The sequence below is a fragment of the Gossypium arboreum genome, chromosome 6, assembly GCF_025698485.1.
Source record: "Gossypium arboreum isolate Shixiya-1 chromosome 6, ASM2569848v2, whole genome shotgun sequence".
NCBI lineage: Eukaryota > Viridiplantae > Streptophyta > Magnoliopsida > Malvales > Malvaceae > Gossypium > Gossypium arboreum.
This window is the reverse complement of record NC_069075.1, coordinates 6,038,602-6,110,690: the sequence shown is the minus strand read 5'-3', so window position 1 is coordinate 6,110,690 and position 72,089 is coordinate 6,038,602. Positions and strand designations below refer to the sequence as shown.

The 72,089-nt window shown below is 34.3% G+C and overlaps 4 protein-coding genes and 3 long non-coding RNA genes across 9 annotated transcripts; 3 read left to right on the top strand and 4 right to left on the bottom strand.

Annotated features, from left to right (window-relative positions):
* Nucleotides 1–6,198: 6,198 nt before the first annotated feature.
* On the bottom strand, nt 6,199–9,840 carry LOC108485365 (uncharacterized). 2 transcript variants are annotated; one of them, XM_017789175.2, is made up of 7 exons: nt 9,573–9,840; nt 9,399–9,472; nt 9,103–9,222; nt 8,949–9,027; nt 8,191–8,277; nt 6,972–7,034; nt 6,199–6,572 (listed from the first exon to the last, which is right to left on the bottom strand). In XM_017789175.2, exons 2-7 carry the CDS (start codon nt 9,449–9,451, stop codon nt 6,495–6,497), a joined length of 480 nt encoding a protein of 159 aa, XP_017644664.1. In that variant the 5' UTR covers nt 9,452–9,472; nt 9,573–9,840; the 3' UTR covers nt 6,199–6,494. The 2 variants fall into 2 exon arrangements, with proteins under 2 accessions (XP_017644664.1, XP_017644663.1); XM_017789174.2 differs by having other exon boundaries at nt 9,399–9,480; nt 9,573–9,830.
* A 2,002-nt stretch (nt 9,841–11,842) lies between these two features.
* LOC108486193 (uncharacterized) lies at nt 11,843–16,914 on the top strand. 2 transcript variants are annotated; one of them, XM_053030097.1, is made up of 5 exons: nt 11,843–11,916; nt 12,025–12,434; nt 12,653–13,169; nt 13,967–15,887; nt 16,404–16,914. In XM_053030097.1, exons 2-4 carry the CDS (start codon nt 12,070–12,072, stop codon nt 15,866–15,868), a joined length of 2,784 nt encoding a protein of 927 aa, XP_052886057.1. In that variant the 5' UTR covers nt 11,843–11,916; nt 12,025–12,069; the 3' UTR covers nt 15,869–15,887; nt 16,404–16,914. The 2 variants fall into 2 exon arrangements, with proteins under 2 accessions (XP_052886057.1, XP_017645574.1); XM_017790085.2 differs by having other exon boundaries at nt 11,845–11,916; nt 12,034–12,434.
* A 4,109-nt stretch (nt 16,915–21,023) lies between these two features.
* On the top strand, nt 21,024–22,941 carry LOC128293752 (uncharacterized). Its single transcript, XM_053029256.1, has 4 exons — nt 21,024–21,362; nt 21,475–21,580; nt 21,716–22,458; nt 22,570–22,941. Exons 1-4 carry the CDS (start codon nt 21,024–21,026, stop codon nt 22,939–22,941), a joined length of 1,560 nt encoding a protein of 519 aa, XP_052885216.1.
* Nucleotides 22,942–29,783: 6,842 nt separating this feature from the next.
* LOC128294133 (uncharacterized) lies at nt 29,784–30,652 on the top strand. Its single transcript, XR_008284398.1, has 2 exons — nt 29,784–30,165; nt 30,441–30,652. It is a non-coding gene; the product is annotated as an uncharacterized LOC128294133 (long non-coding RNA).
* An 8,560-nt stretch (nt 30,653–39,212) lies between these two features.
* On the bottom strand, nt 39,213–43,719 carry LOC128294132 (uncharacterized). The gene is made up of 2 exons (XM_053030099.1): nt 43,433–43,719; nt 39,213–39,567 (listed from the first exon to the last, which is right to left on the bottom strand). Exons 1-2 carry the CDS (start codon nt 43,696–43,698, stop codon nt 39,213–39,215), a joined length of 621 nt encoding a protein of 206 aa, XP_052886059.1. The 5' UTR covers nt 43,699–43,719.
* A 1,976-nt stretch (nt 43,720–45,695) lies between these two features.
* Nucleotides 45,696–46,555, bottom strand: LOC128294140 (uncharacterized). Its single transcript, XR_008284405.1, has 2 exons — nt 46,477–46,555; nt 45,696–45,827 (listed from the first exon to the last, which is right to left on the bottom strand). It is a non-coding gene; the product is annotated as an uncharacterized LOC128294140 (long non-coding RNA).
* A 173-nt stretch (nt 46,556–46,728) lies between these two features.
* LOC128294130 (uncharacterized) lies at nt 46,729–48,564 on the bottom strand. Its single transcript, XR_008284396.1, has 3 exons — nt 48,447–48,564; nt 47,662–48,333; nt 46,729–46,747 (listed from the first exon to the last, which is right to left on the bottom strand). It is a non-coding gene; the product is annotated as an uncharacterized LOC128294130 (long non-coding RNA).
* Between the last annotated feature and the right edge of the window lie 23,525 nt (nt 48,565–72,089).

The window sequence follows — 72,089 nt, the reverse complement described above, 5'->3', positions numbered from 1 at the left end:
GGTTTGGAAACTTTCATTCCCTGATTTCTTCTTCGGATAAGTCATTCAGATTCCCCAATATTCTTTCTAAGCTCTGTTCAAGGCATTGCAACTCTCTTGCCCCCACTTTCAAATCGTATTTACTGCATTGTCAGAGTGATTTGGTTCTGAGGAATCGTCAAACTTTACAACTCCCATTTCAATGAACCTTTCGACCAACTTTTTAAATGTAGTGCAGTTTTCGATTGAGTGTCCTGCTATGCCCGCATGGTACTCGCATTAAGCATTCTCATTATACCATTTTGGGAACGGAGGTTGCACAGGTTCTGAATAGACCGGAGACACCACATGTACATCAAAGAGATTCTGATACAACTCCTTATATGACATCGGGATGGGTGTAAGCTGAGCCTTTCAGATTTGGCCTCGAGTTGGATTCTTGCCTCTACCGGCCTATGTTGACCAATTTGGGGTACCCTTTGCTCATATTATTCACTTCATTTTCATTTCTATTTGGGGTTGACTTTTTGGCGCTTTCTCTTGCATCTATCTTCCCGCTTCGATTATGTTTTCGATCATCTCACGGACATTACTATATCTGAGAAGCTCATGGTAGCGTTTCCCAACATATGGGTAATGAATGGGGCTTTCAGGGTGTTGACGAAAAGCATCGTAGTTTTTTTCTCTAGAAGAGGTGGTTGGACTTGAGTCGCTACATCTCTCCATCTTTGGGCATATTGCTCAAGTTCTCACCTTGCTTCTTTCCATATTCGTAATGTAATTCGTCGGTGTCATGTCTTTAACGTGGCCATATTGTTTCATGAAAGCTTCGTGCCAAGTCCTCCATGAATGAATTTTGGCACGGCTTAATTGGTTGTACCATTTGGCGGTGACCCAATCGGACTATCTTGGAAGCAATGAATTAACAGTTGATTGTTATCAACGTAACCTATCATTTTTCTGAGAACATCGTGATGTGAGCTTCAGACAACTAGTCCCATTATATTTTTCAAATTCGAGTCTTGAATTTGGTAGGAGTACTAAATCTGGGACTAAGTTTGAGATCTTTAGGCGTCAACCCGCGATGGTAATCGGCATTCTCCATCACTCTAAGTTTTTCTTCCAACCACTTGTATCGAACTTGAGTTGTCTTGCCGTTCAACCTTTGCTTTTCTATTCTCGCCATTTCGTTTAGATCAGAACTTCATGATTGGTTGGACTGTTCCTTGGATTGGAACCCGAGCTTCGGGTAGTTCATAGGCGCCGAGATACCACTGATGTTGTTGTGATCGATAGCAATAGGTACATCTTGCGGACATGTTTGATCGTCTATCGTGGTAAAACCGAGGGTACAGAGGCTCCTCATTGTTCTCCCCAAGATAGAGCATGGGGCTTTTTCCTTTTCTAGCCCTTAGTCAAGAATTGGGATAATCGATTCATCATGTCCCTTTGGGACTCTAACATTTGGTCCCTCATGTCTTCTTGGATCTTCGCTAGTTGCTCTTGTATTTGCGGTTATAATGGTCTTGCATCTCTTTTGAAGTTGTTCCATCTTTCCAATCTTTGATCCATATCTTTTATCCTTTTCCGTGTATGTACGTAAAGATGCCTAGTTGTTTGGCTTTTGCCGGTTCCCGTGTTAATTGAAATAATTGTATCTAATTAGGGTTTTTAGGAAAGTCTAATGCAAATGATGCAATGCAAATGCAAATGCAAATGCAAATGCATGGAATGAATGCAAAAGAAAGGAATGCGTTGATTCGAATTCAATTTCATTAGAACAACTTTTCTAAAAACAAATTCCTTTACATAAAACGGATTACATATCGGCCTTTCTCTCATATTCCAAGCGAAGACACCTATCTTCCTCTTCACATCCGTATGTTTATGGTTGAGTCCGTGAATTTTCCAAAAATGTCCCCGTTAACTCCTTTTTGCTTGATCCAGTCATGACTCGTTGCTCGCTTATCCCACGATGCTCGTTAGCTTCTTTAAGACATGAAGGCTCTCGAATAATCTTTATTAGCTTGAATCCTCAGGCGATGAAGTAAAGTCGTGTATTCCTTCATGGGCTATCAGCCTTCTTTCATTGTGTTTACTTGGACTATATTTAGACAACCGTGTTATAATCCACTTTATCAAGAAATTTGTTTTCTTATGACAAACTGTTCTATTTAGCAATCAAATATGAATCAACACCTCCTTTCTATGATGATGTAATGCAATGCAATTATAAACAAAACAAAAACAAAATACGTTAGCACAAGAGAAATAAACAAAACAGAGTACCTACCTGGGTGACCACTAGGGGTTCGAAGTGGCTCTACCTAGGGTAAGCTCCTAGGTTTCTCTATATGTGGTTCGGTTCTAGAGTAAAGGTACCTGAACTGGCAGATTCCTCGATCTTCACCCATTATAGGCTCATACAGACCGAGTTCAATTCAGGGGAATACGTTTCCCTATGGCTATACGGAGATGAAAATCTCACGAAGACATAGGTACGGACGTATTTCGAAAGCGATCCACTATCCTATACGGAGGTGAAAACCTCACGAAGGAGTAGTTTCTCACTCTCACTTAGAGGGGTGTGACCATAACGGTCATGCAATGCAATATGCAAAATTATTTAAAGACTCGAACCAACATAACAGGTATTATATCGCAAATAATAGATGAAACGTGATGAAAGGATCATATTTCAAAACCAAATTTTCAATTTTCGATAAAAAGACAAAAGTTAATCAGCTTGTGGCTTGACTCTCTTATTTATGTCCCCAATGAGTCGCTTAAGTTGTCATAACCATTTTTTGGAAAAAAAACGGGAATCGACTTGGATTTTGAAAATGAAAACAAAAAAAAAAACCTGGAGTCGCCACCAATCCTTTTTTGATGAGGTGTGATCGGATCACCCTTGATTAATCATTTTAATAAAATTTAAGATTTACTAAAACGATAATTTTTTGGTCTACGAAAATCAGAAAATGAGTTCGGAGTCGATTCACATACGAGGAAGGGTTAGCACCCTCGATACGCCCAAAATTGGTACCTAGTTGATTAATTAGTGTCTCAATGTCGAAAATTTGAAAACTTAAAATACTTTGAAATACGATCCCACTCTTTGTAAAAAGGTTAAAGATCTTCCGTTTATAATAATGAAATACCATGTCCAGTAAGTTAGGACACGATATCTCGAACTTTGAGACTGAGCTTGCCTTTTATTAATGTATTTTAACCTTTTTTTAAAAATGTTCGGTTAGTTAGTGTGAACGAGGGAAATCGAAACCCAGTAAGTTAGGGCATGTTTTCTCGAATTCTCAAACACCGAATATCGCCTTTATTTTAAAACAAATTCTTATTTCGAGATGACTAAGTATGATACCCAGTAAGTTAGGGCACAACACTTCGTACCTTCGCGAATAAGTATTTTTAAGACTCGTATTATGATTCAAAAGAATATCCCGTTATGTAGGTTAAATGAGAAAAATCGAAACCCAGTGAGTTAGGGTACGATTGTCTCGGATTACCAAATACGGAATATTTACTTTTGTGAAAGAATTACTATCGGGTTGGATAAAACCTAAATTCGTAATGAAACGAAATAATAAAGAATGCATAACAAATAAAGATTGACAACCATAACAGGATAAACATAAACACAAATAGGAATGATAACGATAAAAACGAAGATAAAATAAATGCGTCAAATGAATAATAAGAAAGGGAAATAATAAACAAGCTAAATGTTTGAAATTATTTTAAGAAAAACTATAAATAAAATAGATGATGAAATAATAATAATGAGAGTAAATGATAAATAAATAAAATAAATGTGCTAAAATACATATATATTAAATTAGTTAATGTAAAAATAATAACATATAATAAATAAAAGGAAATATAATAATAATAATAATAATAATAATAATAATAATTATAATAATACAATAGTAATAATAATAAAAGGTATCGTAATATAATAATAATAATAATGATAGTAGTGATATTAATAATAATAATGGAAAATACTAGTACCTTAATAATAACATATGTTGATAACAATAATAATATATAAAGAATAGGAAATAATAATGCGGTAAAAAGGAATAATATGCTAACAAAATAATAGTAGTAGTAATGATAATTAATGGTAAAAAAAAATAATGTAAATAAATACAAAATATATATATATATATATATATATATATATATATAGCGTAACAAAATCAATATAAGATTAGTTAGTTTAATAATATGATGATAGCAATAGTAGTACGATGAAAATAATATTATTGGTCAAATCATAAAATTAACAAATTAAATAAGATTGACTAGAAGATGAAATAACATGGAATGTATATGATGAAAATAGGTAAGTATCATGGAAAAAAAATGAATGGAGCAACAATATAGATGAAATGTATACATGAAAAATAGTAAGTAAATAAACAATATAGATGTACGTGATGATGATGGTACAACAAGAAAAAAATAAATAAAAATAAACAAATTTTAAAGCAAAAATACGGGATAATAATAAATAAATGAATAAATAAACTGAAATTAAAATGAAATTTAAAATCTTATATAATAGTAAAATGAGTGATTGGTCAATATATAAATAGGAAAATGAATGAAATAATAAAATAAAAAGAATAAAATATGTAAATAGACAAACTGATGAATAAATGTATATATAAAAAAAATAAGAGGGCTCAATTATAACTTAAATAAAATTAAGAAAGTAAATTGAAATAAATAAATAATAAAAGGGTTAAATTGTAAGTAATAAAATAGTTGAAATAGGCTCAAGGACTAAAATGGAGTGCGCGTAAATGCACAAGGGCTGAAAGTGCCAATGTTCCCAACCCCCCGAAAAAGGCACTCAAGCGGGGACTAAATTGGAGTGGCGTGCAAAGTTTAGGGCAAAAATTAAAGAAATGGAATAGTATTAAATTAGAGGTGGTACAAATGGGAGGGACTGTCTGCGCAAATTCCCCTTTTAGGTGGAAATGTGCAATTCCAGCCTGTTGAGCAGGTCAACACGGGGGCTCCCACTTCCTTAATTGCATCACTTTAAATTTAATATAGCTTTTATTATACATTCATATTTTTTAAAGCTTTCAAAACCACTTTTCTAAGCAAAAAACCCCCCCGAAATTCCTTTCTTTTACTCCCCAAAATCCTCTTTTCACTAGGATTTCACAAACCCATCATCGCTGTCGTTCACCATGCCGAGCGGAGAGGAGGACTCGACGACGAGCCACAAGGTGGATCCGTAAGACTCTCTTCTTCTCTTTTTTTTTTTTTGCCCACTTTCGTTTAATAGATTTGTAAACAAAAATAAAAAGAAATAAAAGAAACTAAAGAACAAAATGAAAACCAAGAGAATAAGATCGAAATCAACCTTTTTTGTTTTTTTTTATTTCGAAAATCTTCGATACAAGAATGGGGATCCCTCATTTTACAATTTCTTTCGACCTCTATTTTAGCCAAAAAAATCAGATAGAATCCAAAATCCCCCTCCCATTTTAATGAACATAAGGCTTTTATATAGCCCAAAATCCAAAGAAAAAATACAAAGAATTTCATTTTTGGTGTTTTTCTTTCTGTCCTTTTTGTCTTCTTTTGCAGGCATAGAGTGGTGGAGGTAAGTGGGTGTCTGGTGGCAGACAACCGGTAGTGGCGGGCCAAGGTGGGGCGGCTAGGGTTCTTCTCCTCCTTTTTGCTGAAAATTGTTTAGGTTTAAATGAGCTTAGGGTTTTAGTTTGTTGGGCTAAATTGGGTTTGGTTAGGGTTGGTTTAAGTTGGGCCAAAATTGGGCCTCAACAGACTATTTTCCAAATGATTAATGACCAAATTTGACTGAAAAGTTGAGAGAACTAAATTTAGCTCAAAAAATAATAAGGATCAATTTGAAAAAAAAATGTTAACTTTTAAGGATCAAATTTGATATTTTCCAATAACTTTAGCCTTTCATTTTTCATATTGTTAATTGTGTTAGGTATGCTTGAAACTAATCACAACCTCTCCCAATTCTTAAATAGGAAAATAATGTACTTCAGCACACTCAAACCCACGTCTTGCTACATCGGCAACAATGCCAATGTCAATCGAATTAAGACTTAATCGAAATAATTTCAAAATTTATCATCACATTCCTTATAAAATGCTTAATACACCAAATGTATCAAACGATTTTAATTAGCACTTCCCCATATGTACCAAACTTTATAATGATATATATCATTATTAGCAATTACATTCCATTGAAACCTCAATCTCAAAATCCAAAAATATCAATTACCTCCTGAACATTGAAGGAGCGAAGCTTGTTAAAAATTTTCTATAACAAGAATAATCTAGTAAATTCTGCTTATCTATCAGCCAAACAAAAAAAAAAAAAAAAATCATTCCACCTAAATATACCGTACAGGATAATATAACATTGATAAATAATCTTTCATTCCCGTAATTCTATTACACAGATAATCTTATAGATCGATGTCAACTAGACTTTACTTTCGGTCTGATGTTTGAATCCCATGGCGCTTGAAGAATTCTCTAAATCCATAAGCACTGAGATCGTAATTGAACTGCATAATACCATAGATGTAACAATAGATATAGATAATATATCAAATAATAATAAATACAGAAGAGAATATTGCATCAACAGAACTTACAAAAATACACTTTTACCAGCATTTATGTACATTCATGATTGTGAAATTCTAAATAGTTGAGTTTCTGTACAGAAACCAAGTGACAGATGAATGAATCTAACAATGGTTAAGCATATAAGGGGTTTAATGTACAGAATGCCCACAAACCTAAAATATTAAAAGCACTGTATATGTAAAGCACAATGAATATCTGAAATTTGTGTTTGCATATGGAATCATATTGAGAAAAGCAAAGCAAAAAAAAAAAAAGTCAAGAACCAGCACCGATGATGCTAACAGATTTTAGGGGAAAATGGCTACAAAACTTACAGGTAGAACTTTTACGGAATATCTTGTGGTACTTGGATCGACAACCCTCCCCTGATCTGCTGCCTGCAATAGAATGTTCTTATTAAATACATCAAACATTCAGGATTAAGCTCTAATGTTATTACAAAAAGTAGACTCCAACATAAAACAGGGAACAAGTTATAGATTAAAACATATTTCACGCTTGTAAGATTCATTTGAATGCAGCTTGACTGCAGGTGAACTTATGGGAAAACAACGTAAATAATATAACTACTAAGCCATACAATCTCTCATAATTCTCCCTATCAGTGCACTTTGGATCGAAAGTGCCTATAGGCCACATGTTTAAGTTGCAGAAACAGCCATTCTGCAAAGCAGAAATAAAGCTGCAAAGCTGCATAGTTCATATACTTCCCAGAATCCAGAGAAGCATAGCGTATGCTTGAGCTTCTTTTTTATCTATCAGAACTCTCCCTCGAGATTTAACCGCTGAAAGTGATCAACTCCGTGGTTCCACAAAAAGTCTAATCTTGCTTATATTAACCAAACCCCACATTTTATTCAAACTGAAATATATATATATATATATGTTCACTAGCCACAACATGCAGCAGAGACTATTGTTTGTCATTAACACTAGCTAGCAGTTGTTTAGCCTTCTTTCTTTTGACTTTTAGTTATTTCCTACACCACCACACTGTCCCAAGTTTATACTTCATTTGTCTTGCAACAATACAGCCACAGAATACGTGGGAACTAGTTTTTCATTAATTCAGAAAAGAAAAGCAGTACTGGCTCATCTATTTCTTTCCTTTCCTTTTTATTTTTTTCACCTGACAAGTTATCTATACTGGTCATTCTCAGCGAGGCAGAAAAGCTAGTAAATTTTCATGCAAAACCTTTACAAGTAATGAGGTTTTTGCAGGAGTAAACCACAATGATTTGGCTACGTGCTCTAGTTCTTCAAAGGCCTACTTGTTAAGAAGCCATAACTGAATCAAAAGTAGCAAGATAGTAGAAAGTTCAATTGGCAAATATTCTTAAGGTTATTATAGTTTCAGCAACTATTACACTTCTGTATGTTAAACAAAAATCATACAATCCTTGAACAACCCCGAGCTAGTCAACTTTTAAGTTCGGGATGCTTTAATCAGTTAACAGCAAATGGTTACAACAGACCAAAGCAAGCAAATGGCGCGGTAGAGGGAGAAAATAGAAATAAAGAGAAGTTGCATACTTGCTCTGGACTATGAAATATTTCAATGAATGGGTATTCATTCTTCTGCCGTGTTATACAAAACCCTGGATATTTTGGGCACTCAACCTGCAAGAGAATAACACAAGAAACTAAGATGTGAGTGTAAAGAAAGAAAAAAGAAACTAAGCTATATAGTAAGTTAGCACAACTACCATCACCATATGACAGTAATCACTACCAAATTTAGGGGTTGTTATATGCTGCAATGGTAGTTTAGGTAGGTACATAAAAGCCTCTCCAATTTCATAAACCTCATTCCCCATCCCCAATGTTCAAATCCAAGGCCTCGAAGTTGAAAGTCATAGGATACCCGCGTAAGTTGGACAAGGGTTTATACTAAGAACAGCCAGTTTAAAGTGAAAATGCTAAAAGAATAGAAGCATGGTGAAGAGCCCCCTGTACAAGCAGCCAGATTGCATCTCAAAAAATGGTTAAATTAGTTTTTATACGTCAGATCAAAGAGCAAACTCGTCAAAATACAGAAATAACCATTTTCGTCTTTGAACTAATGTATAGGGGCTAATTTGCCCATTTTTTGAGTAGAGGGGCAAAATACATACAATGGCCTCCACGGTACTTTTACCATAGAAGCATATACTCTCATACTAGAATACACCCACTCTACAACATCGCTATGATGAGACTGTAAAAATGTATAAGTAATGACCTGTTTCATCATTTACACATTATCAGAAGAAGAAGAAGAAGAAGAAGAAGAAGAAGAAGAAGAAACATACGCGCATAAATTTAACATTCGGATAGAACTCAACAGCAGCTTCCTCCAGTACTTTGTCAAGATGCTTTGTGTAGTTCCCCCTGCAATATACATACAGGATGAGCTAGGGGAAGATACATACAATGGGTAAAAGGAAGGATTGGGTTTTATATTACCTGATAGTGAATGCAACAACAACGGGGTGACCTTGCTGAAGTAGCTGCACAAATTCACGCTCGGATTTGAAATGAATAACTCGTGATGGTCCAAGATCTTTAGGATAACCAGTATAATACCTTCAAATTTTAACAAGAAAATAAACATAAACATGAATGCTTTATCATACAACATTCATATTAATACCACAACATTCATATTAATACTACAATTTATCTGCTTAAAACTTGATAGAAAAAAAATCAAAAATTGAATTGAATTTGCAAGATCAAAGATAAATGAAAATTTATCTTACTTGCAAGATGAACGGAGATGAGTGATCATTCTATCAAAAAATGATTGCTCCATTTTTGGAAAGACAAGCTGAATCTGAGTCACTAAACCAGAAGCTAATTTTTTTTATACCAGAGACATAGAAGAGCTAAGAGAAAGCAATAGAAGAAAAGAAAGGCAGAAAAGTTATGCTAACCTGCGTTTTGGCTAATGGAGAAGAATGAAATGCTGTTGACTGGCCTGCAAATTGAAACAAAAAAATTTGGAGAAAATAATTTTGGGAAACTAGGAAAATAAACGAAAATGGTGGCTCTGCAAAAGGGTTTAGAGTTTGGGACAAATCAACATTTTAGTACCGCATTTGTCAATTTTTCTCAACTTAGTCCTTGACATTTTTTCACATTAATCCTTTAATTTTACATTTTTTTTTCTAGTTTTGATCTATGTGATAATGTTACATTGTGATATTGTTCCACCTAGAAGCCTGATTCCAACAAAAATTTCATGTTGAAGCCTGTTTTTTTAGCCAACTTGACCCGTTCCAAAAGTCTATTTTACTGTTCAAAAATTAATAAATTTATAAAAAAATATTTTTAATTGATATTTTACAATTAAATTTAAACTTAAAAATATTTTTTATTTATTTAAATTGAATTCAAATCAATTTCGCCCAACCCGAGACATAAATACCCTTTTTCAAGTCTGGCCCAATTTGGATTGGGTCTATTGGGCCATATGGGCTAGCTGGACATTAGATAGGTCTAGTGCCCCCAACGCATAAAAAAACTATAATTTTTAAAAAGTTTAGGTGAAAACATGGAAAAAAGGAAAAGGATTACATTAAAAAATTGTCAAGATTAAGGACTAAAAGTTATTTTATCCTTTTGAGTTTTGATTTGGGTAAGAGGATTAGTTAGATTTGATGATTTTATTTTAATTTGGTCTTTATTATTTTTATATTAGAATATATGAATTTTATGTTTATTAATTTATTAATGTTTTTTATGTAGAATCAAGAATATATTAATTTCATTTTTATTGGAATGTAACAAAATTTTTAAGATGAAATTATGTTTTTATGGTGTCATGAATTAATTTAAGAATGGGCATTTTATAATTATAAATATAATTGTTATATTTTTGATAAGTTATGTGAATTTGAAAAATTATACGCTCTCAATATGCATAGCCATCATGATCATGATGCTATTTGTTATATTTGTAATTATAATAAACGCAACGTGATTATAAATGTAATTTAAATCATTTTCAGTTCGTGGTACGACTTCCTTCAAAGATTAGATAATGAAAGAAAATGGGAGTATGAATTATAATATGATCTAATGGTGGAAGCCAATCCATTATTAGGGATGAGCATTTTATCGAATTGAGTGAAAATTTTTGAGTTGTTGAGTATTATCTATTTTCTTTCAAATCGAGTTTAGTGAAACAAAATTTTAAATTTTAGATAGAAATTAAATTAAATAATTTAATTAATTTTAGTATTATAATAACAATGTCTTTGAGGCTATCAAGTAATACAAATTTCTCAATAATTTATTTAATTGATTTTGATGTCTTAAATTTTAAATTTAAATATTGAAAAAATTAAAACATCCTGTAAGAGCATGAGCAAGTAAAAATTGTCAAAATTTTAATGATTTTTTTAGTTTCTACTGCTATTTCACTTTAATTCTTAATTTTTTTATCTAATCAATACTAAAAAAAGATAAAATTTGGGGTGATTAAAATGAAAATGACCTAGAAGTTGAACGACCAAAATGAAAGTGTAAACATGAGGTAGCTTTTATAGTCAATAACCGTTAGAGATCCAATTCTTGAGTGACTAAAAATGAAAGTGCTCTAGAACTTGAGTGACAAAATTGCAAGGGTAATCAAAATTCTGCTTTACTTTGCAAAAGTTGAGGATTTAATTCATTTACTTTTATTTGGTCATTTTTAGACTTTAGTCCTTGTACTTTCCACATTTTAAAATTTTAGTTATCACCAAACAATAATCGTAAAATTCATTACGTAAAGTTTTGTTATTTCTAAAATCTGATGCACCAAACATATTATCATATATATAATGTTATGTCAGTTTATCATTTTTATATCTTATTCACTAAAAATCTAGTTAATAGATTGACGTCTATCATTTGTGTCAAGACTAAAATTTTAAAATTCGACAAGTACAAGGGCTTAGAATGATGCAATTGGAGAATATAGACTAAAACTACAAATGTAGCATAGTATAGGACTAGTAATTATATTTAACCAAACAGATTTAACTGCTAGTAATTGGATTAAGAGTAACATTTTAAAATTTAAAAAGTACACGAATTAAAATTGATTGGTTTTAAAAAATACAGGACTAAAAGTGTTCAAATAAAACGATAAGAGCTAAATCCACAATTTGGGTAAAGTACAGGGACTAATAGCGGAATTTAAGCTATATAGATAGATTATAAAGTTAGGGTTATATCCAAAAATCGATTTTAAAAGGCAGAACAGAGCACACGATTCTATCACAAATCTCCGTGAGTTTCCTTTCTTTTTTATTTGAATTTCTCTGTTTCTGATTTCCATTGGTAAAACTAGCAATTGCAAGTTGTTGTTTTTTTCTTAATCGTAAAATTGAAAAAAAGAAATCGCAGAAGATTTGAGATAGGGTTTTGAAAAGAAATCCCTAAATGTACAACGGAATCGGACTGACCACCCCTAGAGGGTCAGGCACCAATGGTTACATTCAGAGCAACAAATTCTTTGTAAAGCCCAAGACGAATCGGGTAACCGATTCCACCAAGCCTTTCGAGGCAGATCAAGGCACCGCAGGTCTCACCACCAGGAAACCTAACAAGGAAATCCTCGAGCATGATCGCAAGCGTCAGATTGAGCTCAAGCTCGTGATTTTGGAAGATAAACTCGCTGAACAAGGTTACACTGAATCTGAGATCGCTGATAAGCTTGTTGAAGCTAGGAAGGCTCTCGAAGATGCTCAACAAGAGAAAGACGAAGAAGAAGGAGAAGTTATACCAATCCCTACTCGCCAGCAAAAGTAATTTCTTGTCTTTTATTTTGTTTTTAAATTTAGTGATTATGGATTTTTTGGTTGTTTATTTATTGATTAATTCATGTTATGGAGGTTTTGGTTTTCGGTTACGCAGGCTCACCAAGTGGATTAATAGTTTATTTTTTTTTAAAATTACTTTGATTAACAATAGATGATTTATGTTCTTTTATTATTTATTGATTCATTTATGTTTTGGTGGTTAGGGTTTCGGATACACAGACCCACCAAATTGCTGCAAGGAAGGAGAAGCAGATGGAGACCTTTAGGGCTGCTCTCGGGATTGGAGCTTCTGAATCTGGGCTTCCTCCTCTGCCAAATCGTCGAAAGAACATCGAAGAGCGTGAACATTCCTTTTTGGATAGAGATCCACCTGTTTCTGCAGCCATGGATGTGGATGATCCTAAGGCAAAAGCAGACAAGAAAAAAGGTCAAGTAGTTGAAGATGAAATTGATGAGTCACGACACCGGAAAAAGAAAAAGGAGCAAAAGAGGTCCAGGCATCATGACTCGGATACAGATGATACTGATACAGATAGCAGTTTAGAGCATTCAAAGAAAGCTACTCGCAAGAAGAAGAGCCGCAAGGGTTATGATAGTGGAAGTAGTGATTCTGATGACTATGCCAGTGGCAGGAAGCTAAAAAAATCAGTGAAGAATGGATGCAGACCATCTGATCGGTCGAAGCTTGGTGCTGCTAGTTTGGATGTTGATGATCGACAGGTGACAATTATATTTAATTTAGATCCTTGTTCCACGCTTAAATTTTGCAATAGCCTTTTGCGTTTCTGGTGAATGTGTCCTGCAGAATGCAATCTAGTGGTGACTATACTAATTTGCATGAATCTTGATAAACAAGTTAATTAGGTAAAGCATTGCACATCATAATGTGCATTCAGGAAATTTTTTTCACCAAGGATGAGATTCTTATATATTAAAGAATAAATTAGAGGATTGTGATATTTTAATTTTCATCAAAATTGATTGACTGGATAGCTGCTTCCATGCAAGATTTTGATCTGAACTTACTGAAAGCTATGCTGTCATTTAATCACATAGTATAGATTTATGTTTAATGTTAATACACTGACCTCTTGGTTTTTGGAACTCCCTCCTGAATCATTCAAGAAGTAAGATTGAAAATCTGTTATTGTTATTAAATTAATGGGCATTTTACAAAGCTACCAATCGTCCTCCTCCCACTTTTCCTTCTCTTTTTCTCCTTCCCTAACAACAACGTTGGAGCTTTAAAGTTCATTGGAAAAGTTCCAGCTGAACCAACATGTATATGATTGGAAATGTCTATACTGATCTTAGGTTATAACCGGAAGTACTCTTTTTTACCTGTTTTCTAGCCATTGTGAGGCTATTACTCCCCCCTGCATTTATGACATTGTGGTGAGCTAATTGAGAGCTAATATTGTGGTCTGATAGATGATTGTGAGTTAATACTGATCTGTATGACGTTTTGTTACCCTGTGATTTGTATTTCAATTATTTGATTTCCTTAAATCTTGCAGGCACAACATCGACGTAGACATGACTCTAGCGAGGATGACTCTGAAACTGATGGTGGGAGGGAAAAGAATAGAGGTGAAGTTCAAAAGCAAAAGTTTGAGGGTAGTGAATCTGATTCTGATGCTGACAGAGCGAGAGGTCATACAAAGGAATTGATTAAGGAAGGTCGTCAAAGGCATGACTCCAGTGAGGGTGACTCTGATTCTGATGGTGGGAGGCAAAAGAAGAGAGGTGAAGTTCAAAAACGGAAGATTGAGTCAACTAGGAGCCAGAGGAGAGAGAGGGACATGGGTAGTGAATCTGATTCTGATGCTGACAGAGCAAGAGGTCATAGAAAGGAAATGGTTAAGAAACGTCGTCATAGGCACAACTCCAGTGAGGACAACTTTGATTCTGATGGTGGGAGGCAAAAGAAGAGAGGTGAAGTTCAAAAAGGAAAGATTGAGTTGACGGGGAGCCAGAGGAGAGAGAGGGCCATGGGTAGTGAATCTGATTCTGGTAATGATAGAGTGAGAGGTCGTAAGAAGGAAATGGTTAAGAAAGGTCGTCGTATGAATGACTCCAATGAGGATGACTCTGATTCTGATGTTGAGAAGAAAAAGAAGAGAGGTGAAGTTCAGAAAGGGAAGATCGAGTTGACTGGGAGCCAGAGGAGAGGCAGGGATAGTGACTCAGATTCCGATGTAGACAGAGCAAGAGATCATAAAAGGGAAATAGTAAAGAAACGTGGTCATAGGTATGATACAGGAGATGACAGTGATTCTAATACAAGTGATGTAAAGGTAGAAAAGGGTAGGAGAAGAGGTAGAAGACATGATTCTGATGATGAAGATTCCAATTCATCCTATGGCAGGAAAATTGGCAAGGCTACAGCAGCTAGAGAAAGGGCGGGTAGAAGGGGATCGGGCTCTTTGACAGATGATAGTGATGCAAGTTCTAGTGACTCTGACAGCACCGATGTAAAGCGTCAAACCATTGAAAAGAAGAATGCTGCTGACAAAGACAGAAGAGGTCATAGAGGTGATGCTGACAGTCATGGTGTTAGAGTTAGTCGTTGGTATCAAGAAGAAAAAGACTCTCCATCTTATGCAGCCAAGAATGATGATAGAAGGGGAAGGACCTTAAATGAGGATGATAGATTAGAGAGATCGCAGAAATCAGAGAGCAATAGAGAAATGATGAAAGGCAAGAGGAAGCTTGATGATGAAAATCATGACGAGCAGCCAGAATTGAAGTCAAGAAGTAGAAACTTAGGAAGTGAATTGGAGCACAAAAGGGATAATCCAAAGGATGCTAAGCTTGATTCTGAATCAAATGCCAAAGCTTATGGGGAGAATGATGATCAGAATAGGGATGAATATTCTAGGTGGGGGAAAGATGACCGGAATAAGCATGAATATTCTAGGTGGGGGATGAGTGACCGGAATAAGGATGAATACTCTAGATGGGGAAAAGATGATCAGAATAGGGATGAATATTCTAGGTGGGAGAAAGATGATCTGAAAAGGGGTGATTATTCTAGGTCAGTTAGGTCTGGAGGAGAGATTGACTGTGACAATGGTAGACAAAATGGCAGACTTCAAAGTAAGATCACCAAACCTGATAGTGGATTGATGAGAGATGATCAGGATTATGATGACTGGAGAGGTGGACGGAAGCGTGGTAGGGATGAAGCGGAACCTCGAGGGAGAGAACAAGAAAGAGATGAGATAGACCATAAATATAGAAGTCGTGGAAGGGATGAGGAGGAGCACCATGGAAGCCGTAGGCACAGAAAAGGGGAGGAAGATGATCGAGGGAACAAAGGTCATGTGCGGGATAGACAATTGGATCATTCTCAGAAAATGGCATATGATGATACTCGGTCTAGTGACAGAAGATCACGTAGAGATGACCGACGTTGATGGTTGTGGAAGCATACTGGTGAGTTGTAAAACTTGTTATATTTTACTATCTGTTAGTTTTGAGTTGCATTTGCGATGAAAATCTTTTGACAAATTCTGTTTCTTTGTATTGTTGACTAAGTATATTATCTTTTACTTCTCTTGGCAAATTGAATTTTCTTGCTTATACATTGGTTGCTCCATTGATGACGAAATAAGGGATTTTCTATTATTATCTTGATACTTGATGTTTAACAAAAAAGTTATTGATAGGCTATGTTATCCTTTTTTTCTTTGTTCACTTATTGATATTAGACATGGGACAATCATTTTTGGTGCCTTTTGCTTAAAAAGAAGTGCGCTTAAGAACCTAAAGCCTGTGCAAAGGCCTCCCTAAGGGGTTGGGTGGTTCGACTGATGATTAAGGGCTCTGCTGTAGCATGCCTTAACAAAACTTGTCTTGATTCTTTGTTTTCATTTTTGTTTTTGCCTTCCTGATGATACATATTGGGAGCTGACTTTGTGTTATTTTTCCTTTCTTTCTTCGTCTGTGAAGGCTGCAAGTACGAAATGGAACCACCTCAAATTGTCTCCAGGCTTTTCGAAGGCGGGTGTCCTTTTTTCTGAATGTTGTGGAAATTGAATGTTCTTTTTGTGCGTGTGTTTTGTTTCCCCATCTTCCTTCTCTTATTTCCGTTGGTAAGGGATTTTTTCATATTCTGACTAATGAATAAGCCATGTGTATGTTTGGAGGAAGTAGTAATATTTATAATGGCTTTTTGGTTGCATGTCCGAACTTTTTCTTCTTTAATGTATATTTGGTATTCGTTAGCTGCTATCCCATTAAGCAAGTAGTGAGACATAGTTTCTTCTTCCCCTCAGTATGGTCCAAAAGGATTAGCTTGAAGCTTTAAATTGGAAAGTTGTTAGAGGGTCATTCTTGTACCCCTCTCGATATTGTGTTCGGGTATGTGTTGAACATAGTTACTTAGAAGTGCAAAATAGGTTTGAAGTAAGAAAATATGTAGCTAACAGTTAATGATAAGAAAATCTTGTTATCCTTAAAATGAAGTGGTTGAAATGATAGTGGCTTGCATATTTTGTATTCATGAATTGGGTGGCTTACAATGTTGTTTGAACCTGACCGATTGGGTCTGAAATCAGTTATCGGTCCCAATTAGAGGGGTTGGAACAATTGACTTGTGAATAGTATGGATTACCCCTCTATAATGTTATCTTCAATATTTAAACTTACATTCTTCACTTAAGAGTGCAATATATATTAGTGCAATATATACTATCATTGCATTTAAAATTTGTTCGTATTAGAGGTGTTTATGGGCTGAGCACAATCTGAGCACAATCAAAATTTTAGGCCTGTTTGTTAGGCTTAGACTCAGCCTGAAAAATAGGCTTAAAAATTTTTCCCAAACCTAGTTGAACTTGAGCTCGACTTTTATTCATTATGAAAAATATTTTATTATATAAAATAAATTTAAAAATATAATAATCAACCTCATTAACAAATATTAACAAATATTTTATTCATGAATTGAGTGGCTGCAATTTTGTTTGAACTTGACCGGTTGGATCGATTGATTTGTTAATCAATGTGGATTACTACTCTTAATAATAATGTCTTTAATGTTTAAATTTAAATCTTCACTTAAGAGTGTAATGCATAATAATGTCTTCAATGTTTAAATTTATATTCTCACTTAAGAGTGCAATGCATATTATCACTGCATCTAATTGGTGTGCTAAAACTTCAATTAAAATTGGATTAACTAATTAAACTGATCAAATTTGGTTAATCGGTTTGTGGCTGAACTTAGTTCGATTAGAGGTTGGATAATAATTTTTTAGAATTTTAGTTATTGGTTAATTCGGTTCGAAGTCGGATAATTAATTGAACTTAATTAATATTATGTATTAATTATGTGTTAATTTCAAGACTTATCTAGTGTTTCATGACATAAAATTTTGGGTAATTCAGATAATTAAAACATATGGGTTAATTTCAATGTATTTTTGATATGTTTTATAGTTGTTTTAACCAAAAGATAAACATATAGAAATTTTAATTAATCGACTAAATTAATTAAAATATTTTGATTCAGTTAACGGATAAAGAATTATACAGTTTAATTAATTTAGTTAATATTAATTCTGTTCTATTAATAATTAAATTGATCATTTGACCACCTTTAACATCTAACACTAACATTTGATGGTATGATATACTTAAACTACTAATTATAATTTTATATTAAAAATTATTTATTTTAGTAAGCTAAGGAACATGGGGAAAATTATACATTCCAATAATCATTGAATATTTTAGTTACCATTGATAGCAGATTTAGAGCAAGTAAAAATTATTTTTTAATAACTGACTAGATTCATATTTGGATAATTAATAAATAATTATTTTATTTTGGACTCGAATAAACAAATTTGTATTTTAAAGTAATTATAAAATTTCATATTTAAATATTACAAAAGTTATATTTATGTGATGTATTTAAATTATATGGCCTTAATTTTCACTGCTTACTCTTTAATATATTTATAATAATAATAAATGAATTGAAGTGTTGAAGAATAACCAAAACTAACATTCTTTGTGCTTACAATGAAGCAAAGCACTGTACTTTAATTTTTATTTTTAAGACTCATACTTCAGCATCTCAAATATGTGACTTTCCCATATACCTTACTTCCTACCATTTACTCTAATATGCCTTATTTTTAATTATTCCATCATATGAAATTAATTCATAATTTTTTATTGAAAATGTAAAAATAATTTTATATTTTACAAATAAAATATATTTATTAAATATGAATTAAAGTTCATAATTTTTCAATCTAGTGCTCTGCTCATCACACTTTTATAAGAGATTGAAATTGAATTGCTTTGGTGTTCCAATGAAAATAAATGTTTATTTGGTGTTTTTGGTGTATAGGTATAAAAATTAATTAAGTTTATTGACTTAATTAACTCTTAATTGAATCCTTGTGGTTAATAAAAAAATCAATTAACTTCTTTCATTAATTGTTTTCTTCTTTGATCACATTAATCGTTGAAATCAATTAGATATATAAAAATACATAAACAACAATAATATCAAGTAAAATATTTGAGCATAAAAATTTCATGGCATGAATACCATCAAGTAATCTTAAAAGAAACAAAGTGGTTACCTAATTTGCAAATAAAAGAAAAGAACAATTTTTACTTTTAATTTAATTGTCTTTTTCTTTTAAGAAATTCTTTGCTTTTTTGAGTTGGTATGTTTTCGGATCAAATTCTTCGAGTAAATCATACGCTTGATGCATTAAATTTCTTTAACTGTGATATAAGATTAAGGGTCAAAACTCAAAATTAAGCACAAATTTTAGTCTAATGTGTAATGCTATACATGACTATTAAGTGAATATTTTTATCTTAAAATATCATAATAGTGAACTTATTTAAAAAAAACATGAAAAATAAAAGGATTACATTTGAAATATACATAAAGTATAATGATATAAAAGCATATTTTAAACTATTATATATATATATAATCTATTTTAGTTACACTTAGGTCATTGCTATGCAAATCTTGTAAATTAGAATTTTTTAGATTTTTATATAAAAAACCAATTATTAGTCGATGTGGTGTGATGATTATCACAATAAATCATAATTTTCGATTTTAATGTGTCGAAAAAATATAAATTTTGTATTCAAGTAAGAAAAAAATCTATCCATACTATTATTATTGAAGAAATTTACTTAATTATACGATGAATTAATCCAACCTCAATTTATATGTGAGTTTATTAAAAAGATAATTATTTAATATATTGTTACCGGAGTAAAAAATTCGGTCTATTCAAGTTATGAAGAATAATGGAAGAGGGAATGATTTTTGTGTTATTAGTAGAATAATAAAAAATTAATTAAATCCTTCTCATAATTATTTTTTCTTTTGATGACATTAATCACTAAACTCAATTGATGAGCGAATTAGATATATAAGAATATATAAATAACAATAATATCGAATAAAACATACAACCATAACAATTGCTTATATCTCTCAACTGTTGTCTATGTATTCATGGCATGATTAAATCATCTTAAACCTGTAAAGAACCAAAGTAGTTGCCTAATTTGCAAATAAAAGAAAGGAACAAATTTTACTTTAATAAAGAAAGCAAAATATTATTGTTATAGAAATGCTTTACTTTTTAGGATCTTTTTTTATAACATATCAACTTTACTTTGTATTTATTATCTTTTCTTTTAAGAAATTTTTACTTTGTTGAATTGGTATGTTTTGAATCAAATTTTTTACGTATATCACATATTTGACGTATTAAAAATTTTAATTATGATATAAAAACTAAGGTTAAAGGGTCTTTAAAAGCCCTAATTTTTTCAAAACATAATCAAGTTTTTATTTTATTATTATTATTATTATTTTTTTTTTTGCATTCAATTAAGCAACTGAACATTAAAATTTTAATTTACTAAACCATTTACTTGTTAAAGTTAACGGTTAACTGTTAAAAGAGTAAAGATAGCTATTTTTAGAGATTGTTTTCGTGACGTGGCACATCAGAGTTATGCCATGCAGTGAAATAGGATATTTTATATTGAAATCATATAAATAAAGAGTTCAATACTCAGCTACCGAATATCTTAGATTAAAAAGCAAGAGAAAGGTTGATGCAATTAAAGAGCAAAATTATCATAGTGTTATAGTAATGAAAGATTCCAACGTTTCATCCGACGACCGGACTGATACCGGTACTTTCACTGAGGAGGAACGCAACACTAAAAAGGTCAGATTTAAAGTGGTGGGAGAGGATTCAATGGATAACATGGTGGTTGACACGACTTCAGTGAAAGAAATTTCTTGGAAGGAGATGCTTCTGGGAAGGAATTGTTCTGAATCTGGTGTTGGTGACTCTGATGGGGACCTCATAATTGAAGATGGTGACATTCTCCGAACCTCTATTAATGGAATCCCAGCCATTAACTTCTTGGAGCGTTTAAAGAATATTTTGATTAGGGACATGAGACTACCATTGTGGTTAAGTTGTTGGGGAGGAACATAGGTTATGGGGTGTTGTACAATCGTATTTCTAGCCTTTGGAACCCTCCCAACCTTTTCGACTAATGGACATCGAGAATGGATATTACCTCGTCAGATTCCAAAGCATAGTTGACTATGATTTGGCTCTGACTCAAGGCTCCTGGATAGTGTTTGGGCACTACCTCATTGTTCAGCCATGGACAGTCGAGTTTTATCCACTGAAACCTTTTCCTAGTGTGGTTACGGCCTGGATCCGATTCCCAGGATTGCCGGGCTTCCTGTATAAGAAAATGATTTTAGAAGAGATAGGGAGCTTGGTCGGAAAAGTGATGAAGCTTGACTTCAAGACAGATAGTGGTGCAAGAGGCCAATTTGCTAGAATGGCGGTGTCGATCGATTTGAAACAGCCGCTTACCTCACAAGTCTCGATCAACGGATGAATCCAAATAGTGGAATTTGAAGCTCTTCCTACGGTCTGTTTTCATTGTGGTAAATATGGCCATTTAAAAAATTATTGTCCTTCTTTTTTGGCAGAACAAAGCATGTAAGGGGAGAAGAAAGACGCTCCTGGTGATGGTGGACAAAGATACAGCTCCGGTGACGACGACTGAGGCCTTTGGCCCGTGGATGGTAGTCCAGCGTAAATCTAGGCGTAACTAGGCTGGAAAGCCAAATCATCAAGCAAAAGTTGCAGAAAGGAATCCCGATGGATCAAGATTCACGGCGTTATTCACTGAAAAAAATTAATTGGCAAATTTTAGGGTTGGAAAATCAGGAGTTGATAATTCGGGGGCTGAAATTTTGGGGTTGAAGGAGGTTACTTTTAAACAAGGAGATTTTATAAGGAAATTAAAAGATAACAGACCTAGGGGTAATTATGGGCATCGGGCTGAGGGAAATAAGGGTAAGGAAATAGTGGACCATAACAGATTTATTGGGATTAAGGATAAAGCTAGTGGGTTAGTCCATTTAGAAGTTGAACAAGGAAAAACTGGACAAGGTCAGACGCATAGGGATTTAATTTTAGAAAATAAAACTGGCTCCAATCCGGACTGGTCACAACCCATTTCAACAGGTAAGCTGAAATTAAATGACTCAGGACTCTTAGACCATTTTGTGCAGTCAGGCCCCACACCAATTTCACAAAATAAAAACTCCTCATTGCACTTTAATCCCACTTTCGAAGGGCCTATGGAGTCAGAGGTGATTTTAGATTTTAACGTGTTAGATCCCAAAAGACATTCGGCCGTTATTTTTAAAGGAAATTCAGATCACAAGACCGTAGCTACAGAGTTAAATGTTAGACCAAGTGACTCTAGTATCTTGTCTGCTTCTTCAAAAGGTCATGGTCTTGATAATAAAAAAGGAAGTGCGAGTAGTGGTAGAATGCTAAATAAGACAATTCGCAGACGGGGGAGTCATTTTAAAATTGCTGAAAATTCGCGTGTCTCACTCACTGATGTCGTGAATTCCATGGCAAAACTTATTGGTGAACAAGTGGAGACCCTTACTGACTCGGTCAGTACCAATGAGGAGGGAGATAAAGCTTCCATTGGCCTTTGAAAGGTTAGTCTTCTTACTTTTAATTTATTATTTATGAATTTTACCATTTTTTCTTGGAATTGTCAGGGTTGTGCTAGTTCAAAGTTTATTTGGGTTTTTCATGAATACAATTGGGAACATAAACCTGATTTGATTAGTCTTATAGAAACAAGGGTCAGTGGGGGAAAAGCTGATTCAATTATTGCGAAGCTCGGGTTTCATTACTCACATCGTGTTGAAGCAGTGGGCTTTTCAGGTGGTATTTGGATTGGTTGGAAAGAATCCATTCGTGTGGATGTTCTTAAAAATCACTCGCAATTTGTGTTTGTCAGAATATCTGATACCTCTTCCAGGCAGCCTTTTTTTGTCACTTTTGTGTACGCCAGCCCGAATCATAGTAAACAGAGAAGTTTATGGGAGACCTTACAAAGAACTATTCCTGTCGATGGGTCTCCATAGATGGCGATTGGTGACTTTAACACCATTCTTTCTCCTTTTGAAAAGAGAGGGGGCCGGACTTTAGGTAAAAGATGTCCCTTTTTTGGTGAATTTATAGACTCCGCCTTGTTGCAAGACTTAGGCTTTAAAGGACCGCATTTCACTTGCCAGAGAGGGGGGATTATGGAGCGTCTGGATAGGGCTATCTGCAACAATGCTTGGTCCACTCTTTTTCCTAATTCTTTGGTAACCCACTTGCCACGACTTAAATCTGACCATAGACCCCTTAAGTTGTCTTTGATGCCAGCTCTTCATTCCTCTCAAGGGCATCCGTTTAGATTTCTAGCAGGTTGGGTTGAACATTCTGCGTTCTCAGATTTTGTTAAAGAGAATTGGAAGGTTTCAGCTAATATGTTGATGGTTCATTTCGAGTTTACTGATCAAGCCAAAAGATGGAACAAAGCTGTGTATGGTCACATTCCTACCCGAAAGAGGTTTCTAACAAATAAACTTTACAACATTGAGATCGAGCGCAGCAAAAGAAACTCAGCTTTTCTTAGTCAAATTAAGATGGAGGTTAGAGAAGATTTGGAAAATGTTTTGTATCATGAAGAGATTCTCTGGTGACAGAAAGCTCGATGCGACTGGCTAACCTTAAGGGACCGCAACACTAAATTTTTTCATACCCGAACTCTGAGAAGACGGAAGCAGAATCAAATCACCGCTTTAAAAAATGATTTGGGGGAATGGATCATGGATGAGGAGCAGCTAAAGACTGAAGCAGTCAATTTCTTTAAAGCTTTATATGGAGAACACCCTGGTCTGATGAGAGGCTTACCCTTGAACGCTTTCCCGCCTCTTAGTGATGAAGATTTTAACATCCTTAATAGGCCAGTTTCTGATGAGGAAATCAAAATCGCTTTGTTTGACATGGCTTCTTTTGAAGGCTCCAGGAAGTGATGGTTTTCACACCCTTTTTTATCAAAGCCAGTAGGACCATGTTGGCGCTTCTGTTTGCAGTTGGGTTAAAGGTATTTTTGCTAGTAAGAGTATTGATTCAGATTTAAATAATTTGCTTATTATTCTTATTCCTAAGACCTATAATCCGGAAGGTTTTGCCCAGTTTCAGCCAATTAGTTTGTGTTTTGTTCTTTATAAACTGGTTATGAAGATTATTGCTAACCATTTCAAAGTGGTTTTTCCCAAGCTTATTGCTCCTGAGCAGACTGGTTTCTTAGTAGGACGAAATATCACTGATAATATTGTAATTGCTCAAGAGGTTATTCACTCTATGAGAAGCTCACAAAAAGCATCGTTGGGCATACTATCTGAAGCTCTCACTTGGCTTCTTTTTCATGTTTTGTAGAGTAATTCTGTCGGGTGCTATGTCCGTCACGTGACTGTATTGTTTCATGAAAGCTTGAGCCAAGTCCTTCCATGAACCATTTTGGGCATGGCTGAGCTGGTTATACCACTTGGTTGTAGATCCGATTAGACTATCTTGGAAACAGTCGATCAACAGCTGATCATTGTTAACATACTCTGTCATCCTTCGACAGAATATCGTAATGTGAACTTCAGGGCAGCTTGTCCCATTATACTTTTCAAACTTTAGGGTTTTAAATTTTGGTGGGAGCACCAGATCTGGGACCAAGCTTAAGTCCTTAGCATCGATCCCGCTACGGTAATCAACAGTCTCCATTACTTTAAACTTCTCTTCAAGCCATTTACATCGGTCATGGAGTTGTTTTGCCAGGCCTACTTTCCTTTCTTCATTTCTGCCATATCATCAAGGTCCGGGACAAATGGATTAGCTGGACTATCCCTAGGATTAGAGCCCGAACCTATAGGAACATTCATCGGTGTCGAGGTACCGGCCTGGTATTGTTGGGGCCTAATAGTGACAGGTACCGTTCGTGGGTGCACCTCCAGTTGTGGTTGAGTGTTTACCGGAGCAAAGCTTGGAGGATAGATAGGGTCTTCATTATCGTGCCCCATAGTGCTCCTCCCTTTTTCGCGTTCTCTAGCCAACAACTGCGCCAACTGGCCTATCATATTATTTTGGGATTCTTCCATTTTTTCCCTCATATCTTGTTGTATTTTAGCCAGTTGCTCTTGCATCTGCGCTTGTAATTGCTCTTGCATATCCCTTTGTATTTGTTCTATCCTTTCTAATCTCTGATCCATTGCTTTGGTTTTACGAAGGGTATTGTAGTTGTGTTCGGTTGGTTGATTCTTGTTAGTTTCCAGATTAATTGAAATAATTTTGTTTAATCAGGGTCTTTTCGTGAATTTTAATGCATATGATAAAATGTAATGCAAATGAATGAATGCAAAAAGAGGCGTTGATTCTGATTCAATTTCATTAAAAAAACTTTACTAGAAGAAAAATTTCTTTACATAGAACGGATGATTACATATACGACTTTGCCCTAATGCCCAAAGCCTTAACCTTCCTAAGAAGCCAAGCTAAGCTTCAGCCTCGATCTGATTCCGACTCGTACTTTAAGCTCAATACATCAGCCTGAACTGTCAAGGTTTGTAAGTGATCGGCTACCTCCTAAACCTGAGCCAAGCTTCGCCCATGACATAGTCTCTATCTCTAATCTGGTCTTGAGAGCAGTGAAGTTGTTCCCTGCAATGGTCGTTGTTTGCCTCAAGAAGTTCCACCTGAATTTTGCTATCTCATAACGCAGTCTCGAGTTCCTCTACTTTCCCTTTCAACTCTTCGATCCTGCTCAGACTAGCTTTCAGCTTAATTACAGAATTACGGCTACAATGTTGATTTAGTGATCTTTCCAATTCAGCCACCCGAGCTCGTAACTTCTCCTTTTCGTTTTGGCTTTCTAACAAACTCTTTTTCAGAGTGTCCTCTCGTACTTAGGCCTCTTGAAACTTTTTCTTCCAATGGTCGGTTCTAATCTTTTCTTCTTTAATCTCTTGAAGCCATTGCTCTGACGTTTTACCTAAACCGGTAGTTCTTATCGACATACGCAGCTTCTTGTAATCGGTTTTCAGACTATCCAAATCTTCCTCGGCCTTGTTCTTTCCCTTCCTCAATTTCTCGGCCTCTAGCTTGTGAATCTCGACGTCTAATCCCAACTTCATTTTCTCTTCTTCTAGCTGCTCCATCTTATTTCCCAACTCTGAGTTCTTTTTCTCGAAGTCTTGCTTAATGATATCTAACTCGGATGGGATGACTCGTAAATGCTCCTCTATCGGTTGAGTGTTTCATTGATTCGGCCTAGGGATGTTGTCGTTGACTCTCCTGCCCCACCACCATTCATACTTGGGGGTCGTCATCAAACCCGTGGTGAATCTTTTCATTCTTCGAGTTCGGTTCCAAGCATCTGATATCTCACGATCCTTCCTCTTATAGTTGTGGTCTTTATAGGGGAACTCACATTGTGCCAACCCTTGTGTCACCGGTATAAACTGCCTTGACTGATACTGCCTTAACACAAGCAGTGGAGCGTATCCAACGGCTCTCCATATTCTAGCCAGAGGGACCTAGTCAAAATCACCGCACCTATATAAGATCTTGTCAGGGATCAACCACGGAGCCCTCCATTCAACATCTTCGGACTGTAAATTCTGAAGAATAGTTATCCATTTCTCTTCTGAGATGTCGTCTCGCCTCGATGTGGCCACTAATTCTCTTAATGGGGAATAGTCCTTAGAGAAAACCCGGTAGGAGACCTTCTCCACCTTCCAAAAATGGCTATGGAACCAAGCTAAGAGAAGCTGTGCACAACCAATAAATCTTCCCTCGTCCGCTCTCCGTCATGCATTCAAGGATCTGAAAGTTTTTGCTAGGATTGCCGGGACGGGTGTGGTATCTTTATCAAGTCGATCAAATAAGTATGAGACGACTTCATCTATGTGTCTTAGCGCCTTAGGAAAGATGATCAAATCGTAGAGGCTTAAAGCAAAAATGTCAACCCTTTTCTTCAAATCAGAGTGTGCAAGGATCAAGTCCCTCAAATTCCTCCAAGGAATATACTCACTATCCCCTTTTTGCTTGATGCGGGCAACAACCCATTGCTCGCTCATCCCCGTGATATTCATCAATTTCTTTAAAAAGGGAGGGACGTTAACAGGTCTTGAATAGGCCCTGTCGGCCTGAATCTTTGAGTAATTAAGTAATGACATGTATTCCTCCACAGTAGGTACTAAATCGACTCCTCCAAAGGTGAAGCAACTGTAAGCGGGGTTCCAAAACTACGCAAGGGCTCGAAACAAACGTTTGTCCACCTTTACATCGAGCAGATAGGATAGGTCACCGTAGTTACAGTAAAAGAGTTGCTTGATCTCGTCAATCCAACTATTCCATATCTCTTTCAGTTCTTATAGGTCATTCTGAGTTGCACTGATGCGAGTGAAATCCCACAACTCTGACTCATATCCCTCGGCCAAACTATCATCTTTCTCTTGCTGCGTCCTTTCAGACCACACTCGGACGGCCGCATTATCCTCCACTCTATCAAGAAACCCTTTTTCCATGCTAAACTCTCCTATCTAGTAACCGAACGTGAATCAACACTCTTTGATGATGAGATGCCATGCAATAACAGCAAAACACAACAAGTCAGTATTAAAACAAAGAATAGAACTCAAAGCAAATAGAAAATAATCGAGCATCTAATCAGGTAACCACAGAGGTTTGGTGTGGCTCTACCTAGGGTAGGCTCTTAGGGCTCATTACATGTGGTTCAGTTCTAAAGTAAAGGTACCTGAACCAGTGAATTCCTCGATCCTCACCCATTATAGGCTCATACGGACCGAGTTCGGTTCAAGGGAATACATTTCCCTACGGCTATACGGAGATGAAAATCTCACGAAGACGCAGGTACGGGTGTATCCCGAAAGCGATCCACTATCCTATACAAAGGTGAAGACCTCACGAATGAGTAGTTTCTCACTTCCACTTAAAGGAGTAAAATTGACCAACAATGCAATATGATGCGCAAAAGTATACTTAAGAGAGTCAAACAAGAAGCCAATCATATAAAAAGACAGAGACCACACAGAGGAAATGCAATGAAATGATGCGATAAAATGACCGCAAGTTTAAAACAGATTTTCAGATTCCGACAAAAAACAAAAAATGATCAATTTTATGGCTTGACTCTCAAGCTTCCCCAGCGGAGTCGCCAAGCTGTCGAAACTATTTTTTTTGAAAACGGGAATCGACTTGATTTTGAAAACGAAAAATGAGAGTCACCACCGATCTTTATTAGGTGTGATTGGATCACCTTTGTTTTAATAAAATATTTTAGTTTACTAAAACAATGTTTATGGTCTATGAAACTCGAAAGAACGGGTTCGGGAGTTGGTTACGTGCGATGAAGGTTAGCACCCTCGTCACGCCCAAAATTGGTACCAAATTGATTAGTTATTGTCCTAAAGTCAAAAGTTGAAAATCGAGAATGCTTTTTATTAATAATGGTTTTAGAGTGCTTGAATTAGCTCAAAGCGATTATTAAAGATTTCTTTGTCTCGAGATATCGGAGTATCACATCTCGTAAGTTAGGACACAATACTATGAACTCCCGAGCACAAGGTCGTCTTTAATTTTAATTGGAATTTCGTGTATTTTAAAAAATCAAAAGGATATTTAGCAATTTTAGAATCAACGAGAGAACCGAAACCCCGTAAGTTAAGGCACAATTCTTCGATATTCCAAAACGCGAAACATTGCCTTATTTTGAAATTTTGTTTTCGAATAGTAGCGAATACGACATTTGAACGACGTATGTTATTTTGTTTGAAATAATAAAAGTCAAGCGATCCAAGTCGGACAAGTATGTTGCGTTAATATATGACTAGATAAACAAAAATGTAACATAGAGTACAACCTAATACAACACGAATACAATATTATACAAGCAAATGGCAATAACGAAAATATGAATAAACGAATTATTCCACACACAATGGCAATAATCACATAACATGTGCCACTTAAATTCCAATATTGTCAATCAAAGAAAATGAAATAAAATCAAACAATATCAAGCAATTTCAAGTAAATAATAGTTTAAGATAAATAGCGATAGGAATAATTCAAAAAGAATAAATAATAAAAAGGTCTCAAATAAATAATATATATAAACTTAAAGTAAATAATAATAAAACAGTTTGAAATAGACAATATATAAAAACTTTAAATAAATAACATATAAAATAGTGTTAACTACATAATATATAAAAATTTAAAATATATGATGTGTAAAACTTTAAAATAAATGATATTTATACAAAAAAACATAAAATAAATAATATACAAGATAATTTAAAAGAATAATATATAATAAACCCGTTTAAAGTAACTAATTAAGAAAATGTATATTCATAACCTAGAATAATATACAATAAAACAATTTGAAAAGAATACCATAAATCAATTTTAAATAAATGATACATAAAATATATTTTTTAAAAGAACTAATATATATATATAAAAAATCCAAAATAAATAGAATATATAATTGTTTAATGAATACATGTTTTTCAAAAATAAATAAGCAAAATATACAAAATAGTTTGATATTAGAAGGTTAGGGATTAAATTAAAAATAAAATAAAATTAAAGAGACGAATTTAAAAAAAAGAGGGCCCAAATGGAACATGTGCAGAGAAAGAGGGATTTATTAGGAGAATATCCCAGCCCTTATGCGCACTATGTCACGCAGGACCAAAATGCGACTAGCGTAAAATCTATGGGGCCAAACTAAAAACACAAAATTAAGAACCAAAGGGGGGATATTGAAAACGGATAGCAAAACTGAAGGACCCATAGCGTAAATGACCCATTTTAGCCTTGAAAACATGCGGGTCTCCCTTTCAAACCGGGTCCAGCGCGTGGGTCTCCCCCCCTAAACGATGCCGTTTTGAGGCGTGGGGGGGTGTGCAAAACTATGTCGTTTTGCTGGCCCTTTTAAACCCATTTTTTTTGTTTCCCTCATTTCAGCCCCTTATTGTTTCAAAAAACAGCAAAGAGTCTCATTGCTCTCTCTCCCTTTTCCTTTGGTCACCGAAGGTGTGATTCACCTCCGCACCGGCCACCATAAGCGGTGGTCGGAGGTGCGAAAATGGGCTCTTTAGCCTCCATTTAAACGCGCTTAAAGGCTCACTTTTTTAGCCCCGAGAAGATCGAGAAGAGAAGACCCCTCTCCCCCCTTTTGGACTCGAGTCCGGCGAAAGAGAAGGAGGCTCCGATGGCGCGGCCACGGAGTAAATCGGGTAAGTTCCCTTTCCTTCTCTTTATTTTTGTTTATTTTCGTATATATAAAACAATAAAAAAATAGAGTAGATGAAATCGGAACTTAAAACGAAAATGGAAAATAAAATCAACCTTTTGTTCTTGTATTTTTCGCTTTCTGATTGCTAGTGTTCGTAAAAAAAATTACAAAGAGAGATTGTGGCTTTTAAAGCCGTTTACAAAACGGTTAAATCTTTTCTTTTTGTCGTTTTCTCCATTATTTCTTCTGTCTTGCGTGTGATCCTTTGTTTTGCAGGTGTCAGAGACGTGGGTGGCCAGGGGTTGGCTCGCCAGGAGGTGAGGCGGCACGTGTGGATATGGTGTGATTGTTATCACAATAAATCATAATTTCTGATTTTAATGCATCGAAATAATATAAATTTTGTATTCAAGTAAGAAAAAAATCTATTCATACTATTATTATTGAAGAATTTTACTTAATTATATGATGAATTAATCCAACCTCAATTTAATCGTGAATTTATTAAAAAGATAATTATTTTATATATTGTTACCGGAATAAAAATTCGGTCTATTCAAGCTATGAAGAATAATGGATGAGAGGAATGCTTTTTGTGTTATTAGTAGAATAATAAGAAAATCAATTAAATCCTTCTCATAATTATTTTTCTTTGATCACATTAATCACTAAACTCAATTGATGAGTGAATTAGATATATAAGAATATATAAATAACAATAATATCGAATAAAACATACAACCATAACAATTGCTTATGTCTCTCTACTATTGTCCATGTATTAATGGCATGATTAAATAATCTTAATGTCATAAAAACCAGGCCTAATTTGCAAGAAAAGAACAAATTTTACTTTAATAAAGAAAGCAAATTATTATTCTTATAGAAATGCTTTACTTTGTTAGGATATTTTTGTTAGGATATTTTTTTATAACATATAAACTTTACTTTGTATTTATTATCTTTTCTTTTAAGAAATTTTTACTTTGTTGAATTGGTACGTTTTGGATCAAATTCTTTGTGTATATCATACATTTGATGTATTAAAAAATTAATTATGATGTAAAAATTAATGTTAAAGAGTCTTTAAAAGCCCTTGAACTTTTTCAAAAGATAATCAAGTCTCTATTAATTTATTTATTTATTTGTATTCAATTGAGCTACTGAATATTAAAATTTTAATTTATTAAACTATTTAATTTTTAAAGTTAAAAGAGAATCGATAGCTATTTTTAAAAGTTGTTTTTGTGATGTGGCACATCAAGATTGTGCCATGCAGTGAAATAGGATATTTAATATTAAAAATCATATAAATATCTACAAATTAAGAATATTAAAATGGAATAAAATATAAAAATAATTGAAAAATGATTTTTTAATAAATATTTAAAAACATAAATATATATAAATTACAAAAAAATTGTAAAATTATGAAAAATATTTAAAAATATAGAAAAGTATTAAACTTGTTAATAAAATTTAAAACTATTGTAAAAGCATAAATTTGTTAATAAAATAATTAAGTTATTAATATAAATAATGACATTTTTTTACAAGTTTTTTTATTATTCATGTTCGGGTTCGTGAAAGCCTCTCTTAATAATGTCACATTCAAGGTTCAAATCTCGTTCTCCGTTTAAGAGTGTAATGTGTCTTATCATAGCACCCAACACTTTTTGGTATGATATACTTAAACTACTAATTGAAATTCTATACTAAAAAAATTTATTTTGGATTTGAATGATTCGATTTACATTTTTCAGAAATTGCTTTTTAATTTTTAATTTACTAGATTTATATATTAATCATATTTGGATAACTAATACATAATCATTATTTTGGATTCAAATAGATTTAATTCATTAATAAACAAAATATGAAATTTCATATTTGAATTTTATTACAAAATTGCATATATGTGATCTATTATCATCTTTATCCAATATATATAATCGTCTTTATTAAAATCATATGGCGCTCATAATATCTCTTCATCTTTCATTTCTTACTCTTTAAAATATTTTTACTTATCACTCATACCCATCATATTTATTTTAGTTTTGTACTCTTCCCTTTTAATTACCATAACTAAATTTCTTTGTGCTTACCATTACCCAAACCACATTTCCTTAATTTTTTTTTTTTTTACTTTTAAAACTGATAATCTTTGGATACTTGAGAAAAAGAATCCAATCTCACACTACCAATTTGAGAAATATTAGTGTTAATCCACAACTCCTCAAACTACCATTTCTCCATCATTCCTCTGCTTCAAAATTATCACTCCTTTTATTCATCTCCTTTATTCATTCCTATTATCTCCTTCATTTCTCACAAACACACTAATCCATGGATATGGAGAATGAGAATGAGAGTGTGAGTGTGAGCGAGAATGAGAATGAGAGGCACCACAAGTCCATGCAACAAATTCAACATCCTTTTCATGAGGAATATCCTTTGGTATTAATGGCAGAGCAAAGCAATATTGAAGGTCTCAAAGCTTATTGCGATGGATGTGGGGAACTGCTTTCAGCTCCATGCTTCACTTGTATTCATTGCAATTATCACCTTCACAAGCAATGTGCAGAGGCACCCCTTTCACTTCCTAATCACCCTCTCCATCCCCAACACTCATACGTAGGTTTTTTTCTTCGACAAATGCCATATCCTAGTGATCACAAGGTATATGGTTGTGAATTATGCAAGGAAAAATGTAACATGTTCTTTTATCAATGTTATCATCTTGGTTGTTGGTTTTCCATTGACATCAAATGTGCTAAATTATCTTCTTCATATAAGTTTAACCAACCATCCAAACATGACATCCACCAACATCCATTAACCTTCATAGAAAGTCCCACGTCGACCATAGATGTACCCAAAAGATTTAACTGCTCTTGGTGTCATGAAACATTGATAGATGCTATATATTTTTGTTTTGATTGTCCATTCATCATTCACAAGAAATGCCTTGATGAGTTACCCACTGAAATTGATCACCTTACACATCGCTTACACCCTCTTATTCTTAACCGTAGTGATAGTGATTACTTGTGCAACCCATGCCAAAAGAAACATTCCGGACCTTTTTACGGTTGTTCTCTTTGCCATTTTAACATCAATGTTGAATGTGCTTGGCCGAGGTCTACTGTTGAAGATAGAAGTCGTCATCAGCATCCATTCACCTTATTTTGGTGGCAGGACTCATTCATTTGAAATGCATGTGGCACTCAAGGAAATTATATTTCTTACACATGTTCTACATGTTGCATCACATTTCATAAGAAGTGCATTTCACTACAACGTATTGTCAAATTTTCTCGACATGATCACTACATTTTTCACAAATATTTTCTTCAAACACAAGAGCTTACAAGGCAAGATTGCAAGATTTGTTTCAAAGAAGTGAGACTAGAGCGTGGGAGTTACTCTTGTGGGAAACAAGGTTACAATTACATTGTCCATGTGAATTGTGTCTTAGAGAATGATAAGTTGTACAAGGTAATTGAGGAAGAAAAGCAATGTGAGGAGTTTTATGAAAAATTTATGCAGTCTTCCATCATTCACGTTATTGAGGTGAATGAAGCTGGGGAAGCTACAAAGATTGAACATTTTAGTCATCAACATTGCTTGGTGTTAGCATACAAGATGGAGGAGAAAATTGATAGAAAATGTGATGGGTGCATGCTACCTATCTCAAATATTTTCTATTATTGTTCAGAATGCCCCTTTTTTCTTCATAAAACCTGTGCTGAATTGCCAAGAATCAAGCAACATTGGTTTCGTCAAAGCAATGCCACCCTCAATTTCGACAGCTTCAAGACATGTGACTTTTGCGATCGATATTGTAGTGGTTTCTTCTACCATGTTGGATATTGGGACATGTGCTTAAGGTGTGCTAAAGTTGCTGATATCATTGAATGTGAAGGACACCAGCACTTTCTCTTTTTTGATTTCAAAGGGAGCGACAAATTTTGTAATGGTTGTGGCAACCGTTGTAGCCCTGGTGCATTCAAATGTGGAAAGTGCAAATTTGCTTTGGATTTTGGATGCTTAACATTACCACATTTAGCTCTTCACAAAATTGATGAACACATGCTAAACCTTACTTATCATGATGATAAGGAGCAATCTTATTGCGATATTTGTGAACAAGAAAGAGATCCAAGCCGTTGGTATTATTCTTGTTCAATCTGTGATACTTCTGCTCATCTCAAATGTGTTCTCGGAAAATTTCCATTTCTAAAGGATGAGAGCATAGTGCCTTCTTATTATTACTGGCATAATCATGATCTAAAATTTTATAGGAAGGTCGAGGGCTACCTTGAATGCTCTTTTTGTGGTAAGCTTTGCCAAGAAGAAATTCTCAAGTGTGAAAAGCCTGCATGCAATTATATCATCCACAACGAATGCCGCTGGCATTAATAAGCCTAAAGCTTTGTGGTAAGTACTCTAAATGAGTAGAAAATAATTTTTCAATCATCAACGCTGTTGATTGCTATTATTTCATGATTTTGTTTTCATTATTAACATCTGTTGTAATTGTCTTCATGGTTGTAGATGTGATTTGTTCAAATGAAAAACACCACATGATTTATTTGATCAAAGGAGTTTACAAAGGATTTGACATTTCATTCCTACTTCTTTGATGAAAGGATGCTCAAATTCTAGGTGTGATTTGGTTTCACTGTTACTTTGTTCATGATTGATTAGGGTTTGTATGATTTGATTTCAATATTACTTTAGAATTCATCTATGATTTGTTGGGTTTGTCAGATTTGAATTATTTCTTATTTAAATTATGTTAATTAATTTAATTATTCTCAACAGTATTGATTTATGGGTTTTAGAAGCCACCAATTTGTGGAATGGACTTCCTACTTTTCAGCTTGGGTTGTGGAACCCATAATTTAAACATACACAATAATCCATAATTCTAAAAATTAATAATAAAGACGTTTAATTTATTTTCCGAAATTAGAGAAGATATTTTCTTTTTATTTTCAGAAATTAGAGAAGATATTTTCTTTCTCAATTTTAAACTGAAAATTGCTAAAAAAAAAGATACATAAAAAGAGATGAGAAGAATGTTGTTTCACTTGGTAATTTAAATGAATATAAATACCAATGTAGAGTGGTAATGTTTTGGGATAAATTTATCATTTAATAAAAAACATGAATGTGGTAGGGAGTTGACTACATTCCGTGATCAATAGTCTATCATTTTAGAGAATACTCGTGACAAGATAATTAATCACTGTTGTGACGCTCATGATGGATATATATTAATTTTTTAAATAATTTGAACAAAATATGAAAATTTCTATTTTTTTAAATAATTAGTTTTTCAAAAACATAAAGACTACATTCTATTACTTTTCTTATTAATCTGAATAATGATTTTAAGTATGGTTAATATTGGATTAATAAATATGGTTTTGAATGTTTTATAAAACTTATAAAGTAGTCAGCTATTTTCTTAGAAATTTCGAAATGAATTTTAGACTATTTCAAAACTTTAATAATTAAATTATAATTATAAATATTTTTATTTAGATTTATTTATATAAATATTTTTGAGTTTTTTTTTTATAATAGATGAGAGATTTGACCATTACTCTTGGAGGCTTGTCTTTAGAAGAAACCTTCGATTGGGAAGAGATGCTTAATGATCTTAGATACACCATCTCTATTCACGAGCTGGTCTCTTAGTGAGCCGATAAAATCATTTGGCAGCTTGATGACTAAAGCAATTTTGCAAGGAATCATCTTGGTGGTCAAATCTAAGTTGTTGCATAGACATTTCTCACTATTGCGGCAGGGATAAGGACTCATTTTGGACTGCCTCGGATGTTAGTTGGGTAAAATATAACCCGGTCTCATTTTGCAGTGGCTACCTTGCAAGACTCATCTGAAGCAGCTTCTCCGCTTGATCTGGGAACAAAGTTATAAACAGATATGCGGCTGCGCCATTTCATGAGGTTAGATTAAAAGAGAAAAAGGATTTCAACGGAAGTTTTTTATGGCTATTGAATCACTTACAACTGTGTGCAGTTCCAAGCACGGCTGAATTCATGCCCTGAATTGTGACCAAACCAGCATTGCCAGCATCTTGCAACTTAGTTGTACCTACAGAATCAAATGTACCTCCAAAAATAAGAACTATTTCATGCTTTGCTCCTTGCATACATCACAACCACGGTCATTACAACAGCAAGCAGTTGATGTTTAACCTGGTTTTACAGTTTGAAGCCCTGATGTTCTACATGCTATATTCTGAAAACCAGCTTGCTCCAATTTATTGGCAGCACAAGTCGATCTTTTTATCAAGCATGTGGGACACCCATGTCCGATGCATACTCAACAGAGTAAAACAGACTGAACCCATAAAACCACTCTAAGTTGCAATATTAAGTGAGCATAATCCATGAAGCTAATTGTACAAATGCAAAGTAAACAGAGAAGGAACCCGACCTCCAAAATTGCACAAGAAAAATCAGGATAAAATGAGTGAACCATTTGTCGATCGACTTTTCCATCATGCTAATAATTTATGCCGTATGCTGGTTTCTATAATAAAGGGTTGTATTCATGTAGGTTGTATTAATGAAGTAATAATCCACATGTAGATCAAGTTACAAACCTTCATCTGATGACCATGAAATTCTGATTCATTCAACAGTAGAGCATTTTGAACTGCATCAACTTCAACATATTCAACATAGGCAAATCCTTTAGGTTGACCAAACTTGTGTGTCAAAATTGTTACTCTGATCACAAGATTGGAATTGCTGGTGAACTTCCTCAGGTGTACACGCATAGTCTACCTGATGTTACAAAGACATATAAAGAAATACAGAGTAAGAGAGATATACAAAACATTGAGATCATTTATTAATTGTACACCTAAACAGTCTATAAGTTACCTAAACAAGCCAAACAAAGCATATGTCATCTTGTTCAAATTTTCTCTCTTTGTTTTTTGCTTTGTTTTGGCTTGTATTGCTGCCATTGTTCCAACAACATTGAACTCGCCATCTGTAATAACTAAGATTTAATTGTTCATGCACATGCACATGGACAAAACAGAGCATTTTCAGGCCACACAATATACACGAGCATAAAACCAAATTGGGTTGAAGGGATCAAACTGGTAGAACTACTCCTACATCCTTTGCCCAAACTAAAAAGCATGATCCTAATTTTATTTGAATAAAGAAGGATATCAAAAAATTATAGAGAACAAGATCTCAAAACATCCTGACAAAGAAAATTCCAAGCACCAGCAGGAGGGGAAACAACAATTTGCAGCTCGAAACCCATGTTAAACCCTTATTTTGCCAGCCACTTGATTGGCAGTCCGTGGGGTGGGAGATGGACAATGCAAATATCCCAACCATGTCCGCACAGTTGTAGTATATTTCTAACCAATGCCAAGTTATCAGAAGGAGCCTGGCCATCATTCAACAGCTGGACAGCTTGGGAACTGTCACATTCCACCACTACCTTCTTGAATCCCTTCTCCCAAGCAATGGAGAGACCATGAAAAATGCCCCACAGCTTCCAGCACATTACCAACGTAAATAGATCTGGAATGGACTTCCTCCTTTTCAGCTTGAGTTAAAGCAGCCATAATTCAAACACACACAATAATCCATAATTCAAAGAAATAAATAGTAAATGTTTAATTTAATTTTCAAAATTAGAGAAGAAATTGTGTTTCTCAATTTAAAACGGAAATGAATCCAGAAATTGTTCAAAAATATACCTAATTTAAATATCAAATCGTTAAAAAACTGAGAAAAACCTTGTTTCATCTCCTAATTTAAGGCTCTGTTTGTTTGCAGGTAAAATGTTTTCCGGAAAATGATTTCTGGAAAATGATTTCCTGGAAAATGATTTCTGGAAAATGATTTACTTTTCTGGTGTTTGGATGAATCTGTGTAACATATTTTCTGTTGTTTGGCAGATTTCTTGTGAAAATATTTTCCGGAAAAACTGTTTTTACATATATTAATAAATTTATATTTTAAATTGTTTTTACATATATTGCAATGATTTATTTATAAATAAATTAGCTAAATTAAATATATAATAATACTCAATTATTAATAATTTATTATCATTATTTTTGGTTAAATTTCTACAGCTTTATTTGTAAAATAATATGAAGTGAAACAAATATTTTCGTCCATTTTATATTTTTAAGAGGTATAATGATAATTATTTCCATTAATAATGATCAAATAAAACTATAAATAAATTGAATATAATTTATCTATATCAAATTAAATTTAATTACAACCAAAAGATTTATAAGCTAGAATATTAATCGAGAGTAAATTGAGATCAGCCAGAGTTAAATAATTATAAATTAGCTTCCAAACCACAATTAATAGTAGAAATTATAATATTATCCAAATGCATAATTAGTAGTACACCACATAATAACAACATTGTCCAAGTGCATATCTATAATATTACACCACATTAAAAGTATCAATATCTTCAACCTTGCGAAAATTTTTGAAGCCAAATTTTTCTATGCTTCTTACTTTTAACTAAAAAAGCTTTGGCCTCGGATTCATGACTCACTAGATAGTCAAACACAGAACACAGGAAGTCATCATCAAATCCTTCCTCCTCCATCGACATCAATTCTTCGTAAAGTCGTGGTGTCTTATCCGATAAATTGTTCCAAAGCATTAGCAATTTTGCCAAGTTGTTCACCCATAAATTTAATTTGTTCATCAACGTCACTTTCTTGAGTATTTTTTCTTTTACGTTTAGATGTGCCAGATGAAGATACTTTTGTTCTTACCTCTTCAACCTCTTCATTTTCGCAATCTACGAGCACTTGAATCTTGATTATCATCATCCAAAGCTATATCAAGAAATGTTCGGCAAAACTCCCATTGCCATATCTTTGCCAACAACCAAAGCCATTTCATCATAATGATCAATGCTTTTATTCAAAATGGTTCATACTTCTTGTGTGCTGTTGGATAAACACAATTAGAATAACAAGTAAAAACAATTGAAATATACTTAATATATATATACATATATTACCATCACTGTTGCATCATATGTCGCTCTATCACATGTGATCATTTTCAAGTTATCATCCCATCCAAAACCACTTTCACCCCGAATTGTGCATATAATCTGCCACTGGTTTTTTACAGTCCTCAAATGATTTTCCACATGCTTCGCATCGCAATGGACTTGAAATCTTTCAGAAATAGCTTTGGCAACTCGATTAATAGAAACTGCTTTGAAAGAATTAGAAGGCTTATTTCCTTTCTGAGCCTCCTCTGCTAGAATTTCAAGAAAAAGATGTTCCATCGGTTTTGTCCACCTGAATTGCTTGGAGGTCCCTTCTTTGTTGCCCTTACCCATTCTACATTAAGAATTTTCATTGTCAATCATTTCAATATCATTATCCAACTAAATAAATTCAATATCTAACATAATAAATTCAACAAGCTTAAAACATAATAAATTCAATATCTAACAAATTCAAGACATAATAATTTCAAAATCCAACAAACTAAAATTTCAATATCATTATCCAACCAACATTAACAAAAAAAATAATTTTAATACTAAAACATACATAACATAGAAAAAATAACCCCAAAACCCTAAAACTACCTAATATTTCTAGTCATATAATCAACCCACATAGTTTGTGCAATTTCGTCTCTTTTAGCGACCATTCTCTTGCTTCTTCTCTTTCTTCTCGCTCCCTAAGAGTTGGTATTATCAAATCGAGTCGCTCCTCAAATAATCCTTGATTAAGTAAATCACTAGGATCAACTCCCATTATATGATTATGAATAATACAACAAGCCAAAACTATATCTACTTGAGTTTGAAAATTCCAAAATGGTTCAAGATCTAATACACGAAACCGCTTTCTTCAAAATCCCAAAAACACGTTCAATGGTGATTCGCAATGATGAATGACGAAGATTAAAGAGTTCCTTTGCATTTTCAGGCCCCTGATCACTAAACTCTTTTAAATGATATCGGACACCACGATAGGGGGTAATATATCCATTTCGGATGCCGTATCCAAGATCGACAAGATAATATTTACCTACAATTTTACAAAATATAATATTACTAATAAATTATGAGCTTACTAGAACTAGTTGGTATTTAATGTTAATTCTTACCTTCGAATTCTTAATCCTCTTGGGCGTGAAAGTGCATCACTTAAAATACGAGAATCATGTGCACTACCTTCCCAACCAGCTAGAACATAAGAAAATTTCAAATCAAAAGTAATGGCAGCCAAAACATTTTGTGTCGTCCCCCTTTACTGCCTTTAAATCTTCCTTGAATACTAAGTGGAACAGATGCACGAACATGAGTTCCATCTAATGCTCCAATACAATCTTTAAAATAAGGATAAAACCTTGGATTGTTTCTAATTTCACTAGGAGTTGACTCATCGTAATTTAATAACTAGCTTATACAACTTTAAAACACTCTCAATACAACCTCAAGTAACGGTGAACTGTCTCAATTGATCTATAATATCTAGATCCTATCACTCGAAACCTTACATTATGACCAATTATATGTAAAAATATAACTACTTGCTCCTAATATTCACCGATTTAGTTGATTGTAACAAATTATTTCTACTAAGAATATCACACAAATTAAAAATGAAATTGGTCTCATCCTTATCACATCAATACAATGTTGGTCACCACTATATAAAATACTATTAATATAATTTTCTCTTTCATAATCTCGATTCACACGAGGGTGAGAAGTAATTTCCTTCCTAGTTTTTAATATTTTAATCCAGAGAACCCCAAAAGCTAAAACTGAAGCCACGGCTGCAACAATTGCATTTTGATCTCGATTACGATCCATCTACACAAAATAATACCACACAAACATTTGATTACTACAAAAAAATACGTAAACTTTTCATAAGATCACATATATTACTAAAGATCAATATAATGGGACAATTATAAGCTACCAATAGTTTTAGAGCAAATTAGGTCCAATTATATTCAAAGCTAAATTATATAATCAGTATTAATACCAATTTAATCAATCCATCAGTTTTAGAGCAAATGTTTAAAGCTTCTTAATCAAGGCATAAGTTTGAACTTTACCAATCCTAAATAGCTAATTCTTTTAAGACAAACTTTAAATCAAATCGAAACATAAACTTCAAATGTCTTTCGTAAAAGGCTCATCTACATGAGCAACCAACTTTAAAAAAATCTTCAAAGAATCATCAATCAGTAGTATTGGTGCTATCATTATATTTATACAAAATATCCTCAAAACCAATTAACCAAAGAATGTCCATCAAGTGCAGCAAGCCAATTCTTGAGCTTTTATTATCCTCACTATTGTACTAGTTTTTAGTTAATAAACCGGTGAAGCAAAATGCAAAATGCCCATTGCTAAACCTTACGGTTGATTTAATGGTTTTGATATTTGAAATGAAAAGACAATACAATATTGACTTTATTTTAGGAACATGACTTTAACAATATCCAAGTAATACATTAACTATAACTTTAACATCCAAAGTACCTATAGATAATACATTAAGCAACTAATTATAAGGTCCTTGTAGTTAAGACATGTCTAATATCATCATGTGCATGCTGTAATAATATTATTAGCTTGCTGATCTTAGATTTACTATTCACCGATATAAAATTATTACTACTTACTGATCGATTTGGCTTTGTAGTTGATCTCCATTGATATCAAAATCTATGACTAGTTCTGCCTCTTCCTTTCTTTGATTGAATGTTTCATTTTCATGCAATAAATGATTGAGACAATCTAATAAATAACAAGAGATGAGCTTTAAATTAATAAATTTGCTGTTTTTGGAGAGAGGAAAATATAAATGTTAAATATCTTCTATCTCATTGTTTAATTATCCCAACTCCCAAAAGCCAACAACTCTAAGACATCACAATTCTTTTAATTTTTGAGGTGACATGTTGTAAATAACTCTGTACATTCAATTGTAAGAGCGCTATATCGTAGTTATGATGCAATGGTAAGAGCACTCTTTCTTTAATTCTAGAAAACCTACATTTTCAATTTAAGAGACAAATTTCTTGTTGCGACCTAGGTCACCGAGGTAAACATAGACCATATTATTTTGAGCTCTCTGTAGCGATAAACTCACGAGCTTCAGTGAATAAAAGCAAATATTAAAGAAAAGGAGAAAAGGCTAGTGGTAGACTACTAAGCGAGGAGCATGCAAGAATTCAGGATAGATTTATCTTACATATTAGATCTCTCTAAGATATACTAGCATAGTAACATCTATATGGAAAAAAGAGTGAATTCATCTCCGACCATCAGTATCAAGAGAGTAAGAAATTCAAGACATCAAATAAGGAAGATTTTTCAAAGCAGTGGAGACATATAAATTAAAGTGCAACTCTAAAGAACATGACTTAACTAGTATGTTGTTTTGACATAATTTCTCACTATAACATTCTTTACTCATCTAATTGATTCCTTTCATATAAACATTTAGATTCCATTTGGTTGATACTACTACTATATGAAACGGAAACTACTATAAAGCAAAAGCAAAAGGTAAAATGCAGTATTATAGTTGATTTATAAATGGATAAATGATTAAAATGTAGGATCAGTTAACTAAATCAGTTAAATTCTTCAGATTTAAGAGACAAATGGAAACCTACATTTTCAAATGCATTTTCAACCAATCTCATTGCTTCAAAAACCCATTTTTTTTTCAAAGGCAGAGCTTTAAAAACAAACAGTTGAAAGAAAGAAAATCCACCATTGGTGGTGTTACCTTCGGGTTGGCAGTCAAGAAGCAACAATGGTGATTGGTGAACGATGATGGGTCAGTGGTGACCGGAGTTGTTAACGATGATGGTGGTGGTCGGTGGGTGTTGGGTGGAGAAGGATTTAGAGGTGTTAATCGGAAAAGAGAAAGAAACGGAAAAAGAGGATTTATCCTTGAAAGCATGAAAGAATAATGCAATCCCTTAGCTGAGCAACAATTTAGTACTAACGTTGTTACCTCTTGAGTGGATTAAAATCAGTGTAAATTTTCATTAAAACATGCTAATAATTTCTCTCTGCTCCTAAATCGATAAGATCTAGAAAATTTCTAGGAATGGGTTGAAAATCAATTGATTTTCCACAAATATTTTCGTTAAGAAATAGTTGAATCAAACAGTAAGCATATAATAAGAAGCAGGAGGAATGAAGATGTTAAATACCTTGACGAAGAAGAAGCAAGAAGATGAAGAACGGCACAAAGGGGGAATGAAAAAAGCAGCCCTAAGAAGAGAAGATATGGAAAAGCTAAGGAAAAAAATGAAATATTTATTAAAGAATAAGACATAAGAACTAGGAGGAGAAAGTACCTGGACAGATGAAGAAGAAGGAATATGCAGGACGTATGAAGAGCGACCAAGGGGGAGCTTTTGGAAAATGTCTTACGGAAAAAAAATCTGTAAGTCATTTTCCCCCAAAAGCATCCCATTTTACCCGTGTTTCTGAAAATGTTTTACCGTGTAAAATATTTTAAAGCAACCAAACAACGTAAAATGAGAAAAATATTTTCCGGAAAATCAAATACAGGCAAACAAACGCACCCTAAATATCAAATTTTATAATATTAATGTTTTGGATAAATTTAACACTTAATAAAAAAACATTAATGTGGTAAAGGGTTTGATTCTCCTTTACACTACATTCCGTGATCAATTGTTTATCATTTTAGAGAACACTTGTTATTACAGGATTAATTATTGTTATGTCACTCACGGTAAATATCTTAATTTCTTTAATTTTTAATAAATTTTAAAATAATTAGTTTTCAAAACTAATTTGAAGTATGTTTAATATTGGATTAATAAATATAGTTTTGAATGTTTTATAAAACTTATACTTGGAAATTTTGAAATGAATTTTGGACTATTTCAAATTTAAATATTTTAAATAATTATATGTTTATTTTTATTTACTATTTTTCAAGTTCATGCATGGTTAGGATTCGTGATAAGATTGAATTAAATTTTTTAATATATATTATTTAATCAAACCAAACGAGTTGGTTGAATTGACGAAATCAAGAGTTGGTGGTTTGTTCGGTTGGATCATTAGTCCAATTTTACAAACTTTGATGCCATCTATTCTTTGCATTATAACATCTATCTCGCCCTCACTTGAATTAAAATTTTTAATAATAAACTTAATATTTTTTATTTAGATTTATTTATAAAAATATATTTTGAATTTTTTAAATAGTCAAATGAATTAAATCTCTCAAAATTTTCATATAAGAATATTTTTTTATAAAATGCTCAAATAAAAGTTATTAAATTTTATTTTTTATATTTTTAAGTATTATTTTATTTAATTATCATTTACTCTTTCAACATTTATTGGACAATCAAAATTTAATCTTAATTTGACTATTTAATTTTTAAAAATATTTTATGTATTAACTGCCAACAATTTTTTAAGAATAATAGAGCAAATGCGAAAATTATATATAATAATAGAAATAGAAAATGAGTGAATGGACCCATTTCTATGCTATATATATTATCCAGGGCTGCTCTTCTCAATGTTTTTGGCAAAAGTCGCTTGTCCACAGAGGTTGATGATGATGATGATGATGATGGAGGAAATATAATTTCCAATTTTAACTGTAGTAGAGTTTTGAAAAATTAAAAAAAGAAATGTCATGTCAGTAAATCATAGGAAGAAAACGAAAAATTTAGCGGCAATGATTATTTTACACAATTATTTTAATTAGAGTAATTAAAATGAGAAAAAAATTCAGAGTGACCAAAATAGGTTAGATCTTTTTTAAAAGTAACTCTATTTTATGTTGTGTGGATTTTTATTAATTGATTCGTGACTGTACAAGTCCAATTTAGCCCTACCCTAACCCAAACAAAAATAAACCCAATTTTAACCCAATGTCCAATACAAACCAAGCCCAAAACAAAAAAAACCCTAGCCCACAACTTAAACTTTTCTCAACTAAATCCTAATCCCACTTGCTATGTAACACCCCAAACCTGGCCCAAACGTTATGGCCGGATCCGACATGCCACATCGAAGCGTTCAAAACATTTTATATTGTTGATCCAGAAAAACCTACTTAGTGTTTTAAAAGATAATTTCATTATAGGTTAAAGTGAATGGAAGCTGGGCACCAGGTAGGTATCCATAACAGAGGAGGTGAGCCATGAAGGCTGCTTAAGTACCAAGCTCTTCGATTGGATCCAATCCTAGACATGTCCACATCCATTGCCACACTTGGTTATAACAAGTTGAAATTTCTTTGAGTGGTTATCTTTGGTAAATCGAGTATTCGTGACGTCGTGTTATTTTAAAAAAAAAACAAGTATCATTTTGAAATCACGCCCTAAGTCTAGCCCATTTGAATTATTATCCATCAATTTAAAGTTGTTTAAAATAATATAATCCCAGAAAATCAAAGAAGAAAATAAAGTTAAAATGGCCTTATTACAACCCAAAAATTAAATAGTAATTAAAAATAACTTAAGAAAACCAGTCTCTTTTTCAAACCCAAAAGTATTCACCATGGCCACTCTAAATCCCCTCCGGCTCCAAGTCACCCACATCAAGGCTCACCTACAAGGTTAAAGAAGGGGTGAGTTTGGGGAAACTCAGTGTGTAAGGAAAACCCATTCAAAGCCCAAGTTAGCTCAAGCCCATTGGGCCTAAGCCCATTCAGGTAACAGTGATCTTGGGCTAGAGCCCTTTCAGATTACAATAAAGCGGGCCTTAGCCCTTATTCAGATAACAAGATGGCCCATAGGCCCATTTCAAAATACATGCAACATCAATAAACATATGCAAGCCCATTTGGGAGACTACTCAACCCACCAACCACTACACTCCACCCAGTACAAAGAATACACTCCATGTAGGGAATAGCTCAACCCACCCAAATTTAACACTCCACATTCAGCCTTGCTTTGCTCGCTTATCAATAATTGAGGCAAAGCCTCCAAGACGTGAACAAGCCACTTTCAAGACTTCCTCCGTCAATATCGCAGTCCCATGCATCGATAATAACAACATGGCATGCAGAAAATAACAACATCAAACATGCATTTAGGTCAATTTAACCTTGGGGTATTTGGTAATTTACCTACTAGGGGTAAAACTGTAAATTTTCCACTTTTAAAGGTATTTCAGTAATTTATCTATTTTAGGGTTTTTCATGCATATTCCTACCTTTCACGTACTAACAGAATCACGTACCGAGGGTTCTTACCGAATTGGGCCCGTTGGCCCATCATTCCAATTTTGGCCCATTAAGCCCAAAAATATCGAGGGCACAGAAATCATGCACTTTGCCGTCCAAATTTTGCAGCTTACCAAAAAAATTAATCGATTTACCTCACGAGCATTCGACACTCGCAAATCTACAAAATACCGCCGACATTTCGCTTTTCGACTTTTGCCGATCCCGACTAAGAAAGAGGGTGTTAGTTACATACATTTGCTTATGACGATATGTTGATTTAGATCCACACACGAACTGCCTACAATTGGATTACTAACACATTAATCTAACTATTCAAATACGAACTACGTATTAACCCCTTACAATATTCAGCCAACCACACCTACAGATCATAGTAAGCTTATAAGAAAACAATAAGCAACTCATTAACAAATTTTTGTCAATGTTTACCACATAATCATAATTTCACTGCAAGCTGTCTTCCTGAGCAATAGTCACTAAATTATTTATAACTGGAGCTACGAAACTCCAAATCAAGTGCCATTAATTTTCCCTGAAAATAGACTCATATATCTTCTATCCATAAAATTTTCAGAATTTTTGGTATGGCCAATCAATACCAGATTTTTCTTAAAGTTTCCCATGTTTCACTGTTTGACTAATCTGACCACTCTTCATTACGAATCAAATTTCTCATTGTACAGAATTCAAAATATGTTCTTGTTTATTCCATTTGAAACTAGACTCATTAAGCTTTAATTACATAATTTATCTAGCTTCTAATTCATCTCCCACAATTTATGGTGATTTTCCAAAGTCACGTTACTGCTGCTGTCCCAAGCAGATTTATTACCAAATCACTCTTTCACACATACCTTGCATGCATGTTATTTAAACATGTATATCACCAATCAATCATCACATATCTATGATTTTACTTAAGTATAATCTCCATTTCATCATTTTAAAGCACAACATGTTAGCCGATTTTTCCTTTAGCATCTAAGGCACATGCATGCTCATTTGTTTGGCTCAACTTCACCTATCTTCCATTTTTCATCAAAAGAACATGAAACAACAACCATTTCCTTCATTTTAATTCATGACTAAATGCTCACAACACAACTAAAACCAAAATATGCTTCAAGAGTTAAGGTAGAATCAAGAAGAACTCATGAACATCAAGATAGAAGCAAACCGCCATGAACTTACCTTCAATTTTCTTCCCCAAGTGACCGAACATTCAAGAGCTTTCTCCTCTCCTTTCTCTTCTCTAACTTTAGGCTATGATGAACAAAGATGGACAAAACTTTGTTCTTTTCACCCCTTTTTCTTTTAATAAAATTTCATATTTCATCCATTTAATTCTTTAATACAAAAGACATGAAATTCCAATCATGGAACATTTACCTAACCCATTATCATGAAACATTTACCTAACCCATTATCATGGAACATTTACCTAACCCATTATCAATTTGTATCAATTTGTACCATATGGATATCAAGTGCACATTTTGTCTACAACAACATGATGGTTGGCCACTTCATGTAAAATAGGAGGTTTGTCATGCAAATCCTCCTATTTTGCACTCCTATTTATTTGGCCACTTCAATTTAGCCTAAGGCATTTTCAAACATTTTCACATAGGTCCTATTTCATAATTTCATCCCCTTTTTCTTATGGAAAAAAAATTAACTAAAATTGTCGGGCTCTATCTTAAGCTTGGGCCTTCTAGAGGCCCACTAACATAATTAAACCTATGCTAACATTCACAGAATTCCCGAAAGTTGGGGTGCTACATGCTAGCCGCCTCTAGCCCCTAGCCCTGGCACCACTGCTGACGTCACATCAACCACCTGCTCCTCCACTTGCTCCACCATCTGCAAGATTTAATATTTAATCCATTAGAAAAATAAAACAACCACAAAAACCATATATAATAATAGAAACAGACAATGACTTTTGGAGTTAAAATGGAAAAAAAAAATCTAACCCTTGATGGTGTTGTTGCTGATGCTTCAAGAGCCAGCCTAGAGGAGCTAGCTGGTGCAGCCTGCAAGATTCAAATATCAGAAACAATTAACTTATAACCATAATGGAATCTTGACACCAAAGAAATAAAGAGAGATAAACGAGAACATATAGTTCGAAAAACATGCGGGGAAAAGAAATATCAGAGTTTTAACTAACTGTCATGCTTTAAATTAATAGATAAGCTAAACAATCTCAAACTTACAGTATAAAAGAAAGAAATAATTAATAATTACAAACACAAAAATAAACGATTAAGGAAAACTCTACTGGAACTTTTAAATAAAAGAAAAATAAGCTGCTAATTTGAGATTCCTCCGATGCCATTTCGAGCCCTAGTTTTCTCTGCTACCTGAGAGAAAAAGAAAGGGGGAATGAACTTACAACGATTCAATATGAGACTAATCTTAAATCATTATATATAATTATTCAAACAATAAAATATTCAATTTATAGCATAATAGCATATTATGCATTATGCAATGATCATTCAATAAATTAATGCATGTAACATTATATTCATGGGCAGACTGACGTACGGGTAGTGGTGCTAGAGGTCACTGGTGTAGCTGTGGAGGTGGTGAACGACACTGAGCACTAGGGGTTTTCTTTTTTAAGAAATAAGAACTAATAGGGAAGGAAAGAAGGAAATTAGGGATTGGGAACGGGAACGGGAAGGGGAAAGGGAAAGGGAAAGGGAATGACTTAATGAGGGATTGGGTCTAGGAGGGAATACAGTAGAAAAATTTAGGTAATAAAATTAGGTTGGGTCTAGACTGAAAAACTTTGTCTGAAACCCGATCCGTTTTTTCAAACGAGTCTTATTCTTAAGTCCAAACTTATTTTTAGGGTTTATATTTTTGCTCAAATCCTCCTATATTTTGGGCAAGCCTTCAGATCGGGCCGGGTGACCCAACCCATGGACAAGTTTAATTGGTATGATATACTTAAACTACTAATTATAATTTTATATTAAAAAATTATCTATTTTAGTAAGCTCTAAAGCAACGTGGCGAAACAATAAATCGGGTCCTTTAAAAAGAATTATAAAATATAATACAATAAAATAAAATCATATACTAGTAATTTCATTAAAACAATACATTTTATAACATTAAGCAAATAATATATTTTTCTAACAATTTTTTTGAAAAAAAGCATTTTTCATTTAAGTTTTGAAAAATGTATTTAAGTCTTGAAGAATAAGGGCTGCTTCCTTTTAATTACCAAGAAGTAACCTTCTTTGTGCTTACAAGTAATCAAAGCACAATACTTCAATTTTTTTATTTTTAATTACCAAAAGCAAAGCATCTCATTTACCTCAATTGGTGGGTGAATTGGATATATAAGAATATATAAATAACAATATTCATAGCATGATTAAGTAACTTTAAATCCATAAAGAACCAAAGTAGTTACCTAATTTGCAAGTAAAAGAAAAGAACAGTTAGCAAAATATTGTTCTTGTAGAAATGCTTTACTTTGTTTGAATTTTTTATAACATACCAACTTTACTTTGTATTTAATTGTCTTTTCATTTAAGAAATTTTTTGAGTGTATGATACGTTTGATGTATTAATTTTTTAAGCTATGATGTAAAAATCTAAGGCTAAAGGATTTTAAAAGTCCCTGAATTTTTCAAAAATAATTAAGTCTTTATACTTTTTTTTTTTTGCATTCGATTGACTTATTGAATCATATTTTAATTTATTAAACCATTCATTAAAGAGTAACAATAACTATTTTTAAGGGTTGTTTTTATCACATGGCACACTAAAATTGTGCTATGAAGAGAAATATTAAAATTATAAAAAATAACTGACTAGATTCATATTTGGATAACAAATAAATAATTATTTATTTTGGACTCGAGTAAACAAATTTGAATTTTGAAGCAGTTATGTAATTTCATATTTAAATATTACAAAAACTATATTTATGTGATGTATTTAAATGAATTTAATATATTTATAATTATGAAAAATGTATTTAACTCTTGAAGAATAAGACATGCTTCTTTTAGTTACCAAAACTAACATTCTTTATGCTTACAATGAAAAATGAATTTAAGTCTAGAAGCAAAGCACAATACTTTAATATTCTTTGTGCTTACAATGAAGCAAAGCACAATACTTTAATTTTTTTAAAAAAACTCATTCTTCTGCATCTCGAATATACCTTACTTCCTACCATTTACTCTAATATGCCTTGTTTTTAATTATTCCATCATATGAAATTAATTCATAATTTTTTTAATTATATCCTTATCGTTAATAAAAAAAATCAACTAACTTCTTTCGTTAATTGTTTTCTTCGTTGAAATCAATTTATAGATCAATTAGATATATAAAATACATAAACAACAATAATATCAAGTAAAATATTCGAGCATAAAAATTTCATGGCATGAATACTGTAGCGACGTAAAAATTTTAGCTTGGTCGCTAATTGTGGCGATTTAGTGAAAACTTGACAAACTGAAATTTGATTTTAAAATAAAGAGGGGAGTCGCCACCGATCCTTTTTTTTAGGTGTGATCGGACACCTAATGAATCATCTTCTTTTGAAAGAAAATTCATTTTTTAAATAAAAAGAAGGCCGAGTTTAGGTCTACGTCAAAAGCCAGAGAAAAATTAGGGTTCGAGAGTCAGTTACGCGCGAGAAAGGTATTAGCACCCTCGCGACGCCCAAAATTGGTATTTACAAAACACGCGTTGTCTTGATTTTCAAAAATACGAGTTCAATATAAGATTTAATCGTGATCCGGTTGAAAAGACGAGAAATTTTAGTTTTTCAGTTTTTTAGAAGGTTATTCCGTCTTTAACACGAGCCGACAAATTCCATCCAACATAGCGATGAAATCTACGGCTTAATGTTAAATCGATACATTGCCTTACTTATTAAAAACAAGAATAAGATTTTTGAAATAATGCAAAGCAAATTAATAAATAAAAATAAATAGAAGACAGATCTAGAAGTATATTGAAGCAAATATAAGTGTGACAATAATATTACAAACAATAAAGATGTATGCGATATTAAAAGTAATACGAGAATTAAACATGAAATGGAAACGGTGAATGTATATACGTAATAATGATATTAAGAATATGTATGTAATATATATATATAAATAGTAATAGTATTAGAAATATACTATATATAATATTTGCAATATATACATGATATATATAAAAGAACGCTATTAAAAGGTATATACATAATATATAAAAATGCATATACAATATAATGTTAAAATATTTACATAATATATACATACATATACATATATATTTAAAAATTACGTAATAATAATAGAATACGTACATACTATACATATATATATAATATAGTTATTACGAAAATACATACAATATATAATATTAAGAATGAAAATACATCATTAATGAGATATATATATACGTGCATTCGATAAAGATGTATGCACAAAACACATGTTAATGTTAATAATGATGATGGGAGTAGTGAAGATATATACATGATATGGTATAAAAATAAAAATATATACATGAAATAGTAAAGAAATATACAATAAATAACATAAAAATATATATAATATATATATAAACATATACAATATATACATATATTAGAGATAATAATATAAAAAGAAAGCTATTAGCACAATACATAAATACGTACATGTAGACACATATATAAATATTAAATGAAAATAAATACTAGTACTACTAATAATAGATATAATAATAATAATAATAATAATAATAATAATAATAATAATAATAATAATAATATACATATAATAGTAGAAAACGAGACATAAAAAAACTAAATATAACATAACAATAATAATAAATGGCAAAACACAATATTAATAATAGGAATAATAATAACAATAAATAATAATAGCAAGAATAATAATAGCAATGATAATAGAAAATAATAATAATAATAATAATAATAATAATAATAATAATAATAATAATAAAGTAATGAAAATAAACATAAAGGACTAAAGTCGAATTAAAAACAAAGTTCGGGGGGAAAATCTGAAATAACAAAGAAGAGAAAATGACCGATTTCAATGCGCATAAATAGTGGGGGGACTAAAAACGAAATAAACCCTTTCAATCAAAACGCACAGCAGCATTGGGGACCAAATTGGAAAGCACAACAAATTGTAAGGCCAGATTAAAAATGAAGAAATGACTCAATTGCAAAATAATAAAAAAGCAGAGGGGTTAAACGCGCAAATAACCCCTCCATCAAAAAACACCCGGATCCTGAGCGATTTTCGGGTCGAGGTTCGGGTCAAGTGATTAAACGACGCCGTTTTGGTCCTTAAGTGTTTGCCCCAAAATGACGCCGTACAAAGGGGCTATAAAAACAAAAAAAATTTGAAAAAAAATCATTTCCTCCGAGTTTCAGAAAAAAAAGAGAGAGAGGGTGTTGTCTTCTCTCTGGGTAAATCCCAGAACTGGCCAAAGGGGTCCAGCCACTCCCACCGTGGCTCCGCTGTACGGTGGCCGAAAATCGCCTCAGGTAAAATTTTTCTTTCTTATTTATTTATTTATTTTGTATTTAATGTATATATTTATGCAGATCGATAGATTTGAAAAAATAAAAGTAAAACAATAAAAGAAAATAACATCACCTTAAGTTTTTGGATTTTTGACTTTTGATTCTCTGGTTCGTGTTATACTCCTGTTCTTATCTTTTGAATCACTGCTTACATATATGTTTTTAATCTATTCTTTGTATTGATGGCAAAAAAAGTCGAAAAGTCCCATTTTCTTTTTCAAGAGATTGGCTTTTATATCCCGCTTGCAATACATTTTTGCTTTCTATTCTGCACTAGTACTGTCTTCTTATTGCTGTTGTTTGCAGGTAGCGGTAAGGGAGATGGGACGGTGGAGCAGGTGAGTCAGAGGGCAGGTGGTTGAATATGGTGGCAGAGGCAAGTGGGGAGCTAGGTTCGGCGCCTGTTAGGTTTAGGGTTTCTGTTTTTTGTTTTGGGTTTGGGTATTAGGTTGGCTTAGGCTTTAGTGGGCCATTCGGGTTTGGGGTAAAATTTTGGGTTTTTGTAATGTAGATGGGTCATGGGGTAATAGTTGTAAATGGGTTAGGGGTATTGGGTAGGTGGGCTTATATTGTAAAAGGGTTTGAAATTGGGCCAAAATTAGCCTGTAACAGCTGCCCATCTTTGCTTGTTGTCGTGTAACGGGAATAGAGCAAAGACATAATGAAAGGCCAATTTTGCCCCGTCTTGCCGAGTCTTGACTTCATTGGTGCTCCTTTTGTTCAGGTAGTCTCTTTCTAGTCCATCGCATCTTGTAGCTTTGGTTCAATCCACTGCATCTTCTGATATATACCTTTAGCTTCAATCTGCTCTTCTATTGCTTCAGTGAGATAAGGCTTGTAGTATTCTCTTCTGCAACTTTAGAAAGGCAAGATCTGATATCCTCGATCAGCTCTACTGCAACTTCAGGGATACAAAATCTGGTGTTTTCAATCAGCTCCCATCTTTATTCTTTACTCGGTATGCGATTTTGAGCTCAACTCATTTCTCGCAATATGAATTGACTCTTTAAAAACGAATATTGAAAACAGAAATTGAAAATAGCTCAGCACATGAGCCAAAGCTTAACTCATCTCTCGCAATATGAGTCGGTTTTTGAAACTTAAAAGCAAATTTTGAAAATACCTCTACATGTGACCCGAGGCTCAACTCACTTCTCGCAATATGAGTTGATTTTTGACAAACAGAAATTTAAAAAACAGAAACTGAAAATACTTCAGCATGTGAGCCGAGGCTCAACTCACCTCTCGCAATATGAGTTAATTTTTTTGAAAAGCAGAAATTGAAAATTCCTCAGCGTGCCCTGAGGCTCAACTCACCTCTCGCAATATGATTTCATTTTTTTGAAACGTAAATTAAAGAACAAAAAATTGAACATACCTTAGCGTGCCCTGAGGCTCAACTCACCTCTCGTAATATGAGTCGATTTTTTTGAAAAACAGAAATTGAAAATGCCTCAGCGTGCCCTGAGGCTCAACTCATTTTTCGCAATATGAGTTGAATTTTGAAAACAGAAATAAAAACATCAAAATACCAAAACCCGTCATCTGGTGGAACTCAGGTGTCTTTTCCTTTGATTTAGTACAGCTATCATCATATCCTCTTGCTCTACTAGAGTACCTATATATGTCATACATGATGTTATCATGATATGCACATGTTTGTCTTAACTGTCTTTATGCCTACATGATTATGCTATGAGCCTTGGGCTTGTTCGTCATATGTCCTTTTCTGTCGTGATTTTTGATGATCTGCGTTCATTGCTTCGACTCTTGACTTTCTCTTTAGGCCTTGGACCCGTCCTCAAGCTTCACGAATAATCTGTGTTTCTCAGATATTACTCTTTTACCCCTGGTTGAACTTTGTCCTTGCGTTGAGGCTCTTGTACTTATCAAATTCTTATCCAGGGACAAAAGGTTAGGTAGGGACAAAAGGATACCTCACATTTATTCATTTCAAATGTAGCAAACAAAGAAATTTAACCAAAGATAGTGAAAAAGTGTCATAAATAGAAAAGGGATCGCATTCAACGGGTACAAATGCTTTAGATATTCAACGCATGAACTCTTCTACGTTCCTCAATCAAGAATCTTTTCGAGCATGGCTTCTTGCGTAAAAGATTTTGAGCTTTTAGAAAAGCTTCAAATACTGTAGTCTCGCTTTTTGACCCACTTTTGAAAACACATTATTCTTTAAGCCCGGGTTTACTTCATTAGAATGCCCTTTCGGGTTTTTATCTTAATCCTTTGTGTTAATCAAGACGCCATTTTCGGGTTTTCACCTTAATCTCTTTTTTTTTAAGATGCCCTTTTCACGTTTTTATCTTGATTTTCTTTTTTCAAGCATAATATTTCTTTACAGTATCTGAGTCCACTAGACTCGGTAACTCCTTCCCATCCATCTCAGTGAGAATCAAAGCTCCGCTCGAGAATGCTTTCTTTACGACGTATGGTTATTCCCAATTTGGTGCCCATTTTCCTCGTAGGTCTTTTTGTATTAGGAGAATCTTTCTCAGCACGAGTTATCATTCGTGGAATTCTCTAGGCCGTACTTTCTTGTAATAGGCTGCGATCATTCTCTTCTGGTACATCTGTCCATGACAGATTGCCTTCAAACGTTTTTCTTCAATAAGGTTTAACTAGTCATATCGAGCTCGAACCCATTCTGCTTCTTCTAGTTTCGATTCCATTAAGAATCGTAGAGAAGGAATCTCAACTTTGATAGGTAGCACAGCTTCCATTCCGTAGTCCAGAGAGAAAGGAGTTGCTCCCGTAGATGTCCGCACAGATGTGCGATATGCATACAAAGTAAATGGTAGCTTTTCGTGCCAGTCTTTATATGTCTCGGTCATTTTCCCAATAATCTTCTTAATATTCTTGTTGGCCGCTTCAATCGCTCCATTCATTTTTGGGCGATAGGGTGATGAGTTATGATGCTTTATTTGAAATTGCTCACACACCTCCTTTATCATCTTGTTGTTCAGATTCATGGCGTTATCTGAAATGATTCTTTCAGGCAAACCATATCGACAAATGATTTCCTTTTTCAAAAACCTACAAACTGCAGTCTTCGTCACATTGGCAAACGAAGCGGCTTCTATCCATTTCGTGAAGTAATCAATAACCACAAAAATGAATCAGTGTCTATTAGAAGCTTTTGGGGAAATTGGTCCTATAACATCCATGCCCCACATAGAAAAATGCCACGGAGAAGTCATGACATGAAGGGGCGAAGGGACTACGTGAATCTTATCGCCATAAATTTGACATTTGTGGCATTTTCTTGCAAAACTAATGCAGTCGCTTTCCATCGTCAACCAGTAGTAACCGAGTCTCATAATCTTCCTGACCATAGTAAAACCATTGGCATGTGTCCCACAAATTCCCTCATGGACATCTTCAAGTATTTTTCTGGCTTCAACAGCATCCACGCATCTCAAGAGCACCTGATCTTTTCCTTTTTTGTACAAGATGTCTCCATCAAGAACGAATCCCGCTGCCATTCTTCTAATTGTTCTTTTATCGTTCTCATTTGCTTGTTCGGGATACTTTTGATTCTTGATATATTCTAAGACATCATGGAACCATGGTCGTCCATCTGGCTCTTTTTCAATGCTGAAACAATGTACAGGGACTTCATATATGCTCATTTGAAGATGCATTATTTCTGTTTTTTTGTTTGCTTTGAACATTGAAGCCAAAGTGGCCAGGGCATCAGCCAATTGGTTTTCTTCTCGTGGGAAGTAATTAAAAGTTATTTCTTTGAATTCTTTAATCAGTCCTGCCACTAGATCACTATATTTGACTAATTTTAAATCCCTCACTTCCCAATCTCCACGGATTTGGTAAATCACTAATGCTGAGTCTCTGTATACCTCTAAAGTTTTGATGTTTCGTTCAATTACTGCACGAAGTCCCACGATACAGGCCTCATATTCTGCTATGTTATTGGTACAGAAGAAATTTAGCTTGGCAGTGAACGAATAATGGTTCCCTTCTGGTGATACTAAGACTGCTCCAATCCCATGCCCCAAGGCATTCGATGCGCCATCAAAGCTCATCTTCCATGATGACTCGTACCCCTTTTCTGCAATGCACATCAAGTCTTCATCTGGGAAATCAAATCTCAATGGCTCGTATTCCTCCGTTGTTCGAGTCACTAAGAAGTCAGCTATTACGCTTCTTTTTATCGACATTTGGCTCACATAGACGATGTCATACTCTGACAGTAAGATCTGCCATCGTGCCATACTTCCTGAGAGTGCAGGTGACTCAATCATGTACTTTATTGGGTCCAGCTTTGAAATCAACCATGTCGTATGATACAACATATATTGCCTAAGTCTCCGAGCTACCCAAACCAAAACGCAACAGTATTTTTCTATAGACGAATACTTTGCCTCATACTCTGTGAACTTTTTGCTGAGACAGTAAATCACATTTTCTCTTTTCCCTGACTCATCATGTTGCCCCAGTACGCAACCCATTGAATTTTTTAACACAGTCAGATATAATATTAATGGCCTTCCTAGAGTTGGCAGTACTAGCACCAGGGGACTAGAAAAATACTGTTTTATCTTGTTAAAAGCTTCTTGGCACTCCTCATTCCATTCTCCCGGATTATGTTTTCAAGGAGTCAAAAAATTGGGTCACACTGGTTGGTCAGTTGAGCAACGAACGGAGCGATGTAGTTTAACATCCCTAAAAATCCTCTGACTTCCTTTTGCGTGCGCGGAGGTCGTAACTCTTGAATGGCTTTTATTTTATCTGGATCAACCTCGATACCTCTTTCACTGACAATGAAGCCTAGTAACTTTCCCGAGGTAACCCCAAACGTACATTTGGCCGGATTAAGCCTTAGCTGAAACTTTCTCAGCCTTCCGAACAACTTCTTGAGGTTCACTACATGCTCTTCTTCCCCTCGAGATTTAGCAATCATATCATCGACGTAGACCTCTATTTCTTTATGCATCATGTCATGGAATAACGTCACCATAGCCCTCTAATATGTTGCCCCAGCATTCTTTAACCCAAATAGCATCACCGTGTAGCAGAATGTTCCCCACATTGTTACGAAGGTAGTTTTGTCCATATCCTCAGGAGCCATCTTGATCTGATTATACCCCGAGAATCCATCCATGAAAGAAAACAATGAATGTTTTGCTGTGTTATCCACCAACGTATCAATGTGTGGTAAGGGAAAATTATCTTTAGGACTTGCTCGATTCAGGTCACGATAATCCACGCACATTCGTACTTTGCCGTCTTTCTTAGGTACCAGGAATATGTTAGCCACCCATTCTGGATATTTGGAGGCTTGTAAGAAGCCCGCATCAAATCGCTTCTTAACTTCCTTTTTTATTTTCAACAACATCTCAGGTCCCACCCGTCTTAGCTTCTGTTGAATGGGTTTGCATTCTTGCTTTAATGGGAGCTTATGAACCACTACATCTTCATCCAATCCTAGCATGTCCTGATATGACCATACGAATACATCTTTGTACTCGCTGAGTAAAGCAATCAAATTATGCCTAGTGCCCCCTGAAATAGAGGTCCCAATCTTCACTTCTTGTTTCCTTTCTTCATTTCCCAAATTTACTCTCTCAACAGATTCTTAATAAGGTAAAATCTGTTTATCCTCTTGTTCCACCATTCTTAGCAAGTCAGGAGACGAGACATAGTCTTCAGCATTTTCTTCGGCTTCGAATTCTCCTAAACAAACAGCCTTCTCAAAATCAATTTCAAGACTCGTAACGGGTTTGTTCATGCCGTTGATATCTGAGCACCTGAAAGTTGAATGGAAAAGGAAACTATAGAGGAGCATCAAAGTATTGGAACCAACAGGTATGATATGAGATATATGCAATGACAGGCTGTGAAAAGAAGGAAAAATTATAAAGTTAATGAGAATGTAAAGACTATGACAAAATGCATCTTCATTAATGTTCATTTTAATGATAAAGAGCGAATCATAAGCTCTTACAAAAGAATCCCTCTATTACTTACGGACACACAAAAAGAATACTGTTAATATTGAGCATTACTCTAGAGAAGATTTAGAAACTACAAGGAGCTCCATAGCAGTCCAATTGTTCAAAACAAATCTAGAAGGACAAGGGCGTATCGTTAAAACATCTTTAATTACATCATCTCCTTTGTCAATGACATTTATACTGACATTCTGAAGACCCCTTTCAATAATTGACAGTGTGCTTCATGAATTGTCTTGCTCAGGGCATATCATTCCTGCAGATGTAAATGTTTTTGACAAAGGAGGGTACGTTATGAGCTCCCATTCAATTTCTCGGCCTAAGGTTCTTGCGATCCTTCTTTCCTGATCTTTCTTCCATTGTTTTCTTCTTTAACGCACATCTGGTTAGAACCCTAAACTGTATCGAGCTTTGTGATGTACTGGCTTTAAAGCCCTGACTATTCCTTGTAGATACCTTCCCAAACCTTTCCTCGCTCGGGCTCCTCTTCCCACAGTCATCTTGATACCCATTCTGGTATTTCTCGACATTTTTGGCATGGGAATTCTGTTTCCCTCAGCAACAAATGTGGCATTGACAAATTCAAGGGATCGAAAGGAACATTCTATTGCATCTTTGCTCACTTCTAGGTATGGTGCATCGGCAGAGATAGATGCGATAATGTCTTCTTCTCTCTCAACAGTGACCAAACAGCCATCCATGATAAACTTCACTTTTTGATAGAGAGAGGACGGAACTGCTCCAGCAGAATGGATCCAACGTCTTCCCAAGAGGCAATTGTATGATGGTGTAATGTCCATGACTTGAAATTCAACATCGTATATATAAGGGCCCACTTCCAGAGGAATCTCAATCTTTCTCATGACTTCATGCCTTGTCCCGTCGAATGCCCTTACTGTGGAATGATAGGGCCTTAAATAGGACAGATCCATCGGAATTCTAGAAAGCGTGGCCAAAGGCATGACATTGAGTGCCGACCAATTATCGATAAGCACGTTCGATACTATGTAGCCCTTGCAGCGAGTCGTAATATGTAGTGCTTTCACTGAGCCTCTACCGTTTGGCGGTATCTCATCATCATTAAAAGAGATGAAATTGTCCGCGTTCAGATTGTTCACCCACCTATCAAGCTTCTCAATAGATATATTGCTTGCCATGTAAGCTTGATTTAACACCTTCAACACAGCATTCCGATGTGGTTCTGAATTCAACAGTAGAGATAATACTGAGATTCGTGCTGGTTGTTTGCTTAACTGTTCCACGTTATTATATTCACTATGCTTGATGAACTTCAAGAATTCATGTGCTTCTTCTTTATTCACAGGATTTTTAGCTTCTTGGTCGGACGGAGTCTCAAGTTCAACATCGGCCTCACGCATCGGTGTCTTTCCTTTCTGCTTCGAGTCACTAGCCTTCTTCATTGGTTCAACCACCTTAGAATAACACCTCCCGCTGTGAGTAAAATGACCTACTTCTCCAACGTTTCCAGTCGTGGTTTCAGATTTTTCACCTTCAGGTGCTACGATGTTGATATCGTATTTCTACGGCACCGCCTTGCTGTCTTTATAAGGAAAATGAGATAGTACTTCAATTATCATCTTCGATTTCACTTGCTCCTTTTTTGCATCGTAATAAATCACCAATGGTCGATCAGTACTATAAAAGGAACTTGGTGATTGACTATCAGAAGCGCATACTTCTTCTTCATCGGCCTCTTCCACTTTGTTAAAGATCTCGATCTCCTTATTGTCCATCATGTCTTGAAGTAATTTCCTGAATTCTTCACAAGACTGGATGTCATACCCCTCAATCCCATGAAAATCACAAAAATATTGACTTTTCGTGTTTCTTTCTTTAAAAATTTTGTTGGGATAACTGAACAATCCCTTTTCAACCATTACCTCCCAAATCTTTCGTAGCGGTGTCTTTATTTCGGAAACACGACTTTTGGCATGCCACATGTCTTCTTTTGTCACCGCACTCACATTCCCTTCAGTGTGGTTAGGGAGCGGATTTCCAGCCGTGTTACCAGCACCATCAAATCGTAGAATGCCTGCATCAATAAGACCTTGAACTCTCCTTTTAAAGGCCAAACAATTTTCTGTAGAATGCCCCTGGTTTCCAGCGTGGTACATGCAACTAGCATTAGGATCGTACCATTTCGAGTATGGAGGCTTAAGGGGTGCCATGTAATGGGGAGATATTAATTGCTTCTCCAAGAGTTTTGGGTACAGCTCCCCATACGACACAGGAATAAGAGTAAATTACGGTTTCTCAGGATTAGGTCTTGCTATCCTTTGTTCGTTTTTAAGCTGGCCTTGGGAGGGTATAGTATTTTATGGGAATGCAGTGACTGGTCTTTGGTTGTTCGTGGCATACACAGGGTAGGACGGGTAAGGATGTGGTGTTTGATAGTAAGGGTTTTGAGGAAGGAAATAGACATTTGAAGATGAGTGATATTGAGGTTGGAGTTGATTTGGGTATGAATTGGGAGCATAATGGCTTCCAGTTCCCACCATGTGGGCTTTTGGCTCTTTCTTCCTCATGGGTACTACCCTTTTTGAACTTTCTGAACCTTTCATCCTCTCACTTTTGATGGCATTCTCAATAAGTTCTCCGGATATCACGATATCCGTAAAATCCTTTGTAGCGCTTCCCACCAACTTGTCATAGAATGGTGCTCTCAGAGTATTGATGAAAAAAACTGTTATCTCAGTCTTAGTCAGTGGTGGTTCCACTTGAGCCGAGATATCTCTCTACCTTTAAGCATATTGCCTAAAGGTTTCTGCTAGTTTCTTCTCCATCATTTGTAGAGTCATTCGATCAGGCACCATATCCGATACATGCTTGTACTGCTCACAGAATGCTAATGCCAAGTCCTTCCAGGATCAGATCTTTTCCCTACTAAGCTGGTTGTACCACTGAAGAGCTGATCCTACCAGACTATCCTGAAAACAATGTATGAGTAGCTTATCTTCGTTCACGTAAACGGTCATTTTTCGGCAAAACATGCAAGATGCACTTTTGGACATCTTGTCCCATCGTACTTTTCAAAATCAGGCACCTTGAAATTCGAAGGCAGAATTAGATCGGGTACCAAACTGAGTTCTTTAGCACCTAGTGCAGAGAAGACTTCAGTGCCTTCTATCGCCTTAAGCCTTTCTTCTAGGCTCCTATATTTATCCTTTGCATTATGATCATCCAATTTCAATCTGGCTACCTCTGCTGGATCGTCCAAATCTGGAACGAGTGGATCAGCAGGACTAGCCCCTATGTTTGATACGAACACCCCTTGCCCCAGATTAGCAGGTGGCGCAGGTCGTTGCTCCAGGCCTGTAGGTTCCCATTGAGCGTACCTTCTTTGTGTTGCGTGGGCATGCGGTGGAGTAAACCTTGGAGGATGGGGTGGATCTTGATCAAGGATAACCCTTGACTGTCATTCCATAACGTCAGGGTTCATAGATCCCTTTCTTTTTACTAGAGCCGACATCATTTCCATCATCTTGGCCATTTGATCCTTCTGTTCGAGCGATTCTTCTCGAGATCTCACCATTAAGTCTCTTGTTTCTTGCTGCGACTTGGCCAACTACTCTTGTAATTCCCTCTAGATTCTTTCCATCCTTTCAATCCTTTCATTGAGTTCAGCCTCCATTACTCTAGCTTGTCGACGCGTTCTATACGAATGACGTGGTTCCAGTCTTATGGTATTACAACTGCGAATTGTATGTTTTAACCTTAGTGAACGATTATGGGATATGCAATGGATGAATGAATGAATGCATGAATGTCAAATGACTGTTAATCATGAATGAATATGTAAGAATTTAGTGTTGATTTGAAGAAGGCCCCTATTTAGGCATTTCATTTATCAAAAGAGTCTATTACAAAATATTTTGCCATTTTCGATTCAGCCATTACACAAACTTCCTAGTTATATCGCCATATTTCTTTACTCGTGCTAAAAATTCTAATATATTTGATCTTTGACTTAGAGGGAATTGGCAAATGAGAATTTCAGCTTCTTCTGATAATTGTACCACGTGCATGGCTACCCCACGAATTTCATTGATCAAATAGCTAAGTTGCATTTCTTTTTCTTGGAGGCCCTTTTCGTAAGCACGAGTGTCTCTATCATACTGACTATTCTTTTCTTCCAAAGCCTTCAAGAGAGTATCTAGCTGTTGTTGACGATCTTGCAGCATGTCTTCTAAATCTCGTATCATCTCATTTAGTTCTTGATGTTTAGATCGACTAGTCATTACCTCAGCAGATATAGCTTCATATTCGACATTCTTCTTCCTTAGCTTCATCATAGTCCGCGCAGCCTTTTCTTCTTCTTTCTTCGCTTTCCCTTTCCAGAATTCTATCCCGCCTTTGATGTTGCTTAATTCTTCTTTCCATTCCGCTGATGACTTGCCCAACCCACTGTTCTTTATTGCACCTCTTAACTTTTTATTTTCCAGATGGAGGTCCTTTAAGTCATTTCTTAAGACTTCAGCTTCTTTTTGTACTTTCTCAGTTCTAGATCTTTCAATCTGAACGTCGATCTTCAGTTGGTAGTTTTCCTCTTGAAGAGCACTAAGGTCCCGAGACATCTTGGTCTTTTCTCATTCAAACTCTTTTCTTGCCATTTCTAGCTCAGATGGCACTTCTTCCGAGAAAAGATTCTGGACGGTGTAATTTGTCGATGAGACGTGCTGATTATTTACTCGCTGCTTTCTCCATATGTCGTAATCTTGGGTGAGAGTGTCAGCGTATAGAGCTAATTCCATTAGATGAATTCTCTTCCAAGACTTTGCGGTATCTCGAACCCTCTTCATATATCCCTCACCCGCAAAAGTAAACTCAGACTGTGCTAATCCTCCGGTGGTGGGTATGAATTGTCGTGAAAAAAATTACCTTTGAACCATTAACGGAGCATATCCAATTCCTCCCCATAACCCGAGTAGTGGCACCCAATCTTGATTTCTAACCTTGTATAATAGAACCGAAGGGCGGATCCATGGTGCTTTCTAGGTTACATCTTCAGCTCGAAAGTTCTGAAAAACTAAAACCCAATACTCTTCGGTGACATCCTTTGGCCATTCTCTCTCAAGATAGGCTTCCAACGGAGTGAAGGTTTTTGAAAACATGTGGTACAGTATGTGCTCTACTTTTCAGAAATGGCTCAAAATCCAGACATTGAGTAACTGCGCACATCCGATAAAACATCCTTTCCCCACTTTCCTACAACTGTTTAGGGATCTGAAGGTCTCGGCCAAAATAGTTGGGATAGGGTTGATTCCTTGTTTTAACTTTTCAAAGAAGTCCACTACTGCAACCTTTATATGTCCCAAAACTTTTGGGAAGACGACCAATCCGTAAATGGCCAAAGCGAATAGATTCACTCTTTTCAAAATATCGAGATGATTTAGGAGTAAATCCCGCAGGGAAAACCACGGAATACAGCTAATTTCATTCTTTTTCTTTATTTGTTTCTCAGCCCACGTGTTGGTCAAGCCAGTCAACTTTACCAGCTTTTTCTTGAAAGTCATCAGCTTGGGCTCCTTCACATAAATCTTGTAGAATTGCACATTATCAATACAAAGCAAGGCAGCGTACTCTTCTATAGTCGGGGTCATGTCTTCCTGATTGAAAGTAAAACATTGGTAGGCCGGATCCCAAAATCTGATCATGGCTTGAATCAAACGCTCGTCTATGTTGATAGTGATCAGGTGGGCTATACCTCCGTACCTCTCAGTGAAGATACCCCTAGTGTCTGAGTCCCACTGATTCCAAACCCGGACCAAATCTTCAAGGTTATTCTGGCAAACATTCACAGTTACGTGCTCGGGCAGATTGGCAATACATTCCTCCACTAGACTATTCTCTTTTTCTTTCTGAGTTTTTAGAGACCAGTCCCGAACCACGGCATTCTTCTCGGTTGTTTGTATAATTGACTCTTCCATTAGAAACCCATTTTTCGGCAACCGATATCTAGTCAACACCTTCCTAATATGATGCCTATAATGCATGATGAAAAATAAAAATAAAGACAAACAACCTTAATTAGTAATCACAAAAAATATAAATTACTGAAAATCCAGATAAAAAGTGCAAATGTCAAAGAAATAAAAGGTAAGAAACGCGTCTCCCATGTACTTATTTTAGTGACTATTAACGGACAGAGGTTCGGCATGGCTCTAGTTAGGTGCTTCGTATGGTTTACTATATACGGTTTTGGTTCTAGACAGGTACCCGAATTGTTCGTACTATCGTCTACTAAGACTAGTACGAAGCCTCGGTCGTAGCCCATCACAGGCTCACGAGTTCAATTCGAGGGGTCACAGTTACTTATGCCTATACGGAGGAATAAGTTAACTCACGAAAGCATATGTCATATGTAACCCAAAAGTATTCACTAGCCTGTGCGGAGGGACGAGTTAACTCACGAAGGCATAGCGTTTACTTTCACTTAAACGGACGGAGCTCGGGTAGAGAGCTCATGTTATGCAAAATACAAGTGCACGGTGTGTGGGGAGAAACTCACAGACCTTTACGTTTTATATAAAAACTAAACCAAAACTAAAACCATAAACATTTAAAGCTGAAAAACAACCAGATAAAACAAGTTAGAAGAATATATACGACACGATGCAAATGCATAACTTTTCAAAAACATAATTTTAGGACCACGACTAAATATTAATTTGAACAAGGAATTTTGAAAATCTTGACAACACGCGTTTAATTCGACTTGACTCTCAAAAATGAATCCCCAGTGGAGTCACCAGCTGTAGCGACGTAAAAATTTTAGCTTGGTCGCTAATTGTGGCGATTTAGTGAAAACTTGACAAACTGAAATTTGATTTTAAAATAAAGAGGGGAGTCGCCACCGATCCTTTTTTCTAGGTGTGATCAGACACCTAATGAATCATCTTCTTTTGAAAGAAAATTATTTTTTAAATAAAAAAAAGGCCGAGTTTAGGTCTACGTCAAAAGCCAGAGAAAAATTAGGATTCGGGAGTCAGTTACACGCGAGGAAGGTATTAGCACCCTCGCGACACCCAAAATTTGTATCTTACAAAACATGCGTTGTTTTCATTTTCAAAAATACGAGTTCAATGTAAGATTTAATCGTGATCCGGTTGAAAAGACGAGAAATTTTAGTTTTTCAATTTTTTAGAATGGTGTTCCGTCTTTAACACGAGCCGACAAATTCCATCCAACATAGCGATGAAATCTACGACAATGTTAAATCGATACATTGCCTTACTTATTAAAAACAAGAATAAGATTTTCAAATAATGCAAAGCAAATTAATAAATAAAAATAAATAGAAGACAGATCTAGAAGTATATTGAAGCAAATATAAGTGTGACAATAATATTACAAACAATAAAGATATATGCGATATTAAACATAATACTAGAATTAAACATGAAATGGAAACGGTGAATGTATATACGTAATAATGATATTAAGAATATGTACGTAATATATATATATATAAATACTAATAGTATTAGAAATATACTATATATAATATTCGCAATATATACATGATATATATAAAAGAACGCTATTAAAAGGTATATACATATACATAATATATAAAATGCATATACAATATAATGTTAAAATATTTACATAATATATACATACATATACATATATATTTAAAAATTACGTAATAATAATAGAATACGTACATACTATACGTATATATATAATATAGTTATTATGAAAATACATACAATATATAATATTAAGAATGAAAGTACATCATTAAAAGATATATATATATATATATATATATATATACACGTGCATTCAATAAAGATGTATACACAAAACACATGCTAATGTTAATAATGATGATGGGAGTAGTGAAGATATATACATGATATGGTATAAAAATAAAAATATATACATGGAATAGTAAAGAAATATACAATAAATAACATAAAAATATATATAATATATATATAAACATATACAATATATACATATATTAGAGATAATAATATAAAAAGAAAGCTATTAGCACAATACATAAATACTTACATGTAGACACATATATAAATATTAAATGAAAATAAATACTAGTACTACTAATAATAGATATAATAATAATAATAATAATAATAATAATAATAATAATAATAATAATAATAATAATAATAATAATAATAGTAAATATATACATATAATAGTAGAAAACGACACATAAAAAAACTAAATATAACATAACAAAAATAATAAATGGCAAAACACAATATTAATAATAGGAATAATAATAACAATAAATAATAATAGCAAGAATAATAATAGCAATGATAATAGAAAAAATAATAATAAAGTAATGAAAATAAACATAAAGGACTAAAGTCGAATTAAAAACAAAGTTCGGGGGGAAAATCTAAAATAACAAAGAAGAGAAAATGACCTATTTCAACGCGCATAAATAGTGGGGGGACTAAAAACGAAATAAACCCTTTTCAATCAAAACGCACAGCAGCATTGGGGACCAAATTGGAAAGCGCAACAAATTGTAAGGCCAGATTAAAAATGAAGAAATGACTCAATTGCAAAATAATAAAAAGCGAGAGGGTTAAGCAGCAAATAACCCCTCCATCAAAAAACACGCAGATCCTGAGCGGTTTTCGGGTCGGGGTTCGGGTCAGGTGATTAAACGACGCCGTTTTGGTCCTTAAGTGTGTGCCCCAAAACGACGCCGTACAAAGGGGCTATAAAAACAAAAAATTTTTGAAAAAAAATCATTTCCTCCGAGTTTCAAAAAAAAAAAAAAGAGAGAGGGGGAGTTGTCTTCTCTCTGGGTAAGTCCCAAAACTGGCCAAAGGGGTCCGGCCACTCCCACCGTGGCTCTGTTGTGCCGGCCACCGTACACGGTAGCCGGAAATCGCCTCAGGTAAAATTTTTCTTCCTTTTTTATTTATTTATTTTGTATTTAATGTATATATTTATGCAGATCGATAGATTTGAAAAAATAAAAGTAAAACAATAAAAGAAAATAACATCACCTTAAGTTTTTGGATTTTTTACTTTTGATTCTTTGGTTCGTGTTATACTCCTGTTCTTATCTTTTGAATCACTGCTTACATATATGTTTTTAATCTATTCTTTGTATTGATGGCAAAAAAACTTGAAAAGTCCCCTTTTCGTTTTCAAGATATTGGCTTTTATATCCCGCTTGCAATACATTTTTGCTTTCTATTCTGCACTAGTACTGTCTTCTTGTTGCTGTTGTTTGCAGGTAGCGGTAAGGGAGATGGGACGGCGGAGTAGGTGAGTCAGAGGGCAGGTGGCCGAATGTGGTGGCAGAGGCAAGTGGGGAGCTAGGTTCGGTGCCTGTTAGGTTTAGGGTTTCTGTTTTTTGTTTTGGGTTTGGGCTGATGAATGTTGGGTTTGGGTATTAGGTTGGCTTAGGCTTTAGTGAGCCATTCGGGTTTGGGATAAAATTTTGGATAACTAATACATAATCATTATTTTGGATTCAAATAGATTTAATTCATTAATAAACAAAATATGAAATTTCATATTTGAATTTTATTACAAAATTGCATATATGTGATCTATTATCATCTTTATCCAATATATATAATCGTCTTTATTAAAATCATATGGCGCTCATAATATCTCTTCATATTTCATTTCTTACTCTTTAAAATATTTTTACTTATCACTCGGACCCATCATATTTATTTTAGTTTTGTACTCTTCCTTTTAATTACCATAACTAAATTTCTTTGTGCTTACCATTAACCAAACCACATTTCCTTAATTTTTTTTTTTTTTACTTTTAAAACTGATAATCTTTGGATACTTGAGAAAAAGAATCCAATCTCATACTGCCAATTTGAGAAATATTAGTGTTAATCCACAACTCCTCAAACTACCATTTCTCCATCCAAAATTATCCCTCCTTTTATTCATCTCCTTTATTCATTCCTATTATTTCCTTCATTTCTCACAAACACACTAATCCATGGAGATGGAGAATGAGAATGAGAGTGTCAGTGTGAGCGAGAATGAGAATGAGAGACACCGCAAGTCCATGCAACAAATTCAGCATGCTTTTCATGAGGAACATCCTTTGGTGTTAGTGGCAGAGCAAAGCAATATTGAAGGTCTCAAAGCTTATTGCGATGGATGTGGGGAACTGCTTTCAGCTCCATGCTTCACTTATATTCATTGCAATTACAACCTTCACAAGCAATGTGCAGAGGCACCCTTTTCATTTCCTAATCACCCTCTCCATCCCCAGCACTCATACGTAGGTTTTTTTCTTCGACAAAGGCCATATCCTAGTGATCACAAGGTATATGGTTGTGAATTATGCAAGGAAAAATGTAACATGTTTTTTTATCAATGTTATCATCTTGGTTGTTGGTTTTCCATTGACATCAAATGTGCTAAATTATCTTCTTCATATAAGTTTAACCAACCATCCAAACATGACATCCACCAACATCCATTAACCTTCATAGAAAGTCTCACGTCAACCATAGATGTACCCAAAAGATTTAACTACTCCTGGTGTCATGAAACATTGATAGATGCTATATATTTTTGTTTTGATTGTCCATTCATCATTCACAAGAAATGCCTTGATGAGTTACCCACTGAAATTGATCACCTTACACATCGCTTACACCCTCTTATTCTTAACCGTAGTGATGGTGATTACTTGTGCAATCCATGCCAAAAGAAACATTCCGGACCTTTTTACGGTTGTTCTCTTTGCCATTTTAACATCAATATTGAATGTGCTTGGCCGAGGTCTACTGTTGAAGATAGAAGTCGTCATCAGCATCCATTTACCTTATTTTGGTGGCAGGACTCATTCATTTGTGATGCATGTGGCACTCAAGGAAATTATATTTCTTACACATGTTCTACATTTTGCATCACACTTCATAAGAAGTGCATTTCACTCCCACGTATTATCAAATTTTCTGGACATGATCACTACATTTTTCACAAATATTTTCTTCAAACACGAAAGCTTACAAGGCAAGATTGCAAGATTTGTTTCAAAGAAGTGAGACTAGAGCGTGGGAGTTACTCTTATGTGAAACAAGGTTGCAATTACGTTGTCCATGTGAATTGTGTCTTAGAGAATGATAAATTGTACAAGGTAATTGAGGAAGAAAAGCAATGTGAGGAGTTTTATGAAAAATCTATGCAGTCTTCCATCATTCGCGTTATTGACGTGAATGAAGCTGGGGAAGCTACAAAGATTGAACATTTCAGTCATCAACATTGCTTGGTGTTAGCATACAAGATGGAAGAGAAAATTGATAGAAAATGTGATGGGTGCATGCTACCTATCTCAAATATTTTCTATTATTGTTCAGAATGCCCCTTTTTTCTTCATAAAACCTGTGTTGAATTGCCAAGAATCAAGCAACATTGGTTTCGTCAAAGTAATGCCACCCTCAATTTCGACAGCTTCAAGACATGTGACTTTTGCGATCGATATTGTAGTGGTTTCTTCTATCAAAATTATTTTAATTTTTAATTTACTAGATTTATATATTAATCATATTTGGATAACGATACATAATCATTATTTTGGATTCAAATAGATTTAATTCATTAATAAACAAATTATGAAATTTCATATTTGAATTTTATTACAAAATTGCATATATGTGATCTATTATCATCTTTATCCAATATATATAATCGTCTTTATTAAAATCATATGGCGCTCATAATATCTCTTCATCTTTCATTTCTTACTCTTTAAAATATTTTTACTTATCACTCGTACCCATCAATTCTATTTTAGTTTTCTACTCTTCCCTTTTAATTACCATTACTAAATTTTATTGTGCTTACCGTTAACCAAACCACATTTCTTTAATTTTTTTTATACTTTTTAAACTGATAATCTTTGCATACTTGAGAAAAAGAAAAAGAATCCAATCTGACACTACCAATTTGAGAAAAATTTGTGTTAATCCACTACTCCTCAGACTACCATTTCTCCATCATTCCTCTGCTTCAAAATTATCCCTCCTTTTATTCATCTCCTTTATTCATTCCTTTTATTTCTTTCATTTCTCACAAACACACTAATCCATGGAGATGGAGAATGAGAATGAGTGACACCACAAGTCGGTCCAACAGATTACCCATCCTTTTCATCTGTAACACCCCTTGGTGTTAGTGGCAGAGCAAAGCAATATTGAAGGTCTCAAAGCTTACTACGATGGATGTGGGGAACTGCTTTCAGCTCCATGCTTCACTTGTATTCATTGCAATTATCACCTTCACAAGCAATGTGCAAAGGCACCCCTTTTACTTCTTAATCACCCTCTCCATCCCCAGCATTCAAGCTCAGGTTTTTTTCTTCAACAAAGGCTGTATCCTAGTGATTATTGGGTATATGGTTGTGCATTATGCAAGGAAAAAGGTAACATGTTTTTTTATCAATGTATAATATGTTATTTTTCCATTAACATTAAATGTGCTAAATTATCTTCTTCATATAAGTTTAACCAACCATCCAAACATGACATCCACCAACATCCATTAACCTTAATAGAAAGTCCCACGTCAACCATAGATGTACTCAAAAGATTTAACTGCTCCTGGTGTCATAAACCATTGATAGATGCTATATATCTTTGTCTTGACTGTCCATTATTCATCATTCACAAGAAATGCCTTGATGAGTTACCCACTGAAATTGATCACCTTACACATCGCTTACACCCTCTTATTCTTAACCGTAGTGATAGTGATTACTTGTGCAACCTATGCCAAAAAAAACATTCCAGACCTTTTTCCGGTTGTTCTCTTTGCCATTTTAACATTAATGTTGAATGTGTTTGGCCAAGGTCTACTGTTGAAGATAGAAGTCGTCATCAGCATCCATTCACCTTATTTAGGAGACAAGATTCATTCATTTGTGATGCATGTGGGACTAAAGGAGATTATATTTCATATATATGTTCAACATGCAGCCTCATGGTCCATAAGGATTGCATTTCACTCCCACGCATCATCAAATTTTTTTGACATGATCACTGTATTTTTCACAA

Bases quoted from the DNA above. Each gene is read 5' to 3' on its own strand.
- LOC108485365 (XM_017789175.2), bottom strand. From the start codon at position 9,451: ATGGAGCAATCATTTTTTGATAGAATGATCACTCATCTCCGTTCATCT. The intron at 9,223-9,398 runs GTAAGATAAATT...TAAAATTTGAAG, and splicing joins CATCTCCGTTCATCTTGCAA to GTATTATACTGGTTATCCTA. The intron at 7,035-8,190 runs GTATGCAACTTC...ATTCTATTGCAG, and splicing joins TATTTCATAGTCCAGAGCAA to GCAGCAGATCAGGGGAGGGT.
- LOC128293752 (XM_053029256.1), top strand. From the start codon at position 21,024: ATGGACATCGAGAATGGATATTACCTCGTCAGATTCCAAAGCATAGTT. The intron at 21,581-21,715 runs GTAAATCTAGGC...TTGGAAAATCAG, and splicing joins CCCGTGGATGGTAGTCCAGC to GAGTTGATAATTCGGGGGCT. The intron at 22,459-22,569 runs GTCAGTACCAAT...TGGAATTGTCAG, and splicing joins TGGAGACCCTTACTGACTCG to GGTTGTGCTAGTTCAAAGTT.
- LOC128294132 (XM_053030099.1), bottom strand. From the start codon at position 43,698: ATGGGATGCTTTTGGGGGAAAATGACTTACAGATTTTTTTTCCGTAAG. The intron at 39,568-43,432 runs GTATTTAACATC...TTCTTAATGTAG, and splicing joins CTTGCTTCTTCTTCGTCAAG to AATGGGTAAGGGCAACAAAG.
- LOC108486193 (XM_053030097.1), top strand. From the start codon at position 12,070: ATGTACAACGGAATCGGACTGACCACCCCTAGAGGGTCAGGCACCAAT. The intron at 12,435-12,652 runs GTAATTTCTTGT...TTTGGTGGTTAG, and splicing joins ATCCCTACTCGCCAGCAAAA to GGTTTCGGATACACAGACCC. The intron at 13,170-13,966 runs GTGACAATTATA...TAAATCTTGCAG, and splicing joins TGGATGTTGATGATCGACAG to GCACAACATCGACGTAGACA.